General features: G+C 31.2%; 8 protein-coding genes across 13 annotated transcripts in view; 6 read left to right on the plus strand and 2 right to left on the minus strand.

The window, feature by feature from the left end:
• Positions 1-249: 249 nt before the first annotated feature.
• Positions 250-8,052, plus strand: LOC100794070 (protein HAPLESS 2). The gene is made up of 18 exons (XM_041006559.1): positions 250-483; positions 559-702; positions 942-1,030; positions 1,129-1,168; positions 1,328-1,385; positions 1,467-1,527; positions 2,221-2,299; positions 2,581-2,723; positions 3,731-3,920; positions 4,091-4,171; positions 4,254-4,354; positions 4,891-5,008; positions 5,583-5,615; positions 5,725-5,818; positions 5,917-6,005; positions 6,490-6,605; positions 7,269-7,369; positions 7,461-8,052. The coding sequence occupies exons 1-18, from the start codon at positions 304-306 to the stop codon at positions 7,862-7,864; spliced, it is 2,121 nt and encodes a 706-aa protein (XP_040862493.1). The 5' UTR covers positions 250-303; the 3' UTR covers positions 7,865-8,052.
• A 298-nt stretch (positions 8,053-8,350) lies between these two features.
• Positions 8,351-11,914, minus strand: LOC100794607 (cytochrome P450 87A3). Its single transcript, XM_003538660.4, has 9 exons — positions 11,534-11,914; positions 11,106-11,427; positions 10,848-10,997; positions 10,205-10,456; positions 9,998-10,087; positions 9,807-9,885; positions 9,442-9,548; positions 8,934-9,061; positions 8,351-8,844 (listed from the first exon to the last, which is right to left on the minus strand). The coding sequence occupies exons 1-9, from the start codon at positions 11,725-11,727 to the stop codon at positions 8,733-8,735; spliced, it is 1,434 nt and encodes a 477-aa protein (XP_003538708.1). The 5' UTR covers positions 11,728-11,914; the 3' UTR covers positions 8,351-8,732.
• A 10,530-nt stretch (positions 11,915-22,444) lies between these two features.
• On the plus strand, positions 22,445-26,383 carry LOC102659898 (protein HAPLESS 2). Of its 4 annotated transcripts, XR_005887069.1 has the most exons (8): positions 22,452-23,135; positions 23,444-23,533; positions 23,609-23,764; positions 24,004-24,092; positions 24,191-24,230; positions 24,390-24,448; positions 24,530-24,590; positions 26,244-26,383. XR_005887069.1 is itself a non-coding variant. In XM_026124354.2 (7 exons), the coding sequence occupies exons 2-7, from the start codon at positions 23,513-23,515 to the stop codon at positions 24,531-24,533; spliced, it is 369 nt and encodes a 122-aa protein (XP_025980139.1). In that variant the 5' UTR covers positions 22,453-23,135; positions 23,444-23,512; the 3' UTR covers positions 24,534-24,996. The 4 variants fall into 4 exon arrangements, 2 of the variants coding, with proteins under 2 accessions (XP_006591529.2, XP_025980139.1); XM_026124354.2 differs by lacking the exon at positions 26,244-26,383 and having other exon boundaries at positions 22,453-23,135; positions 24,530-24,996; XR_001383410.3 differs by lacking the exon at positions 22,452-23,135 and having other exon boundaries at positions 23,152-23,533.
• A 2,532-nt stretch (positions 26,384-28,915) lies between these two features.
• On the minus strand, positions 28,916-31,338 carry LOC100795127 (protein DETOXIFICATION 49). The gene has a single exon (XM_003538661.5). The coding sequence runs from the start codon at positions 30,723-30,725 to the stop codon at positions 29,121-29,123; it is 1,605 nt and encodes a 534-aa protein (XP_003538709.1). The 5' UTR covers positions 30,726-31,338; the 3' UTR covers positions 28,916-29,120.
• A 6,964-nt stretch (positions 31,339-38,302) lies between these two features.
• On the plus strand, positions 38,303-41,958 carry ILPA1 (anaphase-promoting complex subunit 8-like protein). Its single transcript, XM_003538359.5, has 4 exons — positions 38,303-38,527; positions 38,667-38,973; positions 40,368-41,618; positions 41,707-41,958. Exons 1-4 carry the CDS (start codon positions 38,442-38,444, stop codon positions 41,794-41,796), a joined length of 1,734 nt encoding a protein of 577 aa, XP_003538407.1. The 5' UTR covers positions 38,303-38,441; the 3' UTR covers positions 41,797-41,958.
• Positions 41,959-42,909: 951 nt separating this feature from the next.
• LOC100814849 (uncharacterized) lies at positions 42,910-45,455 on the plus strand. The gene is made up of 2 exons (XM_014763780.3): positions 42,910-43,169; positions 45,067-45,455. Exons 1-2 carry the CDS (start codon positions 42,987-42,989, stop codon positions 45,256-45,258), a joined length of 375 nt encoding a protein of 124 aa, XP_014619266.1. The 5' UTR covers positions 42,910-42,986; the 3' UTR covers positions 45,259-45,455.
• Positions 45,456-49,092: 3,637 nt separating this feature from the next.
• On the plus strand, positions 49,093-55,356 carry LOC100816975 (uncharacterized). Its single transcript, XM_003538368.5, has 9 exons — positions 49,093-49,292; positions 50,018-50,169; positions 50,410-50,497; positions 51,094-51,328; positions 52,211-52,306; positions 53,539-53,636; positions 53,791-53,916; positions 54,056-54,145; positions 54,845-55,356. Exons 1-9 carry the CDS (start codon positions 49,227-49,229, stop codon positions 54,971-54,973), a joined length of 1,080 nt encoding a protein of 359 aa, XP_003538416.1. The 5' UTR covers positions 49,093-49,226; the 3' UTR covers positions 54,974-55,356.
• A 13,484-nt stretch (positions 55,357-68,840) lies between these two features.
• Positions 68,841-71,262, plus strand: part of LOC100796185 (DNA-directed RNA polymerase IV subunit 1) — a 14,462-nt gene continuing 12,040 nt past the window's right edge. For 2 of the 3 annotated variants that reach the window (XM_014763781.3, XM_014763783.3), the window contains exons 1-5: positions 68,841-69,112; positions 70,045-70,173; positions 70,444-70,564; positions 70,665-70,783; positions 71,148-71,201. In XM_014763781.3, the coding sequence (XP_014619267.1) occupies positions 70,087-70,173; positions 70,444-70,564; positions 70,665-70,783; positions 71,148-71,201 (381 nt within the window). In that variant the 5' untranslated portion in view covers positions 68,841-69,112; positions 70,045-70,086. The remainder of the gene's footprint in view (positions 69,113-70,044; positions 70,174-70,443; positions 70,565-70,664; positions 70,784-71,147; positions 71,202-71,262) is intronic. The other variant, XM_014763782.3, reaches the window with a different exon arrangement.

Genomic DNA, 71,262 nt, shown 5'->3' on the forward strand with positions numbered 1-71,262 from the left:
ACGGTTGCGTGGGGACTTCCGGAGAAGAGGAAAGTAAAAAACCGCCAAACCGCTTTGAATCTAATTTGGCGATTACTGTCACTTCTGCCAAACCGCTTTACGTAGAGTGTGCATGTCTGGGAAACCAATTAGATACACACACCGCATTTCTATAGTAACTTATTCCTCACTTTCCAACCAAACACAGCATAAAGGAAAGTAAAAAACCACCAAACTGCCTTTGAATATATTTTGGCGGTTACTGTCACGCACTAGCACACCCATAAATTATGTATGGGCAATTAGAGAACGATAACAATAACAATGGCATTGTGTTCTGCTATCACCCTAATGATCATCTTCATACTTTCTTCCTTCCATGTTGTTGGAATTCAAATCATCTCCAAATCGAAGCTGGAGAAGTGCGAGAAGAACTCCAACTCCGACGACAATCTCAATTGTACTACCAAAATCGTACTCAACATGGCTGTTCCCAGTGGCTCGGTAAATAAATCACATTCACATTACGCTCCTCATTGTGTTCCTGTGTGTTGAGGTTGTTGTTTTGGGATTTTGCAGAGTGGTGGAGAGGCGTCGATTGTTGCGGAATTGGTGGAAGTGGAGGAAAATTCAAGCAGGAAAATGCAGACATTGCGTATTACTCCTGTCATAACGGTCAACAAAACTTCTGCATATGCCTTGTATCAGTTAACATACATACGAGTATGATACTTCTCTTATGTTACTTTTATTCACTCTCTGTAATCTACTTATTTTTGTTGCATTAACAATAACTTATTATCGTTATTATTAATTTATTATTATTATCTTTTGTGGACTAATCTATCATCATTTTATTATGGTTTTGGAGAATTATTTTTTCAAAGCAAATTGCCATAAGAGGATTGCGTACACGTGGATGTAATATTTTGTATGATTAAGTTTGTGTTACTCGTTTGCAGGATGTTCCTTATAAACCTGAAGAGTATTATGTTAAGACACGCAAATGCGAGCCAGATGCTGGTGCAAATGTCGTGAAGATATGTGAAAGGCAAGCCATGTTTATTGCTATTTTATTATGAACTAGACACTGATTAGAGTTTAGACAATGCTAATTTCACGGCTTGGTTTCTGCTACTTGTGTTGCAGACTGCGAGATGAAGAGGGTCATATTATCGAGTACACTCAGGTGGCCTTCTAACTCCTAATTTTCAAAGAAATTATTCAAAGGGAAGAATAAGAAAAAGACATTAGTGTTTGATCCCACCTCCCTCAAATATTCTTTGGCATTTTTACCTTTCACTGCTGATTCGGGTTTAACATATCTCTCTTTCCGTCTTTAATGTAGCCAATATGTTGTCCATGTGGGCCCCAGAGGTGGATGCCTTCATCATGTGGAAACTTCTGTAAGTGATTTGATGTTGCAACATTCTGTAAGTTTTTAGGAAACACAAAACTAACAATTATGGGTGAAATTGTTTAACCAGTTGACAAATTGACAAAAGGAAAGGCCAACACTGCACATTGTGTGCATTTCCCTGGTGATTGGTAAGCATCCACCATCCCCGTCCTTTTTTAATCCAATTGTGATTGATTTGAGCCACCCTGATTTATATATTGTCTTAATTGGTTTTGTGCTGGACTTAGGTGAACATATGGAAACCATTTTTACATTGAACCGTTTACATATACAGATCAAAACCCCATTCTATGTTATCTTGTCAAGATATTTGTTTGAAATCTTTCTGTTTTCATTGTGCTTGAACAATTTCAGATTATCTTTTTTTTTTCCTGTTAGTTCCAGATTTTTAAAAAGTGTCAGTTGCAATAATCAAATAGGTTTAAGTTTGTTGTAGTTTTAGGGATTAGATAGAAAGGGGAGAAAAGTGCGGTGGAGTATATTGATGTATTATACCCCTAGCTATATTATATTAATTATATAGGTTATGAAAGATAACTAGTAAAATTCAACTCTTAACACTGATAATGTACGAATACTATAATTTAACTCAAAAATACTGCTTAATATTAAATACCCTGATATTCTAACAATTTTATGAAGAAACATTGTTATTTAAGATTAGTTATAGTGTAGTTTTTTCATCATGTCATGTTTTAATTGTAATCACCTCTAAAATTTGCCAAAGTAAAAAGTGGTTTCTTTGTTTTAATCATCAGTCACAACTCAGATTTCCTTTTCTCTCTCTCTCTCTCTCTCTCTCTCTCTCTAATTCGATTTAGGTTTCATGTTTTTGGCATTGGGCAGCGAACATTGGGATTTAGTGTTCAAATACAGGTGAAGAGTGGAACTAAAGTTTCGGTATGTAATTATTGGTTTCCTTATGCAACAATATTAAATTTAAACCTGACAAGCATTTTTTTCCATAGACTATGTATTTTGTCTCATGATGCTGGATATGTTGGTTTACAATTTTCTACATGTTCTCTTAGTTTTCTGATTTATTCAAATGTTGGCTTCTGCATCAAGTTTTTGGTATCACATTTCACATAGCATATAACAGATGCAAATGCACTCAATGAGTCATGTCAGGAATATTTTTTTACCATTTCTGTGTATCTAACACATAATTTGGCCGGCAGGAAGTGGTTGTGGGTCCTCAAAACAGAACAGTGATCTCTGATGATAAATTTTTTAGGGTTAATCTTATAGGAGATTTTGTTGGGTATACAAATATACCATCTTTTGAGGATTTCTATCTGGTCGTACCAAGGCAGGTATGCTTGTTTGACTGGTTTCACCGTAATTGACCTCTATTGACTTTAGTTATAACAAAATTGAGGTTCAATTAAGATAAAGAATTGGTATGTTAGATTGGTTTCTTGAATTTTTTGTTACTTAAAAGTTACAACTCCCCTTTAGATACTTTTTGGATATTGGTCTTTTGCAAACAAATTGTCGAACATGTTTTTATGAATTGGAATATAATAAAATTTTACAATGAATAATAAATGGCGCTAGCTATCTTTACAAATATCAGAGAAATAAATTATCAAAAAAAATCAGAGAAAAATAGTGTAGAATGCATTGATTGAATCAATTATTATTATGTTTGTTAATCGTACAATTCTAAATTTTGAGAGGTCACTGCATTGTGGATAGACTTGAAAACATGGTCATGACTGTTATTTTTGGAGTTATACAAAATTATACTTCCTCGTGCACAATTAATGTGACACAAAAATACCATTTATTGCATATTCCAATCAATGGTGTACAAGTATGATATAGTATTAAGGGACTGATATTTAATGTAAGGCTATATGAACCTCCTTATCATTCCAGGTTATGTGAAAAATGGTTTTTCCTCTTCAAGCTCTTGTTTGTATGTTGATTAGCTTGGAGGTACCAAGATGTGTTCTTGCCAAAAATGTCAACATTGTAGCTATATGCATATATAGCTACTCAATGAGGTTACACAATGAAGAATTCTTGCAACCTGAAATCATATTAGAAAAATATAATTATAAGGAGGCTGATATATTGCAATTGCAAGTCTGTAGAGCCGTGTGCTCTCTTTAGTCACAGCAGTCTCCTCCACTAGTTTAGGCATTTCTTTTAATGACTGACCTTATTTCCCATTTTTAATGCAAATCACACACATTAATCTTGGCATTACTGGTGTGGTTATGGAAGAAAACAGTGATGAACTACTTTTACATACTTTCGACATGATTCACAACTGTTACAAGCTTAAACAAAATATTTACAATTTTTCTTGTGACAGGGCAGCCCTGGGCAACCACAGGATTTGGGGAGAAACATTTCTATGTGGATGCTGCTTGAGAGAGTGAGATTTACCTTAGATGGTATTGAATGTAACAAAATTGGTGTCAACTATGAAGCTTTTAATCAACAACCAAACTTTTGCCCTTCTCCCTTTTGGACCTGCTTGCATAATCAATTGTGGAATTTTCGGGAGGTTGGTACTTCAACAATAACTTTTTTCTTCTTTAATTCTTATTCTCATCTTGCTTTTTTGGTTTCATTTTTGTCATTCTCTTTTCACTTCTATTTTTGCAAAATGGATTTGGAGAAAAACTTCATTGATAGTCATTGAAAATTTGAAAGAAACTTTCTTGTCCGTAACAGGCTGACCTGAATCGAATAAGTAGGAATCAAGTGCCACTCTATGGTTTGGAAGGAAGGTTTGAAAGAATAAACCAACATCCAGTTACGTTGCAATAATGTTGTATTTATATTTAATATGGTGTCTTCTATTAGAAATTATTTATTTTATTTTATTTGTCTGCAGAGTGCTGGGAGTTATTCTTTCTCCATAGGAATTACAGAGGTTCTTAATACAAACCTTGTGCTAGAATTAAGTGCGAATGATGTAGAGTATGTTTATCAAAGGTATAATATTTACTTGGTATCTACATATGATTTCAAAACAGTCACGAATGACTTGAAACTTTTGTTCTTTTTGTAATATTTCCATGTGAAAGTTGATGTGGAAAATTGATTTGTTATCTTGAATGAGATTGTAAGATGACAAAATCATTTTGAGATGTTGGACTTTGTAGTCATTCACTGACAAAATTGTTTTACCATATGATGTTGAACTCTATTTTTCTTTTCTTTTCTTTTTTGGTGGGGGTGGAAGGCCGTTACCTATCACTTTTTCATATGCTGAATACGAATTGCCAATAATGAAGTATACATAATGAAGTTCCTGATCTTAAATGGATGTATACATTTTGAAAATGAGATGGGCAGAGAAAATATTTGAAAAATGATTGTGAGAAGTTTCTGCAATGTAGCCAATTTTGTTTCTATTGATGCTAGGGTGTGATTTTTGGTTTTAGAAACCTATAATGTCCAGCAGCATTATTGTTTTCTTAGTAAAAAAAGCTTTTCTAAATTTGTCTGACATGGTTCTTTTTCTCTAGGAGCCCAGGAAAGATAATAAGTGTTAGTGTCCCTACATTTGCAGCCCTAACTCAATTTGGTGTTGCTACAATCACAACTAAGAATACCGGTGAGGTGGAAGCGTCATATAGTTTGACGGTAGTCTCCTTCGCTATATTGTATTTCATGGCATCTGTCTTTGTTATCCAATGCTCCTTATACTTGGACAATGGAATGTTTGATTTGATTTATTTTTTTGGTATTCAATGTTAGATATGCATTATATTAATTTCTATACTTGTGGCACAGTTCTTTAAGGCTTGAAAGTGTTAGTGGAGTTCTGTTCTATTTTTTTTCCTTACAATGTCTGATAGGAAACTGGGTTGTGATAAAATTTTTATAAAATTTTCTGACCTGTGCTCATTGTTGATATGAGGACATGATTGTTTAATTATCATGGTACCTAAAAGTCGCACACCAGATATCACTTCCTCCTTGCGTACCATAACATTCAGGGGCAAAATTATTGTTTGGTTAAATTATCTCTAGTTAGTTGAATTGACTGCATGACATGAATAGGAATTTAACAGATGCATGCTACTCCTGATGCTTTAGTTTTATTATTATGGTTACAAAATTAGGTTCAAATATATTTGAGGCTTGCATTGCAGTAATTTTCCTTAGGGTCCAACAAGCTGTAGTTTTAGCTTTGCTATATTGTGTTGTCTTGTAGTTTAATTGCTCCAAGGATATCACCCTGATGGAGGTATTATGCTAAAACATATGCTAGAAGTTTGTTTTTTGCCCCTTTTTGTTCTATACTTTCATAGGTATTCTATTATGTTTTTTCTTGTTTGCTTGTAAACATGGTTCAGGAGCAATTTTTAATAATGAAGCCAAATGAGGTTACAACCCAATCATGCAAAATCTACCCAACCACTGATCAGGCTTCAAAATATTTTTGTGCGGGTAATGTTGAAGCTTTGGATTTATACGTTGTTATCTATTCCGAGGATAAGAAACACATTAACATTTACTGTGTCCTTTTTTGGGTTTTTTGGATGAAGCCGTACTAAAGGATTCTGATTATAATGAAGTTGATAGAGCTGAATGTCAATTTGCTACTACGGCAACTGTTCTTGACAACGACACACAGGTATGTTCTTTCCTGGTACCTGAATTTAGTATGCTTTATTTTCTATGACATGAACACAATGGTATTATTTAATCCATGTATCTGACCCAGATTTGTATTCTCATAAAACGTGAAACTTGCTCAAATCTGGATAGTATGTTTCACCATTGCCCATTGGTCTTTTTATCAAACTTTAACAACTATAGTTATTTTGAACTGTTGGACAGGACGACAAAGAAGATTTTACAGCAGTTCTTTTATCTGCAGTATCACTACATAAATACATTTAAGATTTTGTTTCTAATTACTTAAAATGGTTGGTAATAAGCTCTAGGTAATCAATAGCAAATCAGTCTGAGTCTGAGACATGAATTTGATATTGTAGAATTGTTCCCCGTAGATAAGTTCATTAGAAAGTTAGTCTTCTGATTCTTCACAAAATATGCTAATTATTGGTGATGTTATGACAACAAATTGTGAAATACTAAATCATCTATTACTGCAGGGTATGCCTTTTCAACCACAAGAGACCAGTATAAATAGTTTCTTTGATTCTATCGAAAGCATATGGAATAAAATATGGACAAGCTTAACAGAATTTATCACTGGAAAAACTTGTAGGTATTATCTTCAATTATACTTTTCATTTGCAAGTTATAAAATTTAAATCCCAACATTTAAAATATAGAAAATATGATTTTCTTGAAATTTTGTATATTTTATTCATGGGGAATATTGAGTTGCTTTGATCAGTATATGAATATATATTTCTTTATCAACACCACCCACATGTTTCGAAATTCTACTTGTCAACCACGGATGAGTAGCACTGGCTGCTGTGAACAAGTGGAATGCATTTTATTTTTCATGAAGGCAATCATTCGAATATTGTCATTAATAACATAAAGGATTAAAACTAGGATTATTTTATGCACAAACTATTATTCAACAATCCATTCAGTAACAGAATGAAACAAAAGTTAGTGCACTTATTCGAGATTGTTCTTTAGTTGCATTTGGATAAATTTTTTTCGTATTTTCTTCATGTTCTTTGAAATGTGGTAAACTGATACTGAGTTTGTGCCATATTTCTATTTTTAAGTGATTTAAATATTTTGTTATAAACTTGAGTATAAATCACCTACAATTGAAGCAGGGTATTAAAAGATCAATAACTATATGTTGCTTTCTTAATCATAACCTTTTCTTAATATTGATTCATCTGTCTTAACTAATTATTTGATCAAATCTCTTCCTTGTTCCTCGGTTTGGGTGGGAGAACAGAGAAAAATGCTCTGGGTTTTTTGACTTCAAGTGCCACATACAATATGTTTGCTTGAGTTGGGTAATGATGTTTGGTCTGTTTTTGACAATTTTTCTGACAGGTATGACTTCTATTCAATGTCCATTAGTATATTATAATTTGAAAATTCAGCAGAACAACTTAAAATAAATACTCTCTTCTTTGAATTGCAGTGCTTGTGCTATTATGGCTTTTGCACCAGAAAGGTCTATTTGATCCTTTGTATGACTGGTGGGAGGATATCTTAGGCGCTGATGAACAAATCATCATGGATAAACGTAAATTCAAAATTGACAAGGGGCATCACCATATTCATGAAAACAAACATCATAAGCAAGAACATTGGCACTCTAACTATAGTGCTCAAAATAGGCGAAGGACCACTTATGAGCATATGCACAAGCGTTCTGAAAGGAACTTTGATTATTTTGATGATTTACACCATGTTCATAAAGAAATGCACAAGTATGAACATAAAAAACAGAATATGGATAATGTGCAGCATATTGTTGACCATCCTGCACATCACAAACACAGAAAGAAACGGGATAGCTCAAAGGGGGAGTTAAAGAGATGAAGCTAAAACATGATAAAGTGAGGCAAGAAAATTATGACAAACACAAGTTTGGCTAGATGAGCCAGAGTCTGAGTAGATTGAAGCCCGAATGTATAAGTTAATGTACATACTTTTTAATTTCTGACACTAACGTTTTAGAGCAACTTGTTACGTATTTCATAGAATCATATATAGTTACGGTTTTTATCCTTTTACCTTCTCCCGTTTCCACTACTAGTCTTCCTTCTTGCTTTCTCTTACTTTTTAATAGGGTGGGGCCGACAACAATTGAGGAACAAAACTTATTGAAAGATAGATTTAGAATGTTATGTACATAAAAGATATTTTTATAGGAAGGAAATAGCTAATCTACAATTTGATCCATAAAAGTAAGGACTTGTGTTGCTTTGGTTTGTCAAATGGCAAACTTCCTAAAAATTATAACTTATTAAACAATTTTATCCTCGATTGACTAGTTTATATAGACTAAAACCTTTAAAGATGCAACTTGCAAGCAGTAAAAATGTGACTTTCAAAGAGAAAATTGTATATTAACTCAGGATATAATCTGAAGCATTTACACCCCTGGTTACCAAATTACAAGTTTCCTTCCCTTCCCCCTCATTGCATTTTTGCAAGGTAAGGCACGTCATATTTTGGTTTTGACCCATGTTTTTCATAAAAACCCTGTAGTATATCGAGAAGAAAATCTAATAAAAACATAACTTTTAAGAGACCTAATCAAAACTGAGTGAGAGATCCTTATGGTTACTTTTCTGGCTTCCATAAGAATTTCATTGTCTTGTGTTTCTTGAAAATGTCAAACCTAAATTTCTACCATATATGAGTCTCTCTTGCAGAGTTTTGGTTTCTAATTTATAATGGTATATTATGGTTCCTGCTGTTTCCTTTGATCTTTTTTCATGATCTGGACGTGAAAGCCATTTGGAAACTGTAAACCCGGAGTTCGAAGGATGTTTCCTCCTTTGATGGGTCGCCACCTGAAATATTCATATGTTAATTACTTATAGAGAGATTTTGCATGTCAATTTAAGTTCACACGCATGGCGTTGTCATTTCATGATCTTACCTGTACTTGGTTACCAAGCTATGAATAAACATAGCCATCTGAACCTTAGTGAAGTCCGTTCCAACACAAAATCTCATGCCTCCGCCGAAAGCCATGAAATGTTTGCTGGCACCTTGTAGTTCCACTCCCTGAAAGCCCATTTTTTCGGGGTCACTAAAAGTGTAAAAGAAAGATGGAAAGCTAAAATCTAAGTTGCTTGAATATAGTTATAGTCAACTGGTAGCTCCTAGCTAGTAGTTAAAGCAGCTTTTTTTTTTTTATCATTTTTTTGCAAAATATTTAAAAACAACAATAAGGCAAAACAAAATTAGACTTTATAGTCCGTGTTTGGATATCCGGTTGATTTGCTGCAGCACGCCATTTGAGGCAGAAGCAAGAAAGATGATGCTTCTTCCAAAATGAGGTTGAACACAATCGGAAGGTGCACCGGGAATTCAAACACGCGTATTATTATTTATAAAAAATAAAAAGCATTTTTTTTTTCAAATCAAACATGCCTTAGACGCACCTCCCATCTCCATGGGTTGAAGGCAAGAGGATCCTGATATTTGTCTGGGTTCAAGTGCACAGCCGGGGGACACACCATAACTGCCCAACCTGCTGGTATGGTATATCCTGCATGTATGTATTCGTTGTTTGACCAAATGAAGTAATGTTGTCAGAATTGTGCGCTTTTCCCTTAATTAAAATGCAAGCTATGCATGTGTGCACTTATGGACTTATACGTTACATTCTATTATTTAAATTTAATAAAATTGAATTTTCTAACTAGTCCAATAATTGGTTGTGTATCAAAGCCATATATCAAAAACTGTACTTTTCGTAATATGAATGATTTATTCTGCAAATAAGCAACAATCACATATGACATACCCTTAAAATTAATTTCCCTCAGTGCCTTTCGGAAGATTCCTGGAACAATATTGGCGAGTCTCACGGTTTCATTTATGAACTGCAGATCGTCACGGACTTTTAAATGAGATATGTACTCGTAGAAATTAACATTAAAATTGTGTCTCATTATTGAAAAGAAAAAGATAATGAAGAAATTATTGATCCTCCACCTGAAATGTGAATGTCATTGACTTGTATTCTTTCCATGTGATTCCGGAGTTAGGATCTTCACGTTGTTTGAGGATGGCTTCATGTTCCTCCTAAAAGGCACAATACCGAGGGTCTTTTCATTTAGTGTAGAGTCAAAACACGAGGGACGTAAAAAAGAAAAAGCCATGAAAGTAGGTTTTAATAATATTTTTAACATATATACTTACTTGTAATCGCTTGAGCACTAAGGGATTGTCCGAGAGTAATTTTATGGCATAAGTGAGAGCGAGAGAAGTGGTTTCAAAGCTTGCAAAGAGGAGCACAAACATGAGGTCCAGAGCGATCGCTTCAGTGAGGATTGTTCCCTCTTTCTTAAGTTCTTCAACAATATAGTCAAAGAAATCTGTTTGCTGTTTCCTTTGCATTCTCCGTCTTTCCTGCAGCATGTTCTTCAGCATCTTCATTGCCCTTTTCCTACCCTGAAAAATATCATAAACAAATGTTACTTTTCAATCTTTGGCATCGTCAAAAGAAACTATTTTGTATGATATCTTTTGTTTTTTGTTTTAATTTGGGTTGGCCTAATATATAATACTAGTCACGTTATCTTAGCATCTCCAATATAATTCTAATCATAGGACTAATTACAAGTTGCTTAGGATTGCGCCGTTATATAGAAAGAAAATTGGTTGAAGTTGTCAAATTCATGTATTATTGTAGGATCCACCATAAGTGAATTAAACAACTATATACCGTTGGAGGTGCGCTTTTATAATGGCAAAAATTTCAAAGGAGGAACCCACATATATATAGCATATGAGGTGAAGTAAAATTAATGACTAGCGTTGGTTGGTGATGGACTTGACTTACCTGCAGACATTTGTGATAAGCTGTTCCTTGAATGTCTAAGGGGAAGGAGATGAGTCCTTGTATAAATGCAACAAAGTTGTCCCTTAAATTCTCCGAGGACTTAGTTGAATCATAACTGATGAGTTTTTTCGCGGTCAAATCAAATATCATCTGCATGGGAGAGCATATACATAGCAAACCATGTTAGAAATACACGGAATTATAGAAAAGGAGACAGATGAAAATAAGAGTACTAGTTAACTAGTGTAATAATGTTACCCTTGCTGTTGCTTCCTTCAGTTCAACACTGTCCTCACATGACCACTGCTCTAATGTTCTGCATGTTGTTTGTTCAAGTTCTGGGAGCATCTTTTTAAGGCTTTCATGACCAAACAGATTGAGCACCATGTTCTTAAGGTACTTATACATAAACCCATGTAAGGAGCCAACATTTTGTTTCCCAAAGATTTCTGTGAATGTGTCTGGGTACCAGCTTTGGAACACTTTCCCCTCTTGTTGGAAGATGAAGTGATTAAGATCAGGGTCTGTTGATACTACAACTGGTCGTCCAACCAAGTTGGTCTTGAAAATTGGTCCATACCTGAATGACTCAAAATGGATATTGATCATATATAATAAGTTTACTTCTTTAGAAGAATGTTTCTAATATTAAGTTGAGATTAAAACACACGCACACATATATATACCTTTTCATTCTCTGCTTTATGAAAGGAGGAATACCAGAAGTGGTGTTAGGGGAGAAAAACTGAAGGGACTCACCCAGAAGGGGGAAACCCATTGAACCTGGAGGGAGTTTTCCATTGCAACTAGGATTTCTCCATCTATAAACCCAATGTGTTATGCCTATAATAACCAATGCTCCAAGACAAAGAGCCCACATTTTTATTTTTGAAAAATAAAAAGGAATGGAACTCGTTAATAAGAAGAGAGGAGATGATAATAATATATAAGATTAAAAGAGTGAAGTAGTGGAGAAAAGAATGGACAGATTCAGAGAGCCAGAAATGAAGAAAGTGGGTAAGGAGGGAAGAATGGGCAGAAAGGAGTAGAAAGTGCTGGCAATGCATACCAGAATCTCAGAAGATGTTCTTAAATAAGCAGGCCACTACTTAGAACTAGTTGAAGAAAAATAATAATATATTAATTTCGGCTTCCTTTGGTTTTTGGTGAAGTTGGTTGTTCTAAAAAGCTGTACTAGTAGTTGGAGATAGATTAGAATAATTGGAATTATATCTGTCTAATAGACCACTTATTGCTATGTCAACGGGGCATATATGATGTGTCCAAGGGCCTTGCATGATGATATATATGAATCTTACCGGATGCTTCCTCTCCCCACGTCTTCGCTCTTGGAAGGAAACTTTTGTTTTTTTTCATTATCCCGAATGCTGTAAATGGTCCATGTTACACCAAACTGAAGATGAAGCACGAGGCAGTTTTTTAGGAGATTTTGCGGGTATTGCCTAGATTTTATTAGGTTTTAAAGAATCTCTCTGACCAAACTAAGCATCTCAAGTAAATCTTTCCTTGGATCATTAAATGCTTCAAGTAATACTAAACTTCTAATTCCTTTTGTCCAACTTGAAATCTTTCCAATATCTATGCTAAATTCTCAATCTCACTGATGTTGATGCTCGATCTGTCTATTAGATCTTTTTTCCTCTGCAGCTAAATGGATAACCTCATCCTAACTAAAATGTAATGCCTTAAATCTCAAGATATAAGTTATTAGTGATTCCCTTCCCATTGCCCCCATTGGATGGTTCTAGTGAATCCAACTACTATTCAACACGGTCTTGTTATTAATTTTGGAGACAAAATTAACAGATGCTAATCTAGCTAGGTCAAAAGAGAGGATGATACAGTATTAATTTCATCTGGTACAAGAGTTTAACTCATTGAGCGCCGTCCCATCTGCCCATTGAGCCACGGACTTTACCAATTAGCAGCAATTACCACAATATAGGTAGGTCACTGTGAATAATGGCCGAGCATTTTGGCTTTTCAATTATCTTAATTTGAATTAGGTGTCACTAATAGAGTACTCGATGACTTTTGTAGATAAATTCCTTTAAATAATGTACAGATATTTTATGAGTTACGAACTATCAACATCTTCAAGGTCGTAGTCTGTAAAGCTGATCTTTGACTCTTTGTTGCCAGAATAGTACAGTACGCTGTATTTGGATGCTCTTAGATGTTTTCTTGGAACTGTAGTATATGCTTGGACAATATTTCTTCTTTTAAATAGTTTAAGAAAGCATACATTATGTAAAAAAAATTATACTTTTAACTAATTAAAAATTATCATTGATGTGATTTTTAATTATTATAAAAATTAATAAACTTACATGTTTGTCTGTGATTGAATTATACTGCATATATTATTTATTCTTTATAAAATTTATATAATTGCTAAAAACAAAACACCATTTAATATGATATCACATACAACTCAATTACACACAAACTCTTAAAATTCCAATATAATTGTGATTAATACATTGTCCTGTTCTCTTTTATTTATTTATTTGTGGTGGGGGGTTGGACGGGGTGCCAATTTATCCATTTCTAAAATTTGATATCTTCCATGCTTAAAAATTAAAATGATTGAACAGGTAGTCTTGCTGTAGGATGACATAGATTGCTTAACTGTTTGGCATAAACTTGAAAAGCTACTATTGAGAAGGAGCAAAACAATGTCAGACCAATGAATCTTATTTAATTCTAGTTCTCAACTTGTTTTATAATGAATATTGTGAAGATGCTATGAAGTCATCTAAAAGGTTTGTTTTAATTCTCTCCATACTCTCTCTCCCTGTCTCCCCACTTTTGTTTTAAAGAATAGACTAAAATGTGTATGGTTTTCTAATAACTATAGGATATTTCTAATGTTTTGTGGGAATTGGATGGTGTATAAGGGTCCTACTTGTCTGAATTTATGGCATAAAATCTTGAGGTGGGTCCCCAAATGCAGCTGGTCCAATTCAAAGAGATATCCTGCAACATGTTCAACCCCGTTGGTTCACTTTGTTGAGTGTACCGATATATCATATATAGTTGACTCACTATTGATTAATATGTATATATTCAAAATTTTATTCACCAGGCTTCATTCATATTATAGTGTAACTAGACACAGTTACGTACCCGTCCGGTGGTTTGGACGTTCCAATATCTGGGATTTTTTTTGTCAGTGCAGATTTATTTTGACAAAAAGTTTATATATTTAAAGGAGGTCCGCCCCTGTACAAAACCTGCAATATAAACGTACATATGGGTCACAGAGTCCAACCATAATAGTTAGTTTCATTATATTTCTAATTAAGTAGCTTGTTTTCTAATTATGTATATAAAAAAGATTTTATTAAAAGAGACAAAATCTATTTAGAGGATTTTTTTTTTTGAAAGGTACTTAGATGATATTTATGCTTTGAAGATTAGTCTCATAGTTTTTAATTATGAAAATATCAGGCTTTTGAAATATATATAAAAGTAAATTAGCAATAGAAATTATGAAATAGATACAGATGGGTCTTAAGAGTCCAATACGGCTTCATTATGTGGTACAGGGAATAATTACAGAATGGGGCATCCTAGTTTTCGATTGCTAAAAGTCCAAAGCCATTGGTGATTAGAACTTCCTCAGATAATACGAGCCAAAATAGAAGTGGTAAAGCTAGTTCTGTATCCCTCATTTTTCAGCTCTTTTTATACTTGCATGAGCCATGAGGTTTTCTGACAACAATCTCTATGACAAGGATATATAAGAAAAGACTGAAAAATGTCATTAATATGTTTTTAATCCTATATTTTCATATCGATAAACTTAGTAAATTTAGTCCATTATTTCTATATAAAAAAAGATAAATATGTTTTCAAAGTTAAAGAGAAATTGAATTCATATATTCTAAAAAAAGATAAATATGTTTTAGAAGTTAAAGAGAAATTGAATTCATATATTCTAATGTTTAATTTTTTTGTCAGAAACTATTTATTGAATTTGTTATTAGTTGCTCTTTTCGTCATTTTTTTAATTTATGGACAACTTTAGTCCGTTCTAATTTTAATTGCTCATATATTTAGTTATTATGATTTTTTTAATTGTTAAAATTAAATTCTTCACCTCAAATTTATCTAATAATTTAAAATATAGCATAGGTGTAATGTGACATTGAAAAAATATTATAAAATATTTAAATAAAAATAAAAAAAACCATAAAAGTGGCTTCGAAGTGTTTATTTTATGTATTGATTTTATTGTTTTTATTTGTTAAAAATATTTTATACATTTTTCTTTTTCGTAATCTATATAAATCAATATCACATCACATATCCATTATTTTCCTATTAATTACAGCATGAAATTTAGAATTAGAGACTTAATTTTAATAATTAGAAATTATGATAAAAAATATTATTAATCAAAATCACACATATATGTTAATGTATAGAAACAAAAAGATGCAATTTTTTTTTTACTTTGTCTCAGTTATCTACTGGGCTTAATTATTATTTGTTTGGCAATGCTGGGTTTAATAAATAATGTTTCTCAGCATATGGAGATTTTGTCCAATAATTAATGATTTCATAAAAATTTCAGCGTGTAAAAATTATTTAATGCGGATATAACTTTGATATACTTATTACACAAACGCCACGCCAGTGAATCTTACATCATAAATCATAGATTTAATGCATAACAGATTTAAATTAACAATTAATGAATAATTATAAAATGCAAGTCTATACTTGCAGGATGCATGTGAATAACGCTGATACAATAAATAGTTGTATGTTGTGCTGTATACGAACCAGAGATTTTTTAGTTTACTTAAATATACAGTGGACACGTTACACATAGCTGCCTTCTTACAGTTACCGAAATAACCGCACGTGCGTTTGCGCGTGCATACCTGCATAAGGTGGGGATCGAATTAAGATTCATGAGAAAATGAATTTTTAGAGCTTAACATTAAAGAGTTTTGTACTAGTTGGGACGAGGTTCTAAATAATATGCTCGTAAATCTCTAGTCTCATATAAATCATTTGCTTTTGATTGAATATTGGGGAAGAAAACTAATTTAAATATGTATTTTAGTCTGTAAATAGTGTTGCGAAAATTATATTTCTTCAATAATTTTTTTAATTTGTTATTAAATAATCACATTGTCTTTAAAAAAATAATGGCATAACTAAAGCAATTAAATCCTTTAATTTATACTCCATTTGCTCCAATGGAATGAATGGAGTACAGTCATGAAGACTAGGAAAAAACAAAAAAGCTTAATCCGTAAATCAAATAATTGCTAGAATTCTGCTCCTCGGAACACATGTTGGACATGTTATCTTAGCATAAAATGCTTAATAATAGATAACCTGATAATTGGCGAATTTAATATGCCAGGTTACCCACTGAAAGCGATTTACTTAAGATTAAGGTCTCTCTCTCTCTCTCTCTCTCTCTCTATATATATATATATATATATAATGTGGAACTAAGATTAATATAATGTTATACATAGTTAACCGTATCAATCAATGATCAAGACACTATATATTATTATATTCCTCAATATGGAAAGTTCAATCCCTGAAATGCAAGTCTCTTAGTTCTCGATCTCAAGTTCCTTCTGTCTGCCTTAGTATATTACTCCTTTCATTTATTTATAATTGTTATCATTATTCAAAGAAAAATTTGTTTTACTTATCTACATATCTAAAATTATATATTTTTATATAAAAAAATAAATTCTCTATACGATTTTTTTTATAAAAAAAGAGGGCGATGGTGCCTGGGGCCACCCTCGCTCTACTTAATTAAATCTGTCCCTGATAATTTGTATTTGCTCTATGTTTATTTAAAGCTATTCACTTGGACTCTTTGCAGAATAATTATGTTTTTTAATAAAACAACAAAAATCTGTTTTATTATATATTTAATGAGCAAGAAATATAAATTAAAAAAAATTGTTACAATTATGCAATTGTTTATAATGATATATACTATTAACTTCGGTGTCTAGAGTTTAAAAAAAAATGGTAAAGGTGCGTTTTTTTGGTAAAGATCGAAAATTTATTTTAAGCACTTGAATGTTGGAAGTGATTTTTTAAAAATAATTACCAAATTAAAATTATAATAACATAATAAGTATTTTTTTAGAAAATAAAAATTTATAGTGTGAATTTACCCGCACTCAAGCGATTTTATAGTGTTGGAAAGTTTTGAGAAAAAAAAACATATTTAAACGCCTATAAATGAGGTGACCCATGACAGGAGTTATAAGAGTCGTACGTAAATTATGGAGCAGGAAAACAAGACCCAGTCCACAACTTGATATAGTTCCTAGATAGAATGAAAGCCTCCATTTCTATGCAACAATGCAAAGCAATCTTATTTCAGGTTCAATGATGAAATTTGCCGGCCGGGAAGACGGACATATTTCTCTAATTAACATTGCTCCTGTGTATACGTAATAACTCTTGGACGAGCCAAGTTTAACGTTAATATTGGATTATCTCCATATTTAAACAAAATAAGATGTAAATATAGCGTAGGGTTAAAAAATAGTTTTAAAGTGTAAAATATTTCCATGGTAATTGTGTCACTTGGTCAAATAATTCTTTGGTCATTACGGTCATTAAGACATTGGCCTTTCCCAAACCAAGGCTAACATGTGTCGCCATTTTTTGTTGTTGAATGAACATTTGTTGCCTTTTAATAATCTTGGTGTGAACATACATTAATTATGAAGCCAATCTAATCTAATTATATTTAAGCGATAATTTTTTTTCTTCTTAAAGTTACTTTTTTAAAAAAAGGAATATACTTATTTCAATTCATCCAGAATTAATGATTGGGTATAAAAAAAACTTAATTATTGTCCCCAAATTGGGGTATTTTTTTTTTTAGTTTCTGAAATTTAAAAATATTTTTTTTAGTTTCTAAATTTTGAAAAACTATTTTTTTTTTATCTCTGACATAATAAATTGACAGTTTTCAAATGTAAATTCAAGCATTTTGTGGTAATTTTTTAGTACTTTATTGTAGTTTTCAAATGTAAATTCAAATGGTTAAAAAAAGTTAATTTAAAACAGTTAAAAACCATCAAAAAGTGTCAAATTATTAAGTCGGGGACAAAAAAAAATGTAATTTTCAAAATTTAAAGACTAAAAAAAAAATTTAAATTTCAAGGACTAAAAACATACATACCCAAAATTCAAAAACTAAATCAATAATTAAACCTAAAAATAAATATGCTAAAAACATAGTTGCAAATATGAAATCCAGATGCCCTAGCTAAAGACTGAACAACTTGGTTGATTTGTCTCCGAATCAAACTTATCCTAAAGTTTGTAAAGAGATTCAATATTTTGGTAAAGTTACTATTAACCACATGTTTTTCTTTCATATATATCAAGTATTTTGAAAAGATGGAAATTTTAGCAATGTTTATTAACCTATTCAATTCAATACAAACTGCAATGAAAAAAAAAAAATAGCCAAACAAATTAAAAATGAAAACAAAAAAAAAACATTTTTACAATTAATTAGATTGGAATTTTTAAATCTAAAATAAATTAAACTTTGTTCTGTATTTAAGAATATCCAATTTACTGTATAAATAGTAGTAAGAATATCAAAATAAGAGATTATTCATTGTATTAAATATTTATTTTATTATATTCTCGTTCGAGATATGACTTGAGCGTCATAATACTTTGACAAGTATCCCGCTTTCTTGACTGATGAATATTGGATATTTGATTACCCATTTTCAGGTACATTCAATAATTAATTATATGGTCATATGATCAATAACTTATACTAGCATATGTTATTTAAGGGATTGTAAAATTATTTTTAACTTACATGCAAATTGAATTATGTTATGAGTTCTATATGAGATGTGATGTTTGGTATTAAATTATTTTGTGTATTTTATCATTTATTTTAATATTTAATTTTTAGTCTCTTTTTTTAAAATCCAAAAATCACAATCTAATTTAAAAATTTTAAATTGGATTTCAAAATTAATTTGATTATAAAAATAAAATTAAAGTAATTGAATTTGATATTTTGTCTCCAAAATTAATCCAATTTAATCCATAAACAGCTACTTAGTTAGTAGGATTACTCCCATCATTGATTATAGTTAAACCACCAAACATCTTATAATCCCTCGCATTCAGGAGCGGGCCTATGCATTAGGCAAGGGGTCCATGGCCCCCTCATTTTTTTTTAAAATTTCATAATTAATATAAATATTTTAATCATTAAGTTTTTTATTTTGTTAATTTTTAATTATTAGATAAAATTTTACTCTACTTTAAAAGGCTTTGTTACGTGGTCTGTTTGACTTTTCTTTACAGTTCTAATGAATGTTAAATAATTATCCTTATAAAAATATAGGATAAAATTTGAAATTTAATTTAATTTTAATGTATTTAAAATTTTAAATTTTTTTTATTAGTAAAAGTGTAGAAAATATGATATTGATATTAACAAATTAATTTATGTCATTTCAATATTAAATAATTAAATAAATTTTCTTTTAAATAAGTATTTTTATTAACAAATTGCTTAACTTACAAATATTTTATTTCTCTTTCCTAAAAAAATTTACCCGTATGAATGGAAGATGATAGCATCTCAAAATCGCATGTAGATGATCTAATAATTTTTTTTATTAATTCAACATATCATATTCAATTATGTATTCAATATAGATTTACACAACTATATTATAAGAATTTAATGGGTACACATTAGTAATATAAAACAGTTTTATATTATCATTTAATCACAAATCATTATTTATATGATTTTTAAGTTAATTATTATAAAAATTAATAAATTCATTACACATTAATTTATTGATTAAATCATTATATAAAACTATTTTATACTATTAATACATATTTCTTTTTCTTACATTTTAATATTAGCATACATGTTTTTGATAGTTTTATTTGTTTTTTTATATATCTCATAAAAAAAGAAGTTTTTATTTATTTATTTTCATGTATGTTAATTTGTATTGTATGCATAAAAATGTAATTAATTTAAACATTTATTTACATAATTTAATTATTTTAATTTCTATTATTCACTGTTTTCAGTGACAAATAAAAATAAATTTTCAGAAAATTTGTCATTAATGCCTCTCCTAATTTTTTATCCTAAGTCCGCCCTGCTCACATTTCCCATCAAGATGTGACAATAAATAACCACTAAGACATCAAGATTGGTAATTATCACGAGGGATATAAACAAGTAAAGTCAAGTATTTGAAGGTTAAGTTTATCATTTTTTTTATCTCTTTTTTTATCACACATTTATAATATTTATATGCTTTTACTTTTATCTCTCTCATTAGATTTCAAATAGCATTTTTGGAGTCTGACATTATTTTTTGAAGAAAAAAAAATGGATTGTTCAAGTTGAACTTGATAAATGAGTCTAACTAAAAACTTAAACTTGGCTTAAAATTTGCATGGAAAGTGAATCCTTATAATATAACTTTCTGCCATTGTCCACCTCGCTCCTCAATCAATGCCATGATAGCAGCTTACCAGAAAAATTACCCAATTTTTAGCGTGGAAAATTCGGGCCACCTCAAATCAATTTTTTTTTTAAGAAAAAAAAGTTGTTTTAGAAAAATTTAAACGAGTTATATCAGCTGTGATGAAGCACATCGACTCACTTCATCAATCTAGCTTTTAAAACTCGAACATGCATGTGACAATTCATTTTGGTGGAGTCAGGTTCGGTACTGATATATTAATAACTAATAAGTACATTGCAAGTTTTACATATTTCGGCTTTGAGTGGCCAACTGCATGTTTGTAGTCTACCCATCTCACCATTTCAAGTTCCAACAAGTAATAATCTATTAGGATCTTGTCTTAAGGACATTATTAATTAAAAGAATCAATAATACAAAATTATTACTAAAAATTTCGTTAAAAATATATTGATTTTTTTACATGCTAAGAATTTAAAAATATATATTAAAAATCAAGATAAATTAAAATATTTTTTCATTTTTTTTTTTTTGCATTTTCTTAGTCATTAATAAACTAGTTAACATTTGGATAGACTATAAAAGTCCAGTTGCTCAACCGACCAAAATAAATGATGCATATGTCTTGGATCTAGGAGTAGGTCTGAACACTCCGAATTCCAAATCTATATATATACTGAAGGACTATAGGGGCATGGCTAAGGCTAAGTGAGGAACAGAATACAAAATTACTGAAACAGCTGAGGATCATCAATTAATTAACAATGAAATATGTTTTGACTGTTTTTGTGTCATTGTTATTTTAATTTGAAGAACCTATACAGTATAAGGCATGCTCCATATATTCCGACAGGTCGTCCCCCTCGTGCTGTTAGTAAGTATGTCAGTTATCGACATCTCTTTCACCCAAGCCAACAACCCAACTCAAATACTAATCAATAACTACTAATATTTAAACAAGATGCCTTATCAATAAGTACGTATATGCGGAGATATATGAGCCAAATGTGTTTGAGCTATAACCTAAATTAAATGCTATAATTTGTAGCAGAAAAATTGCACTTTATTTTCATACATCAAATTAATAAGTACGCACAAGAGCGGCCAGAGAAGCACTACAGTATGATATTATGGCTGTCTAATATTCTTGTAAAACCTGCTTCTGACAATCTTTTTCATGTTTGCATGCAGAGTTGCATTATTCAAATGCTAACTAAATGCTTCATCCACGCAAATAATTTGTACAATGGAATTGAAGGGAAACTCACACTCATAGATATCCTGAAGTTGAGATTATATATATTAGGATCCTCATAAAGGCACCGAAGAAAATGATCATTTGTAGTCTACTTCCAACAAGTTATTGTTCTATTTATTAGGTTAAATTTTTTGAATAGGTTGCCAAAAGAAAAAATTATGACAATTTATAGCGATTTTAAAATATTGATTAAAAAATTACATGATTATGGATTTATTTAAATTTTCTTAGTTTATGGAATTATTTAAAAAATCTCAAATAGTTCATAGTTAAAGTTCAACCTGATCGTCTTCTATGAAATTATTTTAAATATTTTCAAGATTGGCAACTTCTTATCTCTCGTCATGTTAGCCGTCAGAATATGTTCACAAGAAGATCAATGAAATGACTTTCTTTGTTAAACTCCTCTATCGTCTGGCTTTTTTTTTTCTTATTTAAAAAAATTAATGGGTACTCAGAATTTAGCCATATGGCTCATTAAAAATGTATTTCATATTAAAAATAAGGTCAGATACTCAGTAATGCCCAATCATGTGCAGATTTCATTTTTATTCCTACTTTCTTTCTCACATAATTGTTTCTCTTTTTTTATAAGAAAAAATTATAACAAGCTTTTTTAAATTTTTGTATCAAACCAAACTGTTTTGTAAGTTATTTAGTTATTTATTTTAAATATATTTTTTGTCTTTATTATTTGTATAGTTGTTTTCAAATTTATTTAATTAATACTATTAAACATAAATGAATGTTTATAAATAACTAGTAAAATTAAGTTCTGTTGCATCGTGGGCCAAAAGCACAGACTGTTGTTTAAAAGACCCAATATGGGAGAGTCCATCGTTAACTTGTGGAGAGGTCTTGGAGGTCCATTTGGTGGATGGGTTAGGTAGCCATGGGGGTAACACTTGCATCGTGGGCCAAATCAAAGGTCCTGGTTCTGAGTCATCTCTTTTGTTTTCGTCGCTTACATTAAACGGCCATCGCTTGATGCTTCATTTTTTTTTCTTTTTGTGCAAAGAAGTCCAGTCCAAAAAGAAGGTCATGGGTGGTCTAATATGTACCATTATTCATAACCATTGGATCAATGTAAGTTGTATCCTTTTATTATGTACCTTCTGCATCAACTTTTTCCCCTTCTCTTCCTCTCCGGCGGCCCCTTCACCTCAAAGTTCCACCGCTTCTGGCAAGCCTCCATCTCCTCCGGCGAAGCTCCATCGGTTTCGTCAATCCTCCACCGCCGCCATTCCCACCTTCGACGTTGCCGCGTGCCTCGCCTTCACCGCAAAGAACGGCATTAACGTTTTGCCACAAAGAACAACCGCAAGGAGGCTCGGTCATCTTGACCGCTGGCAACGAACGAGATCCTAGTCGCGACAATGAGCTCCCACTGTATTTGCCGCTTTTCGCCTCTGGTGACGACACCTCTAGCGGCGGCAACGGCGAGTGACTTATCCACATCAACACCGACGTAAAAAAATCAAAGCTTTTTCAGCAATTTTGTTTGTGAGTTCATAAAAATCAAACCTTTTTGCTTGGATGCAATTTTATTGCCTCGTTTTTTTTTTCAATGGATTTGCAATTTTCCAACCAAACACAGCATAAAAGAAAGTAAAAAACCGCCAAACCGCCTTTGAATCTATTTTGGCGGTTACCACACATTGGCACACCCATATATTATGTATGGGCAATTAGAGAACTAATGCATGACAATAACAATAATAATGGCATTGCGTTTCGCTATCACCCTAATGATCATCTTCATACTTTCTTCCTTTCATGTTGTTGGAATTCAAATCATCTCCAAATCGAAGCTGGAGAAGTGCGAGAAGAACTCCAACTCCGATGACAATCTCAATTGTACTACCAAAATCTTACTCAACATGATTGTTCCCAGTGGCTCGGTAAATAAATCACATTCACATTACGCTCCTCATTGTGTTCCTGTGTGTTGAGGTTGTTGTTTTGTGATTTTGCAGAGTGGCGGAGAGGCATCGATTGTTGCGGAATTGGTGGAAGTGGAGGAAAATTCAAGCAGGAAAATGCAGACATTGCGTATTCCTCCTGTCATAACGGTCAACAAAACTTCTGCATATGCCTTGGATCAGTTAATATACTCACATACATACATACGAGTATGATACTTCTCTTCTGTTACTTTTATTCACTCTCTGTAATATACTCATTTTTGTTGCATTAACAATAACTTATTATTGTTATTATTAATTTATTATTATTATCGTTTGTGGACTAATCTATCATCATCTTATTATGGTTTTGGAGAATTATTTTTTCAAAGCAAATTGCCGTAAGAGGATTGCGTACACGTGGATGTAATATTTTGTATGATTAAGTTTGTGTTACTCGTTTGCAGGATGTTCCTTATAAACCTGAAGAGTATTATGTTAAGACACGCAAATGCGAGCCAGATGCTGGTGCAAATGTCGTGAAGATATGTGAAAGGCAAACCATGTTTATTGCTATTTTATTATGAACTAGACACTGACTAGAGCTTAGACAATGCAAATTTCACGGCTTGGTTTCTGCTAATTGTGTTGCAGACTGCGAGATGAAGAGGGTCATATTATTGAGTACACTCAGGTGGCCTTCTAACTCCTAATTTTAAAAGAAATTATTCAAAGGGAAGAATAAGAAAAAGACATTAGTGTTTGATCCCATCTCCCTCAAATATTCTTTGGCATTTTTACCTTTCACTGCTGATTCAGGTTTAACACATCTCTTTTTCCGTCTTTAATGTAGCCAAATATGTTGTCCATGTGGGCCCCAGCGGCGGATGCCTTCATCATGTGGAAACTTTTGTAAGTGCTTTGATGTTGCAACATTCTGTAAATTTTTAGGAAATACAAAACTAACAATTATGGGTGAAATTTTTTAACTAGTTGACAAATTGACGAAAGGAAAGACCAACACTGCACATTGTGTGCGTTTCCCTGGTGATTGGTAAGCTTCCATCCTCCCCGTCCTTTTTTAATCCAATTGTGGTTGATTTGAGCCACCCTGGTTTATATATGATCTTAATTGGATTTTGTGCTGGACTTGGGTGAACAAATGGAAACCATTTTTACATTGAACCGTTTACATATACAGATAAAAACCCCATTCTATGTTATCTTGTCAAGATATTTGTTTGAAATCTTTCTGTTTTCATTGTGCTCGAACAATTTCAGATTATCTTCTTTTTTTTCCTGTTAGTTCCAGATTTTTAAAAAGTGTCAGTTGCAATAATCAAATAGGTTTAAGTTTGTTGTAATTTTAGGGATTAGATAGAAAGGGGAGAAAAGTGCAGTGGAGTATATTGATGTATTATACACCTAGCTATATTATATTAATCATATAGGTTATGAAATATAATTGTACCCATACAACAGAAACATGAGGCATGCCTCTTGACTTGGACTAGCAAGCACATTAATTGTTATAAAACATTATCCAATTATTATATCATGCAATGCACATTGCATGGAGTATCAGGTAACGAAGTTATAAAAAAGAATTTGAATGAATTAATCGTATATTAAAAACACGAGGGGATCGACATCAAATGGACACCAAGTGTAAATATTTTATGGCTAAGCCGTTGAGCTGGTTGACTTCAATTAAACTTTGAAGCGACCTTCTTTCTTCGGCTTTTATGTTAGACCAATTCTAAGCACTTGGGCGGCCAGAAAATATTTGTTTAGTTTTTTAGTTTCTACCTAACTTCTCAAAACGGCGGCATGCAACATGTACAAAATGCATTTGTTTTAGATTTTGGTAAAATTGAATTTAAAAGAATTAATATGCAGAATATTAACCAGCTTATTACTGTTCCAAGTCTGAAATGTAAAGTATTGAATTTATGTCTTTGCAGATAAAAAAACATATTAAGATGGGAGATCTCAATTAAATTTTTTAACAAAAATTAATTATCAATAAAATTAATAAATTTTTAATATTACGGTCACTCACAAAAATTTAAAATAATGGAAGAAGAAAAATGTTAAGAATATATCATATAAATCGTGTTATTATCATTTTACTATTTTCTTGAGTTTTTATATACCAATCGCTACGGAGTAAAATTTAATGTTATAAAAACCATATTTGTGTATTAAAATTATACAAGTGCAAGATTTTTTTATAACCATGAAAGAGATAAGAAAATTGAGAAAAATGTGAGATTTAAATGAATAATATATCTATAGAAAATAAGAAATTATAATATAATTAGTATGAATAACTCTTAATGCTACAATAAGATAACAACAACTCTTGAGACTAAGTTAACGTATGTGGCAGTGGGGGGGACACAAAAAAAATAAAACACTAATTAAACATGATAGCCGTCCCAGTGTTTTCTTTGGCATCGAGATTATTCTTCATCCCTCTACGATATTCCAACTGTATTCATTGGTTTGACGCATATTGGTGAATAATTTATTAGGTGATTGTTACCTACCCACAAAAATCACGTTGTGATTATCTTATGGTTGTCTTGTAGTAATGAGAGACACATTTATTTATCTTTTCTTTGTATCCGTCAAATCTAAGTCTAGTGTCACACTGTCACTTACATATTAAATTATCAAATGGAATAATATTTAGTATACGCAGGTTGACGAATTAAGTCGGCGAGGATCACTGTCTTGAAAGCATTTCTGTTGAAGGGAGGCCAATGAATTTTCCGGCGGCTTTTCTTTCAACCGTTGTACACCGTACTACTATTATTTAGTTCATTGTCAATCCTCTCAAAATTAATTGATTTTCCTATCAGCTATTAATCTATTCAACGACTGAGCATTTGGGTTTTGAAAAACAATCACCCTAATATTCTTAAAGATAGTCCTATATACCAACGTTAATAATTTCAAGTTTCAACAGTAATAACTCGCAGGAATCTGTTTCATGTACGGCTGTAAAGCTTGTGAAGAATGGAAGATTAAAAAGTTTTCTTTTCATATATTTATTAATTATTAGAGGATTTTTGTATTTTTTTAAATATATAATGTTAATATCATTTTTTATTTTTTAATATGTTGGCATTTTTACTTTAATTTTGAATATTTACACATTTATCATAAATGAGAAAAACAATAGAATATTTTAATATAAATAAAGATGTAAATTACATTCTTTTAATGTATTTTATTTTTCAAAATTAACAGATAAAAAGGGGAAAAAAGCAATACATAGAGGACTTCACACTTCATAAACAGATTTATTTTAGTCTCTATTTTACTAAAAAAATTGATATGTTGTATGTACTATAATCTTAAAATTGACTTGCAATGTGTTTGGACACCGTCTCTCTTATGTGAGTCCTTCAACAAAACCATGTCTAACGATGCAAATAACGCAGAAGCTAGTTTTCGAAAAGGCATAGGTGAAACGCAGAAGCTAAGTTGTTTCTGCTAAACATGTAGAGAGAATAAAACATGTGTTGCTAATTAGGTTGCAAATACGCACTTGATCAAAATCTAATAATATATGAGATATGATTGAGTTAATTTAATTTATTGATATAATATATAAATTTTAATATTATATATATCAAAGTCATAGAATTAAGTTATATAAAATAAAAATAAAAGTATATATATATATATATATTAAAATAAATATTATGAATGTAAATATATTATTATTTTAAAATAATTTATTTTCATAAATATAAAATTGTTAAAAGTATAAAATTTAAAAAGATAAAATGTCAAGTGAGATTGAAATTGGTTTTCAAAATATGTTAAATTTAACTTTGAAAAGTGGAGTATGTAAAAATAATTCTAAGCTGGATCTGATAAATATAAACGCGTGCGAGGACTGAAAAGGGTTGAGAGGCGGAATGGTGATGAAATAGGAAAGCAAGTTGGATTAATGGACGAGTAAGCACAGCGACGTTAGTTTTGGTGAAAGAAGCTCTTTGGGTCTTTTACGCCATGTGTTGCCTATCTCACTCGTTACAGGTGTCTAGCACTACCACTGATTTTTTTAATTAGTACTGAATTCTATTATGTTGGCTAAGTCGCAACAAGCCTTTGGCGACACAATACAATGTGGTGCTTCCTGTTCTCTCCAAACAAATCAAATTGCTTTCCATATTAAGTAGTGGAGCTACTTTCTCTACAACGCATTACATGATCCTAATTTATGATACGTGGCTAAGAGGGTTAATTAAAACTAGTTTAAGCAGATTGGTACAGATCGAATGTACCTGATTCGCATTTTAGGACTAACAAAATCCTTAATTATAAACTAGTACAAGCACGTAAAGCTTGAATACATCTTTATTTAATTGAACACCTTTGAAGAGCTGTGTTTTAGAAGATGTTATATTTATACAATAAATTTATATAACCTAAATATATTGTTTTTCAATCTGTTTTCATCACGTTACGTATCTTGCTTTGTATTTTTCGTTATTTTTTCCATTTCTAGTTTATTTTTAAAGAAAGTTGTAATTAAATATTGTATAAATAAATTTTTTTCTCTCTTTACAATGAATTTGAACAAAGAACTTGTCAATTGCAATACCTAACCTAAAGGCGGTTTTTTAGTTTTTTAATTATACCGTGCATATACACTTTTGCCTTTTCCCCTCTAAGAAACATCCAAGAGGCTGCTTCAGCTGATATAAACCATGGAACATTCTAAACTAAATTTCCTTTCTTAAAACTTGTCAAAGATTGAGGTGTGGAATCCTTTTAATTTTTTTTAGGTCACCTGGAGGAGTCAGCAGACTTATAACATGTTTGGAGCTGTGTGGATTCTTCCAAACGTGCGTCTTGGCCAATGCTATCCGGTGTAGCTTCCGCATCCAAAACTCTGAATTGAATTGACGTGAATTCACCTCTTTGGACGTGTTTCCAAACAGGCATTTAGCAATTTTCGTCGTCAACCAACGGACACAAGTCCACGACTAATTAAAACGCGCAATCCCACTGGCCACCAACCATCTTATCCGCAGACGACAGAAATAAAACATTTTTTAAATATTAATTAGTAATGAGTAATTATTAGTTAATTACCAATACAAACGGTATCTCACGACTTAAGAGGGTTTAATCCTAATTTTACGGGGAAAAAAAACAGTATTTCACGAGTTTTTTTCCCTTCATCTTTTGGGGCATAGTCTCAATCAGCATATATATATATATATATATATATATATATATATATATATATATATATATATATATATATATTTTTAAGTCTGTGTTTCACGCTATTCATGTTTAATGTACTAGTATTCTTTTGTAACAACCGTGATAAGGTCGAGAGTCAAGTGATTTAATTAGAACTGCCATAATCATGTCCATATAATTAATAAATGAAACAGAAACAGAAACAAAAACGCATTCCTTTGTGTTTTTCTTTTCTTTGTATGAATGCATGCGTCTATGCTCTGCCTCTTTAAAATTAGCACAACCTAGAAAGAATCAATTTGATGCAAAAAATATAAAAGAATGGAGGTGACGTCGTTGTGATGATCAATCAAACTAATAATGAATCAGAGCAATATTCCTTGGTAGCGCAGGAACTGAAGAAGCAATTCTGATCTTGTTCCTCAGACGATGATGTGAGTTCTTTGGCTCTTTGAACTTGGCCCTCCCAATTGGTGCGAGCCAACACAATTAACATGGTGAACATACAAGAGGCTTGGGCGGCCAATAAACCAAGCCACAAGCCTTTGAAATCAAAGCCGGCAAAGAAACTCAACCTCACCGCAACGGGCATTCCCACTAGATAGAAGCAACCCAAATTTATATTCGCTCCCAACTTGGGCCTCGCGGTTCCCCTCAAAACGCCACAAACCGTTGTTTGCGGACAGTTTCCCAATTCGCAGAGCCCAATGATGGGCAACACCATCGACGTCAAAGCAATGATCTCCGCGTCACGTGTGAACATCGAAGCCCACGCTTGCCTCACCGAAACGGCGAAAAATAATGCCGAGAAACCCAAACCGTAACTGATACATAACCCCACCAGTGCTGCGACTTTTGCCTTTTTGGGATTCTCCGCACCCAGTTCATTTCCGACACGTGTGGAAACCGCAAAGCTCAGGGAAGATGGGAAAATGTATATCAGAGCAGTGGTTTGTATCAGAACCCCCATTGATGCAACCGTTGCTTGGGGATTAATCAATAACCCGCAAAGTAAAATCATGATTTCGTACCACCACCACTCGAGGCATACGGAAATGCAACTTGGAATTGCCAAATTCAAAAGCGATTTCCAACCGCTCAAGATGCCCTTCAACGAAACACCTGGCCATGTTTTTTTGTATACGCCGGAGACCCATATGTAGAGAATCAACGAAACAACGAGGTTAAAATTCGTCCAAACAGCGCCTAAGGCAATGCCTTTGATTCCAAGCTTAAGCACAGAGACGAGAAAGTAGTTGATGGGTACGTGAAGGAGAATAGACAGAGATGCGGTGTATGTGAGAGGTAGGGTTATAGATTGACTTCGTAAGTAGATTCTCAAAGGGTGTAGCAATGATTGTGCTACAAGATCGGGAATAGAAAATAGTATGAAAGATTGAGCTTCGGTGGCGATGTCTTCTTGTTGGCCACATAGGATCAATAATTTCTTCATGTTGAGCCACAAGAATGAAATCAAAACTGAAGTTAGAAGAAGCAAGACGATTGTCCTCTGCATAGCGAGACCCAAAAGTTTGAACCTTTTGGCCCCAAAAGCCTGGCCGCAAATGGGCTCCATGCCCATGGCGAGGCCCGAGAGAATAGAATAGCCCGTGATGTTGGCGAATCCAATGGCGAGAGAGCCACCAGCTAAGGCAAGCTCACCCACACGACCGAGGAAGAGCATGGAGATTACGGAGCGAGAATAGAGTAATAACCCGGTTAGCACCATGGGTAATGCTATGTTGGCTATGCATTTGACTTCGTTGAGAGCGAGGGAAAAATGGGTTTTAGTTTGATGGTTATTTTGGCCTTGTTCGAATAATGTTGTTGGGGGTTTGGGGATCAAAAGGGGGAGCATGTGAGCTGGCTCCTCATGAATTTTGGTTGTGGGCATGTTTGGATGGCCCTCATTGCTATCACACAAAGTGGAGGGAGATGACGATAACTGGCACATGGCTTGCACGGAGACAGAGATATTTAGCTAGGGAGTACTAAGTGTTTGTGTGTAAGTCACAGAGAAAATCTTGGTTGGTTTGGGGATTTGCATTTTGCAAGAGTGTGTGAGGAGAGGTATTTAAAAGAGATTCTTGGACGTATCTGAATTTATTTATTATGGAGTATCCGGGACGGCCACTAATGGAAATGGAAAGATAGGGTTGACAGAGTATTGGCGTTTCCGAGTAGTACCAACTCAAACGCCCCCTCCTCATAATTTTTATTTTATTTTAAAAGAAAGCTAATATTCAAAGCGTATTTTTACGACCGTCTAATATCGTTAGTGCAGGGATTATTAGTGGACTTGGACGTAATGTATACTACTATAATCCATATAGAAGAGCCTTGTAGGAAGGAATTACCAATTCAAACGAATAAAGGTCAAAAGTCTAGTAATTCCATTCCATAGTATATTTAACTCCTCCGCTTAATTTGTTGTGTAACCTCACATTGCTTTATATTAAATTCATGAACTGGCCAATAGCATGAAGAACGTGTTAGGATTTGATGTATCCGTACCAAGAGGCAGAATTGAGTTTTGAAGGCTTTCACTTTATGAGGAGAGGACCCATTATGAAAGCGGCACCTTGACTTACTCTTTCTAAGTTGAGAGTTTAATTTGGGTCCTTTATCTTTAAAACTAGCTCGTGTGAAAAAAATGCCATGTCGGCATTCGTTGATATGTAATGGGATTTAAATTAATCCACTTTGTTTTAAACCCGTGTAAGCTAATTTTGATCATGAAAGATTCTTGCAAGTTTGTCCAAACGTTGCCAAATATATAGTAGTATCTCATTTATTTTAAAATATTATTCATTTTAAAGAATGCATAATTAAGGTACTCTTCAAGTGAGTAATTACTCATTTAAAACGTAAATTAAGAATTTTTGGTAGTTTTGATTTTAAACTTCAATTGGATTAGCCGTTTAAACAGCTAACTACCAATTATCTAATTCTCTTTTTTATTAATAGAAAAAAAATATCAATAATAATAATTACTTATTTTAGTCTTATTGATCACATTAGAAAAAAGAAGTCAAATTCTTCTATTTTTATAAAATAAACAAAGTACATATAACTCATAAAGCCCTCAAAATCCATTGATCACTCAAAAAAAAAAAGAAAAAAAAGTAAAACCTTTCATCTAGGCAGTTAACTATGGCCATGATCTAAATTTTATCAAAACAACCACACACTCGGCATTGGCAACCTCACTTATCAAAATGATATTATTTCTATACAACCATAAAAACAAACCACTTGAACCCCCTAATTACCACTTGTGACACTGTTTCCAAATTAAGTAAAAGAATCTACAAGAAAACTGTACACCGTCCGAAATAACCATCCGGAAAGATCGACTTACATCTCGTCATAAAAACCAAGTCGTGCGCTGGTGAGGAAGAACGGATAATTTCTTATACCCCATAAGCTGAAACGATGACCGACTCCTATGGCCGGGAAAGTGAAACGGCCAATTATTGTATGAAAGTATACTATGAGGACATGATAAAAGGATTAGAGAGACTGAGGCCTAATATGTCAGACACATCATGAATCTTGTACCCTGTACGGGAAGCTAGCTAGGACTAAACTTGTGACATGAAAAAAGGGACCAATACACCTGAATATTATAGTTAGAGAATATCATATATAAATAAAGATGAGTTACATGGTTAGGTAAGTATTACAAGGGTAAAATCTTGAGTTAAAACTAGTGGTTCTTTCTTTGTGATATTCTCCAACGTGAACAAAAACAAGAGATTACTATAGAAGCCACTCAAAGTGATTGTATCGGGTTGAAACATTAAATTTCTCCATGATAAAAACAAAAATATTGAAAAAAAAACATAATAAAGATATAACATTACATAAATCACAAGAAAAAGAGAAAAAAAAAAGAATTCTTCGACCTAAACTTTAGATATTATATTAGATTTAATCTTAAAATGTGAAATTATCATGAAAGATATAGATTTGGCCCAAAATGAAAGGATGTGTAACTTTTCAACTCTTGTTAGATGTAATAAGAAGCATGTAATTAGTAAAAATGATTTAATTATTTATTGGATCTTTATACATGTCCAAAGCTTCTTTTTTTTACCTTATAAGTAGAAATTGTAAGATTTGGTCCTTAGATAACATCGCTACAACAATTTTGTGTTAATAACCAAAACAGGTATAGTTCAGACAGTTAAGGAGTAGTTAAACGAGTAGAAAAGGAATAAGATTATGATGAATTCTCAAAATGATAAACAAATAAAATGTAAAAAATATTTAAAATGATATTAGTGAATATTATATTATTGTTACTGATGATTGAAAAAGACTTTGCTGTAGTTGTTGCTGATGCCGTTCTACATTGAGTGTCATAAACGCTGGCATGGTAGCTGTGGCAAAAACCCCAAAGGATTTGTCGTGACTCTCCTCCAGTGGGCTCATGTTAACAATAAAAAAACGAAGAAACAGTGCTGGTCAAAGTAAGTAATATAAGGGCGGTGTCAATGACATTGCCATGGCAACCTTCGTATACGACTCTTGTTTGTCTAGAACATTGTCTTCATCATCCTCTTCAACACTATTCCTAGCGTGTCATGCACACGGACACAATAAAAATTCAAAGGGTGTGAGTAATTTTATTGTTGTAAGTGAAAACCGAAAAGTGGCCAAGTACGACAGCAACTTCCATAAAATATTTGTATGCGTAGAAGGAAACTCATTTCCCTACATATACACACGTGTCTCTATCGGTATCGAAAGTATATTCTCTTGTGTCGACGGTCAATGCCAATTTCATTTCATGTTCCACCCAATAAAATATTGTTACGTAATTTAAAGATTTTGATCCTCCTCTGTCCTATTCCCTGTCTTCGGGCCAAAACCCATGTTTTGCTGCTTAGTGCTCATACGTGGTTTTCAACAAAAGTGAGGCAGGCTTAATATATATTTGCTTGCATTCAGAAATTTATTGACGATGCTGCATGTAAGTCTCCTAATATGAATTTGATTACGTTTCCTTAATTCCGATTTTGTTGAATGAAAATTTGAAATTTTATTTCGTCAATAATTTATATAATAAATATTTGCGTTAAAAATTGACGATAAAAAAATCACCAATTATAATAATAAAACAATACTATAAGCACAGATGTGTATATACAACAATCTATCTATACAGTATTATATTTTTGTATTTATTTTCTTTGCATTCTTATGTCATGTGATAAATTATGTGCAAGAGTGATAAACACAAAAAATATTATTGTACAAATTGTTGTATGAATTATTATACAAATAATGTTTTTCATTTTTGTGTGTTGTATAAGGTGAATGTTTAAATTTAGAATTTCATTCAAGCTACTAATTAAACTCTCCACTATATATTAAGCCTATTCTAAATTTAAAATGTTTAAATTTGTTAGTACATTGTATCATATTCTTAATGTAAACTCATAATAAAAAATTATAAATAAACTTGTAATTTTGATCCTTCTAATTTTTTAAATTTATGATTTTAGTCTTCTTGATTTTTAATTGTAATATTTGATCCTTCTAGTTTTATAAATTTACAATTTTGATTCTCCTATAGATTATTAACTAATCATTATGGTTATTAGAGATTATAAATTAAATAAAAATTATTAATCATTATAAAATTTTAGTTAAATACTATTTATCCTATTATGTTGTTACTGCTAGCAGAGTCTCGTGCAACAATAAAGGTAGAAGATGTGCTTACAAGGAAAAGGAGGATCACAATGTGAAAAATTAAGATTAATATTTTTTATTCAATTTTTTAATAATTAATTATTTTAATTAATTTATAATTAACTTAATTAATCAGCATTATTTTTAATAGATTATAAGGAGGACCAAACTCACCAATTTATAAGACTTGGAGACAAAATATTACAATTAAAATTCACGAGAACTAAAATCATGAATTTGAAAAATTAGAATGATGAAAATTATAATTTAACCAAAATTATACTAACAAAGATGAACTAATATAACGTTAAATTTTAAGTATATAAATTTTTTTATCATAAATTTATATATTGCATGGAGTTTTGAAAATATATAGTTATTTTTAAAAAATATCTGTTGAAATATTGGACCCTATTTGAATAATAAAAATAAAAAATAAAATAGCCGTCGTCTATAAAATTATATGATACAGATTTATTGTTATTATACTTTCAAAATAAGAATTATTCTTAGTTATATATCTCTCCTTAAGATATACGTTATTCAGTATCAAATTATGGATGCTTATGATTGTCTAGTTAGACAAGTCAAATATTTATTTAGTTGCATGGCAACGGTCGTCATGGCTTAAAATGAGTGTACATATATGCTGGCCAGTGGCCTGGTTCCTCTTCCATAAGAATGGATATTTGTTTTGTGGTTGACTGACTCCGACTGCCAATATCAAAAAGACCATCTTAGTCTAAATTTGCAATGAATAATGATCTTTTTAAAATGGTTTAGACTCGGTTTGTGGGACACTATATGAAACCCTCTCATCTGGTCTTCTAATAGGAATTGGGATTATATGGGGATTAAACCAGCAATTATATCATTGTCAACTTTCCAATCAAATGAGCCGTTAAATTTAAAATCGAATAAAAGGAAGAAATGTTGGAGTAGAGATTTAAGGAAACATATGAATGAGTTGCCACATGATTTCCGGCCATCAAAGCCGACAATTTTTAGTTTATCTTTAATATTTTATTTATCCGATAAAATGCATCCACCTCCATTTTGTGAACCATTCGTATATCGTAGGAAATAAAGGTATGTGTTTCAGTTTTTGACTTTGAACTGTAGCTAGTATGTGGCAGGGGACCATTATAGTTTACTAGCTAGAAGTTGTTAGTCAAAGCATTATTTCAGCGGTCCCATGCATTTGAAACTAAGAATATAACTCAAGTTGGTGGATAAGTGACGATTTTTTCTTTTGAAAACCTTATAACGTACTCCATTTGTTTTCCCAACAGTGGTCTAGTCAAATATTGATACATAATCTAATGAAAATTTGTGCCTAATTAACGTGTGATGACCGTTGCCGTTGTTGCTTTTTTGATTGCAGAAGTAACTGTCAATTTTAAGAGGAAATAAGAGCAATCCAAATCGTATTAGGAAAATTAGAATAGTAATCAAATTAAAAGGAAAATTGAGCCCAATTAGCGTACTTTTTTCTGTTTTGGGCTCGCAAATTGTAATATTGTCAAACATCATAGAAATATCTATATACAGTGGGTTACATCATGAATTCATGATTAAGTGCTTGTAGCAATTGCTGTTGACCTGTTATTATCACAATTGGGCAACACAGCCAGAAGAAGGTTAATGTTTGGCTGTCGAATTTACCGTAAGTCGTTATGTTCTGCTCTTTATTGGTAGACATCTGGGAAGAATTTCTTTAAAAATGGATTCATAGGTGACTCCACCTATATTAACGTTGTCAGTAAACAATTAACAAAAACATTGTCATGTATTAGATTTCATCAAGTGTAACTTTTGGATGGAAAAACTTACCTGAAATGCCTACTTTTTCTGATGGAGCAAAACGCGGGCTATTGGGTTAAATATCCCTTTTTTTTTAATCAGCAAATAAGAGAATATATAACTATAGAAGGACACAAAGGGATGCCCAAAACCCATTACAAAAAGAGCATTTGCGGCTCCTGTACAAATGATTCAGTATATTTGCTACCAATCAATATAGTGGTACTCCCCCCACGTTTTCTATAAAGAAATTCCCCCCACCAAAAGGTCCTAATGCTGAAAACAATTTCTCTGGCCAACCAGTTAGCATAAAAGAACCATAAATGCTGCACATATCCTAGCATATATCTTTGCTAGCATAATACGACCAACTCTTCAAAATACAGCAGCTATAAAATTTCCCTGCATGCCCAAGATACACGAATCATCAGACAATCACGATATCTCCTTCAGGCAGACTTTCATATTAAGTTGCCATTGGGTAAGCTACCCACATCCACCAACAATAAATTCTTCAGCCAGAACCAACCAAAGAACTTCACATCTTGGGTTGAATATCCTAACTCAACCCAAAAGACTAATCAGTGGGTTAAATAGGATGAGTCAACAAAATAAGCCTGTTTTGCTATTGGCAATATATAATTAAATAAAATTATAAAAACTTTCTTATTTATGAGTGAATCAAAATAAAGCAATAAGGAATTTTAATCCTTTCTTTATCTTTCCAAATTTCTTTTTATTCATATTTTGTGTGTATCATAAAATTGAAAAGATAAAACTAAACTATTAACTCTATAAGTTAAATTTTACATTTTGTTTGACTGCGAGGAAAGAAATAAATTTTGTGAAAAGAGAAAAGACAAAAATAAATTGGAAATAGGGCGAATTTTTTAGTTGTTTGATTAAAAAGAAATAGAAGAGAAACTAAAATAAACAATATCGTAAGATTGTTTGATTTTGATAGGAGAAAAAAAAAGAGTATTTATAAAAAATATTATTTTACCCTTGCACCCACAACGTGTAACACGCAAGTCATTTAATCAACAATATGCATATAATTGACTACATGACACATATAACAGATTATCAATGCAAACATAACAATTTTTTGCGCCATTGCCTTCATTTAATAAATTATATGAGATTTTATGCATATATGTTTTTTTACTGAAAGATTTTATGCACATACAACAGATTTTACTTCATATAATTGATTTTATGCACATACAACAGATTTTACTTCATGTAATTGATTTTATGCACACTATAATTTATTAAATGAAGGCAATGGATGATAAAATAATTGATTTTATGCACATGCACCATATTTTACTTCATATAATTGATTTTTCATGAGGCCAATGGATTTTAAAATAATTGGAAGATAAAAAATATTAAGTAAATATTTAAGAATGGAGATATTAAATAAATGAATGAATTGATCTCTATATATCTATAATGATTAAAAAATGATCAAAGATAATTAATTTGATTAATAAATTTGATCAAATTTAAAATTATGTTTTACATTATCAATCTAAAAATCATTGGTATAATTTTTAAAGTAATTATTAATTATAAAAATTAATAAACTTATCATATATATATATATATATATAATAATTTATAATTAAATTCATAAAAAATAATTTATAATTAAATGATAATATAAAATTATTTATACTATAATAAACTATTTCCTCATATATTTAAATTAAAAAGCAAATAAAAATTAGTCTAATGTGACTTTTAAAATATTTATTATGAAATTAAAATCAGTCCATATAATAATATAAAAAACTTTTATATTTCAACACTTCTTACTAAAATTATAATTAATATGTTTTTCTTCCCTCACATTAATGGATACATTTTCCTTCTCTCTAAGTCATTTTAATCCTTTATCCACCTTTCAGAATTTTGAACTAAATAACAAAAATTTACATAAATTACTTTTTTTTTCTCCAACCAAAGTCAAACAACCATGGAATAAAAAACGGCTCCTTTTTTTTTTTTTTTAAAAAAAAAAAAAAAAAGAAAGAAAGAAGCGAGAGAAAGTAGAAGCCCAGAAGCGAATGAAAAAGAGAGGGGGAAAGGAATTGGAGAGAACAATTTGAAAACAGCAGTGGCAGTGTTTGCATTACATGCAGTGTAGCCGAAGGCAATGAGTTCCAAAGAGAGTTGCAGAAGTGAACTTCGCATTGCGATCCGCCAACTCAGTGATCGATGTCTCTACTCTGCTTCTAAATGGTACCCCTTACAAAAACCCTAATTCAAACAAATTGGGGGTTTCCACTTGACCTCAAGTTTTGAATTTTGAAGTCCCCTTTTACTTTTCTGTGTGATTCCGCAAATGGGTCGTTTGTTTCTGACGAAAATGTGGTTTCAGGGCTGCAGAACAGTTGGTGGGTATTGAGCAAGACCCTGCCAAGTTCACTCCCTCGAACACGAGATTTCAGCGTGGGAGTTCGAGCATTCGCAGGAAGTACAAGACTCACGAGATCACGGGAACCCCAATCGCGGGTGTTTCGTATGTTGCCACGCCTGCGATGGAGGAAGATGAGCTTGTAGATGGTGATTTCTACCTTCTGGCAAAGTCCTATTTTGATTGCCGTGAGTATAAGAGAGCTGCTCATGTTCTTCGTGATCAGAACGGAAGGAAATCGGTGTTCCTGCGCTGCCATGCTCTCTATCTGGTCAGTTTTGTGTCCCCTCTTTTGCTTTGGATTGAATTTGCCTTTTCATCAGTGGGATTTTACGTGTTAATGTGATAGTGAAGCTTGGATTTTCTGAGTTTTGGTGCATTCTGGAGTTGAATGTTCTTTTCCCCATGATTCGTATGTATCATTGAAGAGAATTTGATTTTTAATTCACGTGTGTGTATGTCTTTGGCTAACGAATCTTCTTTGATGATTGTAATTCGATTAGTGGATACAAAGGGCTTCGGTGAAGTTAGTGGAAGTATAGAAAGATTACATAAACATGTCTTTCAGTTCAATTTCATGGCTAAATCTATTTTGGTGTGATATGCCGGTTATCCTCTAAATAGATTGCAATTAATAGGTGGGAATACACTCTGTGCTGCTATAGGCCATTGATTACTTTGTTCTAAGGAGAAGGTCCTTAGCCTGTTATGTTTTACATTTTTCTTCTTCTTCTTCTTCTTTTTCTAAGCAAAGAGGATTACTATGAAGCCTATACTTGATGCAACACTGGTATGATACGACATCTGAATGACTTATACATATCTAAAAGTACCATACATGTATCAGTATCAGATACATGTCATCAATTCTTTGCCATTTATGGAGTATTTGAGCTTCATTGGCGGGCTACATCTATTTTTATTCTTGGTGTCTAGTGCTGTCAAGTGATGTTTACCTTCATTATGTGTTCTGTTTTTCTTAATCTGGACCTGTACTCCCCACATGACCATTATGGTAAATAATTGTGCAACTTCCTGGTGTGCTGTTTGGCTCAAAAACAAGTCTTCAGATCCCATGGGAAGTAAAAAGTCTAATTATACTCAATTGACTTCATTTTGACTACTCATTTTCTCCCTAATGCATTCAATGAACTATGTTATAATGACATTTTATGCATGATTTCTTTCCAAAAGGGTGTGTTTCCTTCAATAACGATAAGCTTGACAACATTGAATATATTTGTGGAAGCTGCAGCAGATGTCAGGCCATAAACAGTACAAAACCATTGGGTGAATGGTTAATGTAATATTGATCCCATGTTGTACATCATCTGGGATTCAACTTTCCATCCAATGATATGTGTAGAATTTTCTTAAAATGAAACATTTTTTTTTATATTTTTGTTCCAAAAACATTTTTTTTTTTATATTTTTCTATCACTGTGACTCCACTCCTGTAACATACACTTTTCTAAGAGAAATTTTTTGTCGACTACTTTAGTTAATCCACCCCCTTATATCTATCCATAGATATAGAGAGATTGTTGATCATAGTGTGTGCGGCTGTATCACTTGTTACTTTTCTCTTTGGTGAAATCAAAATAAAAACAATTAAGTGTACATTGTTTGTGTTAATATTTTTCCATAATTTTTTTCTTTTTACAGGCTGGTGAAAAGCGGAAAGAGGAAGAGATGATAGAACTTGAGGGGCCTCTGGGTAAGAGTGACGCTGTCAATCATGAATTGGTTTCTTTGGAGAGAGAGTTGTCAACTTTTCGCAAGAATGGCAAAGTTGATCCTTTTTGTTTGTACTTATATGGTCTTGTGCTCAAACAGAAAGGCAGTGAGAATCTTGCACGTGCAGTTCTTGTAGAATCTGTGAATAGCTACCCTTGGAACTGGAATGCCTGGACTGAGTTGCAATCCTTATGCAAAACAGTGGATATATTGAATAGTCTTAATCTCAATAGCCATTGGATGAAGGACTTTTTCCTTGCCAGTGTTTACCAAGAATTAAGGATGCACAATGACTCTCTGTCAAAATATGAATACCTACTAGGAACCTTTAGTAATAGTAATTATGTACAAGCACAAATTGCAAAAGCCCAGTACAGTTTGAGGGAATTTGACCAAGTTGAAGCAATATTTGAAGAACTGCTGAGTAATGATCCTTACAGAGTGGAAGACATGGACATGTACTCCAATGTGCTTTATGCTAAGGAATGCTTTTCTGCTTTGAGTTATCTTGCCCATAGAGTATTCATGACTGATAAATACAGACCTGAATCTTGTTGTATTATTGGGAATTACTATAGTTTAAAGGGACAGCATGAGAAGTCAGTTGTGTATTTTAGGAGAGCCCTTAAATTGAACAAAAACTTTTTATCGGCTTGGACACTTATGGGGCATGAGTTTGTAGAGATGAAAAACACTCCTGCTGCTGTGGATGCCTATCGTCGGGCAGTAGATATAGACCCACGTGATTATCGTGCTTGGTATGGACTAGGACAGGCTTATGAGATGATGGGCATGCCTTTCTATGCGCTTCATTACTTCAAAAAATCTGTATTCTTGCAGCCAAATGATTCTCGTTTGTGGATTGCAATGGCTCAGTGTTATGAAACTGATCAACTTCGCATGCTTGATGAAGCAATAAAGTGTTACAGAAGGGCAGCAAACTGTAATGACAGGGAAGCAATTGCTCTGCACAACTTGGCAAAACTTCACTCGGAGCTAGGGCGCCCTGAAGAGGCTGCATTTTACTACAAAAAGGACTTAGAGAGGATGGAATCTGAAGAAAGGGAAGGACCTAAAATGGTTGAGGCTTTACTCTATCTTGCAAAATATTACAGAGCACAAAAAAAATTTGAAGATGCTGAAGTTTACTGTACACGTCTTCTGGATTATACTGGCCCGGTAAGTCTAAATATTCGACTCAGCTTTCGATTTGAAACAGGTTAGTTAGTCTTGTCTAATCATTTAATGGTTTAAATCATTCTTCCAGGAGAGAGAAACAGCAAAGAGTATACTTAGAGGAATGCGATCAACGCAATCTAATTTTCCTTCCATGGATGTTGAGCATTTTCCTCCCTAATTCCTTTTGATGAAGTACTGGTGTTTTATGCTGCATTTATGAGTTTTTATATAGATGCATCAAAACGGATGGAAAACAAGGAAATTGCACTTCGATCTTAATCCACATGTTGTATTTTATTTTGACTTGTTTAATTTTTTGGTATACACAGCACTTCACTCATATTTGTCTTTATATCAGTGAATTGGTGGATATCGACACAAATAACGAGTATTTGTAGTTATTTATCGGTATTTAAGAATTTAAAATCATACAAAATAATTAACGTCATATAAATATTATATAGTAATATATTACTTTGTTTATTTACCAAAGATACCTTTATGAAATAATAAACAATAAATTGTCCTGTCTCAATGACATATTTCAATATGACATGTATATTGGTTTAAATATTTTTTAGTTCTTGGAATTTTGGTTTTTTTTTATGCTTACAATTTTTTTTAATCCTTATAAATTTTGATTGTTTCATTTTTCGTTTTGAAAGCACTTTAAATAGATAGAAGAAATGTTATTTGAAGCGTTATTAGGTGAATTCTTATTTGATGCTTTTGTTTTTGTAAGAGTAAAGTTTTACCTTTATACATGTGAATAATATTCCTTAAAATAAATAGGGAAAAGAACAAAACAAAATAAATATGCTACCTAAACATTAAATACACATATAAAAAAATGCTTTTATAATTATTAAAAATAGTCCTTAAAATATTAATTAGGATTGAGTCTAAAAAAAGATATTAGTCTCTCAAAACTTAATAAATCAATGTGAATTCTTGAAAGAAGAGATATTCATATTTGGTGTGAATAATGTTTTGAACAAGACAATTTAGTTTTTTCATGTATTTGACTTAAGATTTATTCGTAAAAAAAATACTGAAGATTTGAAGGGATTAATTTGAGTTAGTAATATTTTTTAGGAATTAAATTAATAATTTTTTGAAGACAAAAATAGGGAAAATGACCGAAAGAAGAAAGTGTTTTATTTTTATAACCTCAACCGATTAATTAACTTAAGAAGACAATTTTTTGATCATTTCATGTAAATTTTGTAGAAACCAAAATGCATATTTACTCTAAAAACAAAATAGCACACTGGTGGTATTTTTTGTTTTGAAAAAAAGAAAAAGAAAAAGTGGCAGATATATAAAAAGGTTTAGGAAAGTGAGAAGGGCGGCGAGAGCAAAAGAGAGATGGTGATGGCGTGGAAATGGATTGTGCGAAGAACCCGCGAATCGAAACCCTTCTTCCTTGCATTCGCCACCGTATGCGGCGTCGTTCCTGGCGTCATAGGCTATGGTGTCATGCAACTCACTAACACCCGCAACGAGAAGCTTGAGTCCCATCTTCGCACAAATGCCCGTCCCGAATCATTGGTATTCCTTCCCCCTTTCAATTTTTAACTATTATTTATTTGCTTGAAACTATCACGATTAGGGTTACTACGTTTTTTTAAATTTAGTATATATTTTCGCGGCTGCTCCACTATATATACTGCTATAGCGGTTTTGGCTGGGGTCAAGCCATTTGTGCTGCTATATGTATTGCATTGATTACTTTGTTCTTTGGAGAAGGTCCTTAGCCCTTATGAGACATGTGGATCACAATATTAAACTTGTGGAGTAGAAGGGTTGAGGGAGGGAGCAATGAATAAGGGGCTTATTGGTGGGAGAGGGATTAAATAGGGAAATGGAGGAGGGAGAAGGCACAAACAATCATTTGGATTGTGGGGTGTCAGGTTTCCTGATTCTGTTTTACATTTTCTTTATTTATTATCTTTCTAAGCAAAGAGGTTTACTGTGAAGCCTGTATACTTGATTCAACATAGATATAGGGATACAAGAAACTCTTAAAAAAATGAAAATATGATACAGCATAGACACACTTTTATAAATTTTGATAAATGCACAATATTTATAAACTATAAAGAGATATTGATCATTTATTTCTCTGTAATACATAATTGTATCAGTGGATGGTGATCACTTACAAAAACAATGCTTGTGATCTTGACAAAGACCTTTGTTACACATCTTTCCATTGCCCATATTAGAATATGTTTTTTCCCCATGTGTTTCAAAATTACATGCCTTTCCTCAACACGTGTCAGAATGTAAAAAAAAAACATCATTGGTCCTACTAAACACTTTTTGGCTCTATGTAATTGCCTACTAATTACTATATCAGAATATGTTCTTTTCCTATGAACATGTTTCAAATTACATGCTTTCTCCCAACCTTTGTCAAAAATGTCAACAAAATCATTGGTCCTACTCAAAGCAAGTTTTGGTTCTATGTAATTGCCTACTATTTACTATTGCCTTAAGGATATAAGGGAAAACATAGAGCCACATGTAGTTTTAGTCCTATATAAAATATTGGAGCCTTATCCCAAACATATCAGTCAATAAAATTGAAAAAAACAATGGATTATTCTCTATGGATACATTTCTAAATATCATATCTGTATCAATATTAGTATCAGATACAGGTACAACACCTGGGTGCTTCATTTGTGGGCTGCCTCAATCTCTGTTCCTGATGTCTAGTGCTGTGAGGTGGTGTTTACCTTCATTCTGTGTTGTGTGTTTCTTAATCTGGACCTGTACCCCTTGTGACCATTACAATAAACAACTGTGCACCTTCATGGTGTACTGTTTAGCTCAAAATCTAGTCTTCAGATTTCATGGCATGTCGAAGTCCAATAAATACTCAATTGACATTGACTTCATTTTGACTACTCTTCTACTCCGTAGTACATAGAATGAACCATGTTATACTGGTATTTTTATGCATGATTTCCTTGCAAAAGGGCATGCTTCCTTCAACATAAAATATATTTGTGGAGCCTGCAGCAGGTGTGAGGCAATAAAGAATACAGAACTATTGGGTGAATGGTTAATGTAACCCACATTGTACATCATTTGGGAGGCAACTTTCCATCCAATTATTTGTGTAGGATTTTCTTAAAATGAGACATTTTTATGTGTTCCAAAAACAAAATCTTATGGTTTTCTATGACTGTGACTCCGCTCAGTTTTTTTATTTTCTTCATTTTCTGTATTTCATATTGATATTTCAGCATGATCATTTTAAGCCTACATCTATAACCAACTTGATTGGTCTTTGGATTGGAATACAAGAGCAGTTTATCTGAGAACTTACCAACTTTTTAAGTTGAATTTAACAGCCAAGTTTACACTTGTTTCTTTGAGGTGATTTTCTTTCTTTGGTGAAAGTCCTAATAATCTAGTTGCTTTAATTATGTATCAGATGATGGGGCAAGTCAATAAAGAGAGACTGGCAGAGTACCTGGGAGAGCTACAGCGTAAAGAGGATACGAATGACCGCTATGTTGCTGCTCTAAGAGGAGAAACTTTAACCAGAAAACCTTATGTGAGAATCCAACCGATTCCAGAACAAACTGACACCAAGGCAAACAAGGAGCAGAAAAAAATGAATTAGTTGCAGATCTCCGGTTATTGTGAATATACGTTTCTCCAGTTAACTATGAACTTGCTGCTGTTTAATCTGCGTTTAATCCTACTTTACTGTTGTATGTGTTTATTTAAGCATTAAATTCTTCTTGGTTAGGAGGAAATTGATGTCCATGATTCTGTCCAGACAAGACTACACTAGCTATACTTATGTTATTTGATTTATCCAAATTCTTGATAGAGATCTAGTATTCTCTTTGGAATATAAACATTTTCCAGACTTCTGGATGCTTTCGGCCTAAACTGTTTGTCGTGTAATATGGAATTATGAGATTATAACTGTTGTTGCACTTGCATCAACCCGAGATAAAATACAGTCCATTCACATTTCACCTTTTACATATAATATAATTCCACCAACGCGGTAGGTGAATTAGTTACATTTTCAACTCTCATATGGTTGTTGTAGCCTCGGCAGCGTTGCCATTTGTCTACTACTTGGTAGAGCTTACCATATACTTCTAAAAGCTATGCCATTTTCATTGGTTAGGCAAATTCTTCAAATATACTGTATTAGTAACAGCTGTAAATTTCAAAAAAATCTAACTTGATTTGTCGTTTGCATATGCAAGTGATAAATGGTTTCTCAAGAGTTGTCTTGAACAACACAAGATTGTTATGAGCATTGGCCTAATCTAGGCTTATCTCTTCAACTTCTTGGTTTAATTATATTTTGGTTCTATTAAGTTTAATTGTTTATAATTAATTCTCATAAATTTTCAAATATTCAAATTAAGTCTCATAACAAATTTTCATAAGAGGTGTGGCAAATCTGCAAGAATTTTATAAGATATATTTTGAAGCTCGTTATACAAAATGCATTAACATGTTTTCAAATTTGTAGGTTTATTTGTGAATTGTTCTCACGAATAAAAATGTAGAAAATCCACCGGAAACATTGAATGTTTCTTAAAAATATAAATTAGTGTTATAATTTACAGGAAAAATAAAAATTTCTACACATTTCATTTCAACGTTAAGAAAAGTAATCATATTTTTGTAATAGATACAGTAAAATCCACAAGAAAATGGCAATTTCTAGAAGTATAGAAGCATAGTTTTTTTTTATTAGTAAGAATTAAACACGTTTTTTTAATTGACAAATATTAATGTCAATTTTTGTTAGTAAAAGTGATTTAATCCGTGACCTTTTCAATCTTATATTTCTATTCAACCAATCGTATATTTCCAATAATTAAATACGTAAGATTTACAATGCTCACACGTCCCTCAACACTGAACTAGACCCCTTGGTATAAAAGTATAATTAAATTGTAGAATTGAATAAATATATAAAATTTATTAAAAAGAATTTATTATTAATACATAATTATTCAAAAATATTATCTATTAAATAAAAATATTTTATTATTAATACCGAATTGGTACGATTCAAAACATAACTGGAATACGTTCTCAAAATGCATTGGTCTATCTTCAAAACCTGAAAGTCTCCAAAATCAATCTTGAGCTGGACTAAATTAATAGGACGTGGAGCATGCTTATTCTTACTTTAGATAAGTGAAATACAAATATGGTTACATTAACAACTAATTAAGTAACATTTTATATATGACTTATAAAGTAAATGTATAAGTAAATAAATTTGAAGGCTATGGTTTTCCTTGGCAACAGTCGAGTTTGAAAATATATTAAAGTATCACATTCAATAGTAAACCGAACAAACGACAATTGGACCCAGGTTACCAAAAAAGTAATGTTAGAAATTAGAATAGTCAATAAAACGTGTGAGAATGGAAGCAGACAAGAGTTCCGGTGGCTTGTACACTTGTACGCTGCAACAGCGTGAAGGGCAAATATTTACCCAAGTTCTACAGTAGCTAAAAGTTGTGAAATTGTATTCGAACCAAAAAATTTATATTTATTCAAACTTTTTTATATAGTATAAAAAGATTAAAATAATTAATGGATAATGAAAAATAAATATATTATAAAAGTATTATAGACAAATTCTTACTCTTAAACCTTTTTTCCTGTGCTTAATTATATATATATATATATTAAGTATCACTTGTTAAAGTCTTAAATTAAAAAAAAAATTAATAAACTAAATTTAAAAACTATTTAATATTTTATTAAATAAATTTATTTTGATGTATATTATAATTTTTAAAATATAAATAAATATTATTAAAATATTATATAATTGTAAATATTTGATTTACCTATATATATATAAGCAGACCAATATTGACCCGTCTCTCTCTCTTTCCTCAGTATCTCTCAACACGAAGAGAAAATAAGTTGTTTTTCTTTTATATGTATAGGCTATTGTCCCCTGTACGGCTGTACCTATATATAAATGTGGAAAAGAATGGTATACAGAAATCCATATATTACAAACATTAGCTTCCACACACACATATATATCACCTTTCATATTAGGGGATTCCAGGGATTATTTTTAAATATAACGTATACCTTATTTTGGGTTTATATAAGTAGAGAAAAAAGAAAGAGAAAGAAAAGGATATACGTAATCTATTACTTTACTAGCCACGGTTTAATAGGAGCGAAATTATAAAATATAATATTTAATATATTTTATTTTTTTAATCAGAACTTCATAAAAAATTTTATAATTAATATGATTATGGATACAAGCATTTTAATACACCAAATTCTTATTTTTTTATTTTGGCCACGAGAATTTTTTATTTCAATTTTTATTTTTAATTAAAAAATACATATAGTATCTTAAAAATGCTATTTACAATAAATTGTTTGAATATATATATATATATATATATATATATATATATATATATATAATGATTGTAAATGAGTTACTAATCTCAACCATATATATATATAGATCACAAGGAAATGAATACTGAAATGAAGAATATTTTTTTTAAAATTACTCTTAAAATATTTATTTAAATTTATTTTTTGAATTTAAAAATAGAAAATAATTAAAAATCCTAACAATATATAAAAAAACTTAGAGTGTAAACTTAATATTTGTGCCTGGCATATGTTTATTTCTATTATAATGTAACATAGCCAAATATATTTTTATGACCAATATACGTTAGAAGAATTAATTATTAATGTAAGATTTTAGGATATGAGATGTTTGTCTAAGGGAATCTAATAAAAATATAAATATAAGAATATATATTCTCATAATTATTAGAAGATAATAAAAAAATATTCTTATACATAATATAATCTTAGAAATTCGTATTACACATGTTTTATCTTTTTTATATTTTCATGTAAAAAGATGAGAATCTTATATTTTTATGAAAATATTGAAATAATTTCTCACTTTATTTCATTCTGCCTCATTTATCTATTTATTTAATATTTTTTAATTTAAAATAAATTTAGAAATATTCTGGAGAATTATATATATTTTTCAAACATCTTTAATAAAAATAAAATTCCCATAAATATTATTTATAAAAATATAATCAAATGCATAAAACCAACGCACCCTAATAAATATTTTTTCAAACTAAAAATTCCATTCCATCGATTTAAAACAATTTGTTATGAGTTTAATTGGATGGAATTTTAGTTAGAGGCAAAGGACAGTTCACAGTTCATTTCCTATTGGGCTTAAACAAGGCCTAGCATGTGGCCCTCACTCGTGTCCACATGCCATCAGGACAGCACGTGCTCCATGTGAAGTTTCCGGTGTAAATGAAAAACCCTAATCAAGGTCCATCAAACGGTCTCAATTGAAAGTAACCTCCCCATTCCATCCAACGGTATCATTTAATTTTGAGAAAATAGTTGGAATTTTGTACTATTTTATTTTATTAGTTTCTGAAAGTGCCACTTTTCAGAAAAAAGTAGGCTTTTCACCCAATTCCAGTGTCTCCTTCATACGCTGGATTTTGTGCTTCTGCATCTGCATAAGCATAACCGTTAATAATTACTGCAAAGCCCTAATTCCCCTAATCGATGATGAAAGGCTCGAAGCGTTTGGCCGCGTCGGAACCCAACCAGGTCGATACCAACGAAACGGGGGTAAGTGTGACAGTTAACGCAATTGCTTTTGTCGTTTTGGACCATTCATTTTTATCTATGTACTCTGCCTTCAACTTTTTCCCCCATTTTTGAATAGAATAAAATTCCTGAGCTCGTTCTGAACTATGAGAATCATACTTATTTATTTCTTTTTTGTTCTATAAATTTATCTAGCGTTGTATGTCCGCATAATGGGTTCCGAAGAGATGCTTGTGATTAGCATTCTAAGAGTGTCTCCTTATTTTATAATTCAGTAATCGTTGGCAATAGATTGAAGAACAATAAAGCTTGGAAGTGGAGAATAGTAGATAGCCGCTTAGAAAACTCGTTATTTCAAACGTGCTTGCGATTATTAACCCTCTTTGGCAATCAACCTCGGAAGTTTTTAGTTTCAGTATTGTAGGAGTGTGGTGGGAATTAAGACTGGATCGTTTCTGTTTAATATTTTGCACTTTTGTGTTTATGGTTTTGTACTCTTATTTAAGTTTTATGCCTGTCTTTACTCCAATGTTGAATTTTGGTCTGTAAGTGTTCGACGCTGAGTGATGCCTGTTGCTGTAACGTAAACACCCCCGTCCCAAAGAAAAAGTAATTTCTAAAGGTTGAGTTTGGAGGCCAAACAGAAATTTGCAATGTCAGACGATGAGATTTGACACCCCTTTTAAGTATTTTGTATGAGAAAGAATATTTGTCCTTATTGTTCCTCACTTGTCATCATGATGTAGTTGCGGAATAAAAGAATAATGGAAGGATCCCTCTTCGATATCCATAGGGCCGAACCATCTCAACAACCAATTGTGGCAGCACCACCATTGGATATGAAACGGGCGGAGTCATCACAGCAGCATGTGAGAGCTTTAAATACCCAGTTTGCAAGGTTCATCTTTTATTCTTTGTCAACAGTTTTTCTTTTGCTTGATTTCCACATTTCAATTTTTCTGTCAATGAGATTTGATATCTTGTTCTGGACTTTTGGTTTGGCTTATTTGTTAGTTGTTGTTATACAGCATCTTGTCTTGATATAATAAAAGCTACCGATTTTGCATTTCTTTTGTTATAAATGCCACGTTGGCTCTTGCATAACTTCTCTCCTTGTTATGCTGTCTGTTTCTCCCAGTTGGGTTCAAACACAACTAAAGAATCATCCTGATGAGCTTTGGGAAGATGGTGTCAGAGATTACTTAGATCATGCTTCAAGCATTATGGTAATTCCCTTCATGGTTTAATTCACTAAAATCATATATCACTTGTATTTGTAATTTACTATCTTTATTCAATTAATGTGTTATTGAAGGTACCATTTTATTGGTAGCTGATCCCATATCTAGTAGTACTATTACTTTTGTGGCTTTGCATGCTGCAGTGAAATAGATGCATGCATACTCAGAGTCATAGGCATGCCTACATTTATGAAAACACTGAAGTTCTACTTGAGAAGTAACTATCCATGATGATAATAATAATAACGTTTCTGTTTGAACCAAGAGTTAGAGTCTGTTATGTGAGTAAGGGCAAGTATAAATGCTTTCTTGTTTTGGGCATCCTATCTATGATATAAGCCCTTTAACCTGTTACCTGCTTTTCAATTTATTGTTGGGATAGCAGCTAAGGCTGTACTGGAGCATCTTTGCTTGTTAATGCCCTTAGCTTTTTACTCCTCTTATTCTTTGAGCTAGTTTTAGCATGGATGCTCATTTTTTTCTTAGGAATTTTACTGCTGCTTAACTACTCCAAGTAAAGGTGCAAATCATGCATATACAAAGTTGGAAAAAGTTGACCTTGTAAAGTTGTGTTATTTCAGGAAAAGTTTAGTGATGTTGTCAACTGGCTCAAAGCAAATGCCACTAAGGCAGAAAATTTGGCTGCTGATGCTGGTGTTGCCTTTTCTGGGAAAAAGCTCTTGCCTGAAGTAATAAACAAAGAAAATAAACCTTTTGGAGAAAAAACTGGGTCTACTCCTGTTAGTACTGCTACAAATTTTACTAGTTCTTGGAGCCCTGGATTATTTTCAAACAGTCAAGGCATTTTTGGATTTGGTAGGTCTCTTCTCACTTTTAAAAAAATATACCCAATAACTTTTCTTCTCATAATTCAAAGTAACTCTAGAATGAGGTCACATTGGTGGTAAATTAGACTGGTTGCATTTGGTGCTTCAATGTGTGCCACTCAAGGGGAATCTAAGCCCATATTTGGTAACAGTCTCCCCTTCTGGCCCCCAAAAAAAAAAATTGTTTTTTTGTTCAAAAGCTATCTCAAGAATCTAGCAAAAAGAAAGTGACTATTTCTCAAAAAAAAAAAAAAAAGCTGAACTAAACACTCACCAAGTCCGTGAATAATATTCTTATAAAATAATAAATATAGGCCATTTGATCATATTTGAATAGTCAAGATTAAAACATAAATGCACATGATTTTTCTTACAAGGTGATGTGACCATTAACTAACTTTTAATCTTGAGTCTTGACTATCCATGTGTGATTGTATGACTTATAGTTCTCACATTCTTAAAATGAGAATTGTTCTCACTAAATGTATCCCATATATACATACATTTACATATATGTGTGTGTATAAAATATTTTTTGGTCTCTCAAAATATTTTGAAATCCTGTTTTTAGTCCCTATAAATTTTTGATAGATTTTTAGTCCTGCCATTTTTTAAGCAAAGCCAATTCTCTATACCCTCTACAGGTGCTCACATAATTGCTGTAACTTCATATTGCATTTGCTTTTGAATTTGTAAAATAAAAAACCTTTTGACAATTAAAAATGAAGGTTAGCAAAGTTAATGTTACATGCATAATAATCTTACTGACTTGCTATTTATTTTATCCAGTTCAATGATATACCTTGAACTTAGGCAGTAAATTATATCACTTTTGGAATTGGCTGCTAATTTTCCATCTCTCCATTTTTAGGAAATCAAAGTTCGGCTATCTCTAATCAGAGTTTGCCCCCCTCTAATCAAAGTTTGGCTCCCTCTAACCACAATGCTTCAGATGATGTAGACGGTGGTGAGTATTCAATTCTAGACCCTTCATCTTGCCTTTATTTCTTTTAGCAATTATACTTTGTATTGTGATTTTGCTGATTGTGACCTTTTCTGATGATGTCTGTTATTGTCCAAGTTATTCTTGTTTATTTATATGTTTATAAATGAAGGTTGTTTCCTTTTCTTGGTGGTAGATGGTGTTGATAACTAATGACTGGCTATAGATGCGTGCTATTATATGGATGTATGATAACCTTTTTTTCGCTCAATATGCAATGCTTTTGATGAAAGATACCCTATAAGCCGAAAGAACATAACTAAATATGCAGCTTTTGTGAGACAAAAATGGAATTTTTTACCCCATTGAATAGTGAAAGAAACTCTTACTAAACAGGAAAGGAGTGATACAACAATTGAGTTATTTATCCCTATAAACTGAACTGAGTACTTCAGATACTGGTCTTTTCATTGTTACCTGTTATCTTGTCAAATCTGAGTAATCTTATTTCTTTCATTTCTTTTTTTATTAAAATAAAATTCTCTTTAAAATACTGCTGGAACAGCAATAAAGGGTGTGTATATTCTTCTCCTTTGACTACTTTATTTCTTACTTCACTCAGGGTAAAAGGGACATTTTTGTCCATATAATCTTTATTGGAGAAAATGGTAACGTTAACTGCAGGGAGGGGGCAGGGTGCTCCCTGCTTTTGGGAATAACATGAATAAATGGCATCTCTTTGAATTTTTAATTCTTCTACATACTACTTTCAGTAGCTAATGTTTTTGGTTGCTCATGCCAAGTTGATTGGTGAGCCTTAGATATTACTCATTGTTACTTTTGACCTTGTATTGTGGCTCAGCAACATGGAAGCAATAAATAATCTTCCTTGCCATGTTTATAAATTACCTGTTTGTTTGAGTTTTCTAAAAGAAAAAGTGTTTTTCTAATTAAAAGGTACGTTGAAAAAAATTATATCAATTAATGAGCTTCTTCAAAAGAATAAAAAGAAAAACTTTTTAAAAAAAGATGTTGTATTGCTTTTCTCATAAGCTAAAAAAATAGGCTATACAAAAGCTATATCACTAAACCACTTTTTATAAGCTTAAACAAACTAGCTCAAAATAGCCAATTTTTTTGCCCATATTTGCACTACCTTAGTTATGTTTAATTATATTCGTGACATTTATAAAATATAACTTGTCTCAGAAAGAACTTAGGGGATGATTAATATAATATTCTTGATTTGGTCTCAGAAAATGAATTGGAGCAGCCTAGCAGCCCATCAGTTAAGAAGTCAGAAGAGAAAGGTGTAGCAGTTGTACATGAAGTAAAGTGCAAGCTTTATGTGAAGGTATTTTTTAATAGGTTAATTTTATACTGAATATGTCACTATAGAGTATAGATATGGGGCAGCATTTTTTTATTTTTCTGCTCTTGTTTCAATTCAGCTTGATTTTGTAATGTTCATCTCAATGATAGTTTTCTGTTATCCTTGGTATGTCTAGTCAAGTGATCCAGCAGATAAAGATGTATGGAAAGATAAAGGAATGGGCCAACTGTCTATTAAATGCAAAGAGGGTGTCAGCAAGGCTACCAAAGAGTCCAAACCTACAATTGTTGTTCGAAATGAGGTTTGTTCATTTTACCTTTTTTTCTGTGTGCTTATATACTAGTATGTTTTTAGGGGATCAATCTAAATGTAATTTGTAGTCTTAGTTATTTAATTGAGAACTTCACTTATTGTTTCCGTTTCTGTTAACTATACTGCAGGTAGGAAAAATTCTTCTCAATGCCCTGTTGTATCCAGGAATCAAGACAAATCTGCAGAAAAACTCTCTTGTCACAATATTCCATACTTCGGTAAGGCACTGAAATATTGCAATTTAGCTAAATACCTTTGGACAGCTTGCATGCAGATAGTAAAAAGAAGTTTAATATCGCCATAATAGAAAAACCACTGTATAGGATTAACAATGCCTTGAATGTTTTGAGAATAGAAAGGAAACGTGAAAGGGATGACTAGCATGCAGTTTTTCTACAATAACTGAAAGGGATGATTTCCAATGTCATCAGGTGTTCTAGGCTTCTATCCCATTGGCTAATCTGTTCCTAAGTTCACTCCTATGTCAATGAAATGGTTTTAATTCCGCCACTAGCTGTATAGTCTGTATTTTTCAATGTGGTTTCTACCATGATGGAGCAATTAGTTTTGCTCTTGGTGCTTCTACAGCTTCTACTGTAATTATTTATCAATTTTCTAGGGAGGAAAATGCAGAGAGTGTCTGTTCTTGAAATGTTTAAAAGTTCAGTTTCAATAAAATAAAATATTGAAAAAAACAACTGAAAGTAGTCCTTTTTTTAATAAGCTAATATTAGCTTCTCCAGGTGTTTATTTTATTTGTCAAAAAGTTTGTACGCTTAATGCATAGTTGTTTTAAGATGGTTGTTATTTGAATAGCTTCCCTTGATTAAGATTCTTTGGTTTTCACCTTCTCATTTATTTATTTGAGCGTGCTTCGTGCGTATGGAAATCGTTTGTGAAACTTGAGAATATTGTAGGGTAATATTGACGGAAGTGGTGGAGATAACGATAGTGTTGTTGCACGTACATTCTTGATCCGGATGAAAACAGAAGATGATCGAAATAAACTGGCTTCAACCATCCAAGAATATGCTCCGGTGTCTTGAGAGTACAAGAGTCATTATTATTGTGCCACCTTGAGCCATTTAAAGTAATCGAATACTGGATCCCCACCTTCAATTTTTCCTTTCACCATTTTATTTTTTTAAGGTGTCATTTGTTAGATTCTGTGTTTCCAAACCTTGTGTTTGGAGGCTGTTGCTTATGTACAATATGAGAAGGTTACATTTGGTCGGATAAAATACCTTAGATTAATGCAATTGTAGTTAAAAGTGATGCATGCATTACCTTGGACCTGCCGTTCTATTTTATTCAAAGCCAGCCAAATGGCAGGTTCATGATTAATACCGCATGTTTGCAGAATTTGAAGACTAGGTGGAGGATTAGAGGATGTTTGTTTCATATAAATTTGACATTTTCTTATATAAAATTTATTATTGAAATTAATTTATTTATACATCTTAATTACATTGAGTAGAATACTTTTTCCCTTTTTATCGACCCCTAGTGAAACATACTAATATACAGTAGAGGAATTTTAACCATTGTGATCCCAAAAGAAAATTAGACCCTACATTTTGTAATTCATTGTCTAGATTTCAAAAATTATGTTACTTTTTAAGCTACGTATGACATTGTGACAGTTAGAAGTTTGAGAATTCACAATCTAGAGCTAACGGAATAAACTTTCTCAAAGAATGATATACATGCTAAAAAAGTGCGCACAACTATAATAAAATTTTATTTGGTGGATCAAAATTTTAAAAGTTTAATTTTCATTTATTGTCAGAGTAAATTGCATTGTAAATTAATTAAAAATAATGCTTCAAATGTAATTTTTAAAGTTATCCCATATGAAAATTTATAATTAGATCATAATATAGAAATGGTTTAAATACTTATTTTTCTTTTAATTTAGCTTTTTTATTTTTATCTTTATAAATTTTATTTATTTTTTTAGTCTTTACAAATGTATTTATTTTATTTTTTGTTCTTAAAGTATTTTAGATAGTATTTTTTTGCTGTTCAAAATATTTTTTTGTTATTGTTCAAAGTGTTATCTACAACTCTTAAATGAATGAGTTGTAATATGTTGGAAAAAATATATTTGTAATTTGTAATGAAAAATAAATGGAGGAATCCATTAGGGTCAGTTTAGTTGTGAAAGTTGTAGGTAATTTGTACAAGATGTTAGGTTTTAACTTGTGATCAATGTGGAAAAAAGTTTAAATATGTTTTTTATTTTCTAAAATTTGGGATTTGTCTAAACCTAAAATTAAAATTTGTTTTTCTAGTTGCTAAAATTCATGAAATCTTTTTTTAGTCTTGGATTGACTATTTTTTGTGATTTGAATATACAATATGTGTCAATTTTTTACTACATGAAAAACTAAAAAAATATTTTATAAAGTTAAGAGACTAAAAAATATAAATTTTAATAGGAGACACACCTTTGAAGGTCTAAAAATAGGAACTCGATCCTTTCCGGTTACTAGACCTGCCCAGTACAGGAGAGAAGATGAGCCACTAAAAACATGTGCTTGTTTGAATAGTGCATTACTCGCGTTGTATTGCGCAAATTGAATTTTGCACAGTGCTTGCATGTGTTTGGATAGAAAATTCCTTTGAATAAAATCATTTTGTGGTAGGTAGAATTGATTTTAGACAAAATAATACTTTAAAAAAATGTCTGGTCAGTAGATTTGATTTTATAACTTTTTTGGTTAAGTAAAATTATTTTGGATAATGGAATTATAAAGTATAGTATCTTATTTATATTCTAAAAACACTTTTTTACTAACTAAAAAATAATTATTTGCAAAACATTTTTAAAGTATTATACTTAAATATAAAATAATTTTTAAATCAATTGTATAGAAAATTATTCAAATAATTTATTGAAATTGAAAGTAATTAACTTCATTGCATCTTTGGATTCACATTAGATTATCCAAAATCACTCTGAATCAAATATTAGTTGCTTCTGCACCAATCTTATTCATTTGACATGAATTTTGGCAAAACATGCTCATGTATTTTTTTTTTCTTTTTTTGAAAAGCCAAGAAGCAAGTTTTATTAATAATAAAGAAGACTCAAGCACAAGATGTGCCTAGCTTCAGTACATAGTACCATTTGCACAAAAGATGTTCATGTAGACGCTAAGTTAATATTGTGTTAGATAAAAAAAAATACTAAATTTTACAATTAATTTTTTTTAAAAAAACTAAACATAAATTAATTAATTTTAACTAAAATTATCTTCATTTAAAATTAGTTTTGCAATCCACGTGCCAAAACATAAATTTAGGCATTTGTTTCTAATTAGGTGTGCTAGTGTGAGGTTATGTCAGGGAGACTATAGTATGTTGAGGTAACATTGATTTAATGAAAGATTTTTTATATATACTGAGATAAAATAATAGTAAAAGGAATAAGGGTATAAAACACCTGCAGATAGATACAGTACCATCATCCATGTGCAGTTCAAAACAAGAGCTTTACGACAAAAAATTCAGTGCCATGCAGCCAAAGTGTACATAATAGATGCCCGTCATTTCGTTCTCACGCCAACTGCCGGAAGTCAGGGAGCTTTTTATTCTATTGAGTACTGTATTGTCTTTTTTTTTTATTTAGTAATGTGGCAGTATATTGTATAGTTTTTACACAATCATCTAAAAAAATATTCATACTTAAATTAGTTTTATATATAGTAGATTTGAAATTTTGAATAAACTTAGTCTGCATTAATTTGCATATTAATGCTTGTTTGAGTTTATTTATTTCAGAAAATAATCAAAATTTAAAATGTATCTCTTAAAAAGGCACTAAAAAATAGTTTTATTTTAGTACAATGAAAAAATTTACACTATCAATTGATAAAAAGTATTTCAGGTACGATTTTCAAAGCAATTGTTATATAAATCAACTAATTTACCAAAATAATTTGTGACTGGATAAAGTTAAAAAAAAATTGTACTACAATATATGTATAGCTAATTGGAGATTTTTTGTTTAATGATAAAGAAAGGAAAGGCGCAAAGGCTTGAATTATCATTGTAACTAGTAAAAGACACAGTAAGTCTGAATCATCGAAATAACTTGCTGATTGCAATATTTAAGCAGTACTCATTGGCTCCTCCTTGCATGCAGCATCAAAACTTCATTTCAGCCATTGAATGTGTGAGGATCCCAACATCGACAAAAGAAGTCTAAAAGGATGAAAACTGGGTTGGAGCTAAAAATGAGAAAATAAGAGCAGTGAAAAAAAAATGGAATTTGGCTGATTGTTGAGAGACAAGAGGACAAAAGACCAATGGAGTGTAGACGAATGAATTTATACTGTATTAGACAATATTCTTGGTCGTTACAAAGTGAGACTAGTGACAGAGGGATACACTGAAACATATGCCATTGGTTATTACCTTATTGAGAGACATTTTCTTTAATAACAAAAATCAATACAATGCAGATTATACTTTTTTCTTGTTATCCACTTTCGGTGAAAATTACACTAATTTGATGTCAAAAATTGCCTTCGTGCATGGAGATTTAGAAGATGATCTTGTATATGGAGATTTCCCGGGAGTTGTTATTATGAGGGTAATAACTAGAAAAGGTGAGTAAAATAAAGAAGACCTTGTATACATGGGTTAAAACAGGCACCTCATGTTTATTTTGTTGTAAGATTTACCAAAATAGTAATGGTGTCCTTGGGTTATAAGTTAAGTCGAGAAGATCGTACACTCAATTTTTCAAACATTCACAATAAGGTACTTATAGGTTAATTATATTATACTTGATGTGTGTCGATGATATTATTATAACAAGAGATTATTCAATTGATAGGGATGAAAGGGCCCTGGGAAAGAAAAGTATTTTGTGGGGAATGAGGTACGTAGTTCACTTAAAACAGAGCATTTTCACCTTTCAAGGAGAATATGCTATTGATCCTCTTAAAAAAGGCAGTCAAACTTGGGTGTAACCCTCCTCCAATTGTTCCATTTGAGCAAAACCATAAAATGGGTAATGAAGTGGTAAGTGATACTAGTAAGGTTGATCATTAGACCGAATTGAATGTTAATAGAGATTAATGGTTGATTCACTTGGCTCACCCCAAATCAAATTTAGCACATAAAATTCATGCATGATTCAAGAAAACGATGATCAAATTCTGGAGTATCACAAAGCCACACTTGGAAAAGGATTTTTATTTAAAAGAGATGGAAGTTTATTTACGAAACAGGCATATACTAATACAGATTATATGGGTTCAGATAGAAGACTTAATCTAAGTTTGTTGTGTTTTCTGGGGTGGAAACCTTGTTATTATATAATTAAAGAAGTAATAAATAAAGGACTGAATACAAATTTGATCTCTCTATTTTGGTAAATCTACGATTTTAATAAAACATAGTTGCTCGATCAGTTATAAGGTAGAACTTAAGGCTATGCCAAAAAGGGATTCGTGAGTTGCCATTGATGAAAATTGCGCTATATTAGTATTGAGGTCTGTGAAATTGTTTTGTGACAACAAATTGGTCATTAGTATCGTTCATAATCCAGTTTAACATGAGAGAACAAAACGCATTTAGATAAAACTGATATTTCAGGAAGAAGGAGACATTGAATAGTGAATTAATAACGTAACGATTGTACGATTGCCTACATTTTTATGGGCATTCGTTGGCAAATTAAGAGCTTAATTATACGGTAGTAATAAATTTAGCAGCTTATTTACGAGTTAAGAATGACCAGCATTTATATATTAATCAATTTAAGTTTGTAAATATGTAAATAGCTTTGATTTAAGAAAATATTTTCTCTTTCTATACTTATTTCGGAAATATCTGTAATTCTTAAAATATATTTTTTATGTTTTATTTTTTATTTATTAAAATTAGCCTATAACATTTAAGATGGATTATATTTTTTGAACCATTGAATAATATTCAGAAAACTTTTTATCATATCGCAAGTAACTGTTCCTTGCATTCCAATAAGTTTTTATTATTATTAGTTTATATTAAAAATATGTAATAATCATTTCATATTACTTTAAAATTGTTTAATTTCTTTATAATTTTATGCTTATATATTATTCACAAGACTGACAATACATATGAATTTACTTATTATTAATTAACCTTATTTAATCACGACTGGATCAAATAATTATAAATTACTATTTTTACCACTGTAATAGTTGATCTAATTAATTTGAAAACAGAAGTTGTAACTGTGATAATTAATTCCAACATAGAATGGGAAACGCTGTAACAGTAAAATAACCCTCTGGGACGTGGCAGAACTCGCAGGCGTTCTAAAGCTATTAATTGGTCCACCGGATAACTATCAGTATCACGAGTTTACTTCAAAGTACTCTGTATAATATTCGTATGCATGTCTCGAGCATCATTGTAGATTTGTAGTGTAATGTTGCAGGCTATGCAGCTTTAAAATAGTCTACAACTATAATCATTAATCAACGAGACATGCAATCTCATAAATTAGATTCCAATAATGAAACGTCTGTCTTCTTAATTTGGCTTTTTTTATTTTTTTAGAAGAAATTTGGCTTTTTGATAAAAATGGGTTAAAAAATTATATCTCAAAATAATGTAGATAAAAAAGTATTTATGTGAAAGAAGTTATTTTTGTCACGTAGGATAAAATGATAGTCAATACGTAATTTCATCATTCTTTCTGTATTATAATTAAAATCAGGAATACAAATTAAAATAAAATAAAAAATTCAAAGGGTGACAACACGTTTATGAGCCTTTCAATTTTTAGCTCCCTTTAGAGCATGCACTGTTATGTTTCATTTTAATTTAAAGGAAGAATCCCCTTCAATTCATGTATAAGTCGTATCAATCAATTCATATCAATTCACACTTGTGCTTCTACTGTTTTTATTTTTTTTATTTTTAATATAACACAAAGCAAAAGAAAGAGAAGGAAATTGTATAAAAAAGTAGAAGTATATAATTGAGAGATAAAGCTTTAGTTATGACATAAGTACATGCAAATAAAGGATAAAGACGTCTAGAAAAGTGGACACCCAAAATTTATTATTATTATTATTATTATGGATTGTTTTGAGCTCTTATTTTGACCTAAGGTTCATCATGGTTTTCATTGGGTTGAGTACAAAATCTAGGTTAAATATTTAACTCGAGTCTACTTAGATTCTTTAATGTCCCTCGATCCTATTCCTCCATTTGTTTTTGATAGCTAGTTTTTCTCCTGGCTTTTAGTTTTGGGCAATAAACCCCTCATTAAAAAAACCATAATACTCGTTTAATGCGCAAGTTACTTATTAATGTTTAACAAACTAAATTAATTACAGGCGATGTATAAGATAATTAAATAATTAATATATCTATATTAAATTGTTGTGATAAAAAATCTTTTAAAAAAACTTATTCAACATAAATACATTATATCGAAGAGCAGATAAATTATTTACATTGAAATAATTTCAAACAATAAGTGTAAAAAATATTTTTCATAAGTATTTTATCACTAAAAGAATAACACTTGCAAAGAATATTATTTTAATGCTTAAAAATTGAAATGTGTATCACAATAATATGATCTACCTTAATGATTCATCTGTTTCAAAAACTTCTTACGTCATAAAAAAAGTATTTTAGTTTACAGATGACAATATTTATTTACCATCGCCGTACCGTATTATACCCTTAAGTATAAAGGTGAATGATTATTTGTATTCAATAAGTCAACAATCTTTGTGTATTACGGACACTGTTGAAATGGTGAAGGGATTTTAAGGAGCTCAGATCCTCTGTATTCCTCTGCAGCCGGGATTTTTTCTCCGCTACAAATTTTAATCGTTTATAATAATCATATTTTCTCTCTTTTTAAACTATCCTTACAGAATATTGTTAAATTATATTTAAATTTATCCATATAATATAGAGATAATAATGACAAAAATATATAAAGAGATGGAGACAGAGTATGCCGCGTAATTAAGAACTTATACAACAAATATAAATTATTAGATTATATTTGAGTGTGATAATTGAAATTTAAAAATAAATAAGTTATAAAATAATTTTTTAATTTTGATCATTAATATATATTTATATCCATTATATGATCCAATAAGTTTTCACAATGCCCTTAGATATGTGCGTAAAAGTGGATATCAAGAATAAACTCTCGATAAAATTTGATATCATTTCAATCATGGATATTAAATTTTAGATAACTTAGTATGTAATTTTATAGTCAATATTTACTTACATTTTAAAAAGAATATTATATGTTAGATTAAATTTATTTCATAATGTATGGAAAAATTGAAATTTTATATAAAAAAATCTACTAAGTTTTTTAATAAAGTGTCTACACTTTGAATCGTTTTTAAAATAATTCCTTACTTCTTTTAAAAAAAATCCTTACTCCTTAATAAGTGTTAATATTTCGTTTATTAGAAACACGTTTAAATTTCAGAGAAAGTTAAGAGTGTATTTGATAAATAATACTACAATCGAATATCTCTATTTTCTTTTCATTTTGAAATAAGTTTCCATAATTTTATAAAATTTAATATACATTTATATGAGGATTTTTTTAAAAAAATTAGAAGTATTCAAATGTCATTAAAAAAATTTTAAACTATGCAGACTTGTTTAAAAAATTAATAAAACATATAAACGTTTCTGGAATAACTTAACTATTAACATTTAATAATATCTAAATGTTTTTGCGTCTCAAAAAAAAAAGTATCCAAGTGTTTTTCATAAAGTAATTAGCATGTTTTCTTAATAAATTCTAATTATATTTTTACATTTTGGAGTATATGTTAATATCATTATTAATATAATAGCACGTGGCACTGTTTTCTTTTTTCTTTTTTATAGAAACATGCTCATACTATTTCATTCATAACCAAATACTGAATATAAATAGGATCAAATCAAAGACTTGTGAACTAACATATAATCAAAATACTTTTGTCAAATAAAGAATAACTTGATTTATTTATCTACGGACAAATTAAATAAAATAGTTTTCAATTAATCTATGTTTCTCTTGACATTATTTCAGAAGTTCACCAAACTCATTATTTTGGAATAATTTTTCTTCTGCCATATTATCTACCATTAGTACCATATATACGCTTGTAATCGATCGGATTTTCTTATAATAATATCTTGAAAGTTTTGACTCCTAACCCAGTTAAGAGAAGTGAGTAAGGCTACTGCTTCTCACGTGACACTGTTTAAGGAACGTGACAAAATTACATCTTTCACTATACTAGTACCAGTCATTTTCATGTCCCAATTGACACAGACAGCTTCATGGAAACTTGAACTGTACTCAGTTATTCGAGGGTGCCCCCTAATCAAAACTTGTCCATCTATGCGTCCTTCAATTGAAGTGAAGACCACTCTATTGCTGCACTCACGTGTTTCTTTTTTTTTTCCCTTTAAAAAGACAAATAGAGTGAATGGACATGCACGTTTTTATATAGACAAAGAGGCGCATAATGCAGCACGCATAATATTATTTTATTAGGGTTTAGAGCTCGAATGTTTTATGATCCACTACTCAGTACTCTCTAGGGTATATATTTAACAAAATTTAGACATTTATAGGAATAAAAACATTTTAACAAAAAAAAGAAGTGACAATACGTAGGCACTATCAGTGAGAACTGAGAATCAGTCTAACAAGATTGGATTTGCACCTCTGAACTCGGGAGTTGTGTAATTTGCCATGATAAGCGGGTAGTACCTTGAAATTTCGGTCAAAGAGTAATAATATATTTTCTTTCGGTAGTTGTCAACTTGTCATATAAAATATTAAATTAAATAAGAATATAAATATGATTTTATTTTTAAAAGAATTAAAAGTTTCCAATTAATTATCTGAAGGAGGGGCTGCTTTCCTTTTTTCTGATCCGAAATATTACATTATTTTCACGTGATCGACACTTTGTGGTAGCTGTAATTGGTTGTATATATAATTTGTATTGCCGTGTTTCATCATGTCATGTGATTCCTGTAAGGCTGTAACTCAATTAGTAATTACATATAAACTATTTTTGGTTACGTAACATAAATAATAATGAAGGGTTTTCAGATTTTAGGCATGGAATCAATGTTCACTATCATTAGAAACATACAAGCAGGGTCAGTTTAAGTGGATAAAGTAATGCAGATATTGAAACAAAAAGGAAAGATAAAACAATGCTGCTAATAATATGAATGCTTGAGGCTATAATCATAGCCATTGCTATTTACATTTCAGCCTAAGATCGGAAAATATCTCAGACTCAATATTATTACTTGCTTTTTTTTTGTGTGAATAACATTATTACTAGCTAGTGATGAATAAGCTTGTAAATCATATATAATTAGGTAAGAAAAATCATGTTCTCTAACTGGCTTACGAAAAGTAGAAAAGAAAAAAATATGTACACTGAAATCGACAGCGAGGCATCGGCATGCACCGAAACCATAAACCAGCAGCGCATAAATTTTCCCTTTCATGCTATATTAGTTATCACTACTACATATGTAATTGTTAATAACATTTTTAATAGGTGTTAGAAAAAAAATATTGTTAAAAATCATATGTAATGTATCAATTGAAAGAAGGAAGATGATCTTTTATCTTTTCCATGAGTCATTTCGTCTTCCCATATTCTTTTTTTTTTGTTTAATTTCTTCAAAACTAGCAAGACGCTAATGCGATTGCATGGGTCACTCTAGCATATTCATGCATGCTTTAAAACGGCTTATGTTTAAAAGTTAATATATATTCAATTCATCAATGTAACATACAAGCATAAGTTAATATATATATATATATATATATAAATTAGGAATGTAATAATGTCTTTTTATATGTATACTTTTTCTTTTTACTTTTTACATAACCAATTAAGAAAAAAGAAAAGAAGACTAAATTACTCTCTTGGTCCCTTTATTTATTTAATTTGTTCATTTGATTTCTTTATTATTAAAAAAAATCATTTTCATCTCATAATTTTTAAAATCAATTGAATGTAACCATTTCTGTCTAGTTGAAAGAAACGACGTTTCCGTCAAAAAAAAAAAGAAAAAAAAACGAGTTAGCTTTTAAATTTTTTACCATTTTGGACTGCCAATAAAAATCAACCACTAATTAGGGATGGTTTATATCCATCAGATCATCACTATTTATTATAATTTTACTAAACTTTAAAACATTATAAAGAAAAAATATAGTTTAATAAAAATAATTTTAACATTGTGTAAGTTAAAAATATTTTCAAAATTATGCATATATATATATATATATATATATATATATATATATATATATATATATATATACCCTTTTTTTTATCAAAAAGATTAATTTGTAATCTTGCAAATATTTGTTATAGAAATATTTTATTTGCGTCCGAAAATGTGAAAGATGTTTTGTTTCCATTTATTCAAAAATTATTTTTTCATAAATATTTAATAAATAATTTTATTTTCTTTTACTAAACATAGAAATTTTTTACTCTCGTGTCACTTTTCTATAAATATTCAAATATTAAGAATAATGGTTAGTAATTGAAAGTAAAAAATATATATTATTAGAAATTATATATTATTAATAAAATCTTGACAGTTTCTTAATAAAAATTCCATTTATTGTTTTATTAAACATTACATTGATAAAAGTGTAAAAGAAATTACAATAATCATTGCACTAATAGTTAAAAACCAAAAATAATTGTTTTCACTGTAAACTATAACATTTAATAACATCAATATACTTCTTTTTATTAAATTTTAATAAAAAGCTTCATATATATATATATATATATATATATATATATATATATATATATATATATATTAAAAGGCCTTATAAGATCTCATGCTTAATAAAAGGATTACTGTAATACATTTTTCCCTTTGTAACTGGTTTGGTTAGCACTGTCTTGGCCTTTTCCATTAAGGGGATCACCAACTTGCCATGTTAAACCCTAGTCAAACACTCCTTGGTACAAAAACATTTGCTTGAAATATTTCATCGCTTCAAATTTGAATACAAGCTTTAGTACAACCTTCACCAAATAACAGGAAAAGCTATGAACATTTTATTTTTTTTCGCTTTTGCCTAATGACAAACTAAGCATGAAAAAAGCAAATTGCAACTACCCACTATGATCTTTTTTTTTTTATATATAGAATTTTGGAAATAAAAGGTTTTCTCCTTAAATAAAAGATCTTCATACTATTCAAAAGGCTATTTTTAAATACACATGATACTTGTAAAATCAACAATCTTAAGCATTTGTTGAATACCCTGTAATCTCAGCTCAATCCCTTTATTCCTAGCAAAAATAAATAGATAAATGGACACATCCTTGTTGAAAAAAATGGTAAAATCAAGCATTACATTTTGAATCTAAAAGGCCAAGCTTCTCTCGACACCATATAATTACTACAACGTAAAATAAGAATGTTATGATTTAAGCGTTCCACATTGGCTTATGAAAACTTTAGTCTCTACTGTGAATTATTAATGCCTTTATCCAAGCATCGTGATATCAAGTGATTTCCAACACAAATTATTTTCCAGGTGATTCTGCTGCCTAAAAAGTCTATATCAATAAGATCACAAGCATTAAGGACCACGATAAACCTATTAGATTTAGTTTTGAAAATCCTTTTGCTCCAAAGGCAAAATAATATCATTGAACTCTCCCGTACTTGCTAGTTCTTCATTATCATTTTGAGATGCTCTAAATGGTTCCACAACATGCACCTCTTGGTGCAAGCTACGCTAGCATATGCTTTTGAGCAAACCTATATGATTGGGCACCTATTGTGATTCTTAGCATAGTGCATTTGGTGTTAACACTTCTATGTTCATGGTCGTTTTTATTCAAAGAGCAACTTACTTGCTGCGTTTGCATACCCATGTTGTTTTCCCCCCAATGTGCAACCTAGCAACACTTGGGTTGTCAATTTCTTGGCTTTTGTGTTATTTGGCACAATGGTTATGCCTCTTTTACCAGAATGAGTATGCATAGGGATAATAATATTTTTTTTACGCGGGAATAAGATTTGGTCGTATTAACCACTTGGGGGATCCATCTTCCTCCCTTTTTAATTAATAACATTAAAAATTGGAATTTATTGTTCCCTGCATAGATTTTTTCAGCAACATGACCCTTATATTTATTGTCATGAATTTATCCTTTTTTTCTTTTCTTGGTTTAAGCACTTTCCTATTTTCAGTAACCACATACCAGTCACCATGATTTTTTTTTTCAATGCCATGATTATTATTGCCTTGACTATCCTCTTGTTTTTCCCACTAGTGTGTTGCCATGAACCTGCAACATCTCTGTTATCGTCACATTTTGTTCAATTTTACTCAATGGACAATATTGCACCACATGTCCATACATCAAATCCCTCTTTTACATAGCAAATACAGGCCCTCGTGTTATACGATGTTCCAATAATTTCAAAACCATAAATTTTTCAATCCCTCGATTATTGTCTTTCTTATATTTGAAAATCTTGAGAAAGGTTAGGCGATACACGTTCCTCATGTCCTTCCCATTATAGTCCGGTTCAAAACCTCGACAAAATTTCCATAGGAGGCCTCGATAGTCCATATGTCTACTTTAATCGGTCTACCCACAGTTGTTGTGAGTGCCAATAGGACATTCTCATCATTCCCAAATTTGGAAAAATGATCTATACCATTGTGTTGTCAATATTAACTTACGAGAGGAGACAAAATCCGTTACCGATGGTTGTATAGCAAGATAATGATCAAAGATCATATAGACCCCCTTACATTTTCCCTATCCTCTCATAAATAAAACTTTACCATATGAAATCTATGCTCGACATCGGCCCCATTCATTCCTCCAACAGGTTTTCATGTTGTTTTTAATCGATCATGCATTCTACAGAAGCTAAGATGCTTCCTCAACAATTTGATAATGATAACATCCTTGTAAGGCCGCCAAAGTTATTGAAGAATACCCCAGTCAAACATTTGACTCCAAGGATTGAAGAAGATTTAGATTAAAGATTTTAGAATTTATTCTCGCTTTCAATTGTCCGATGTGTTTAAGTTTTTTTTTTTTTGTTAATTGCCTAAATAAAAGATTGTAATCAATCTTTAAATTGATTCAAAAAATCTTTTCCTAATTTTAATTAATTTGATTCAAGACGATAAATTTTTCTCAAGATTTATTTTATTTATCATTAAGAATTTCAAATTACAATAATATGATATCTTAGTTATTATTATTAGATTCTAATAATAATTACTAACATATATCATTCGAATGACTATGATACTTTACTTTTTTATTTATACCTAAACATTTGATGCTAAAAATTACTAAGTCCAAAATCACACTAACCTAGAGATTTTAGGTTATGTTTGGTATGAAGGGGAAAAATAATATATTAAAGACTTAAATATATTTTTGATTGTTTTCATTTGTATTTTTTTTATTTTTGTTTTTGTAATTTTTGTAGTTATTATAAAATATGTTTACTTTATTTTCAAAATATTTTAAATAATATTTTAAACAATAAAAAATAATATATAAAATATTTTATGGACGAAAAATAAAATAATCATATTTAAAACATACTAAAATAATTTTTTAGAGATAAAATTAAAAAATAAAGAATTACAAAAATAAAAAATATATTTAAGTCTATACTAAAAAAAATATACTTTATCTTATTTCATGAAACTCATAATTTTTACACTTTATTTTAATTAAAAAAATATTTTATTTTTGTCGTCTAAACCAATCACATGATAGCTTTTTAGGAGAGGAGGGCAAAGGCGTAAAAGCGAAGCAAAGGGAAGGGTTATATATAACCTAGAGACAAGAGCCCAAAAGCACAGTGACTTACCTTTTATCAAGGCCTGGGTCTACACAAGTGCCCCTTCTCAACTCGGCGTTTGTCTCGTGGTCGCGTGGAAAGTGACCGGCGGTGTTCCATTTTGCTATTCATTCGTCTTTACTTTACTGCGCTTTCTCTCTCACTCACTCACTCCAATTCGTTCTTGGGTTTCGATTTTGGTCTTCGCAGAGCATTGCCGCGTAGCTCGCACACACACACACCACCAGTGTCTGCGTTCGTGCTGGTTAAGTCGATCATTCGTTCTTTTCACTCAAGTGAGTAATAACAACCTCTCTATTTCTCTCTTTCGTCATCGCTTTTCAACGCTCAATATTTTCCCTGTTTCCTGATACTCGTTTAATCGCTCCATTTGCGAGTACGGTGTGCTTCGCGGCCAAGTGTGCATGATCTTTTTCTTTTGCTGCATGTTACATGATCATGCTTTTAGAGGGTTCCAGAATGGATTTTCCGACAATGTGCCTACACTTTTCACTCAATACTATTATTTTTTTTTGCTAATAAGTCTCCTATTAATCCTAATAAAGTGCGTGTTTGATTGATAACTTCATTATACGATTCGATTACTATATCAGGTTTAATGTTTTAGGCCGAATGGCGTGTTCAATGTTCTCTTCTCCATGATATTTGATTTCTTGACATGTATCTAGTAGGCATTGGGTGCACAAGATATATGTTTTTTCCTCCCCTCCAAAATCCAAATTCGCTACTGAAGAAATTTAGACACTTCTTGGTTTAGTATCCCAATGAGCTTATATGCCCCAAGTACAAGCCGACTCCAAAAATGAAGTTAACGTGTTTAGTTTTCTACTAACCAAAGCAAATTATTACTTCACCCTTTCCAATTTTGCTTCCTCTTTTTATGTATTTTTTGCTTACTTGACTTAATTTAAGGTATTTTGTTGAAAACTGAGAGTAGGAATGCTACGAAAAATGTTATTATCTTCTGGTTACTTTTATAGATCATATCTTCCTTTACCTGTTCTTTGTCTTTAGAAATTTTTGTTGTATCAATCGTATCAGTACCAGTACTCAGCCATATTTATATGCAACCTAGACTAAGCTAGCAAATATACAAGTTCAGGATTAGATAGTATGGGTATGGATAATTTTACTCACACAGCCAGTTGTTTTTTTTTTTTATTATCTCATTTTGTTTACACACTATCAATGCTCTGCAAATGAACAGATTACTTGAAATTTTCTGCCGAGTGCAAGGTTACCAAGTTTGATGGATGATGACCTTTTCCAGAGGAACAAAACACCATCTGGTGTCATAAAAGCGATAAAGTTTGATGTCTTAACTGAAGAAGATATAGTTAAGTATATTCTTGATCTTATATCTATTTCAGCTTTTTAATTATTCTGTGTGTATTAGTTCACTGTTACTTTAGTTGTGGGATTTGATCAAATGGTATGCACTTACTGTGTAACACATTAACACAGAGTGGAGGGTGGGTCATCAATTTTGTTGACCTTTTAAAAGATAAATCTGTTCTGTAGAATGGATTATCTGCCATAATTCTCTTCTGATTGCCTTGTAATTTATTAGCCACATATTAAATGTTAATTAGGTTTTCATCTACAGGAGAATATCGCTGTTTTGGAGATAAATGCAGCCGGGCAGGTCACTGGGTCAAGTTTGGGTTTCCCAAATGCATCTGATGAGTGTGCCACATGTGGCTCTAAAGACAAAAGGTTCTGTGAAGGTGTGAAAAGACATTATATGAAAAATGTGTTTAGGGGTTTTGCTACATTAAATGTAAATTTATTGGAAAAGGTGCTGAAAACATCAATATTTAATTTCAGGTCATTTTGGAGTAATCAAATTTCCTACTCCCATACTCCATCCATATTTTATGTCAGAAATTGCGCACATCTTGAACAAGATTTGCCCTGTTTGTAAATCTATTCGTCACAAATCCAAGGTCATATATCTTTTACTTGTACCAAATACTGGGATTCTTAGTGTGATTTTTTTATTGTAATGCGGATTTGGTTTTTTAGTCCACTGCTACTGTATTTAAAAATAAGTTAAACCAAATACACATTTAGATCATATGGCAAAACTTTAGGTGTCTTAAAATCTTTTCCCAATATTCCCCACCTTTTTAAAGTTACATAGTTTCTACTGTACAATCAGACATTATTTGAGAAGTTCCATGTGCTGCATCACAATATCATTTATTTTCTTTGCCGTTTTCATTGTTGTAGTTTTATGAGTTGGCTTCTATGGATTTTATTATTACTTGTTTTCTGCCTCCTATTTATAGTTCCATTGTCTTCTTACAGGGTGTTCGATTGATCTATGGAACCAAGCGGTCTAATGATTGCAATTATTGTTCTGTAAGTTTGTGTGGCTTCACCTTCATTGATTTGCTTCAAAGTAAAATTCCTTTTTTATTGT

This window comes from Glycine max, chromosome 11, assembly GCF_000004515.6.
Source record: "Glycine max cultivar Williams 82 chromosome 11, Glycine_max_v4.0, whole genome shotgun sequence".
In the NCBI taxonomy this organism is placed as follows: Eukaryota; Viridiplantae; Streptophyta; class Magnoliopsida; order Fabales; family Fabaceae; genus Glycine; species Glycine max.

Bases quoted from the DNA above. Each gene is read 5' to 3' on its own strand.
- LOC100794070 (XM_041006559.1), top strand. From the start codon at position 304: ATGGCATTGTGTTCTGCTATCACCCTAATGATCATCTTCATACTTTCT. The intron at 3,921-4,090 runs GTTGGTACTTCA...TGTCCGTAACAG, and splicing joins AATTGTGGAATTTTCGGGAG to GCTGACCTGAATCGAATAAG. The intron at 4,172-4,253 runs GTTACGTTGCAA...ATTTGTCTGCAG, and splicing joins AAAGAATAAACCAACATCCA to AGTGCTGGGAGTTATTCTTT.
- LOC100794607 (XM_003538660.4), bottom strand. From the start codon at position 11,727: ATGTGGGCTCTTTGTCTTGGAGCATTGGTTATTATAGGCATAACACAT. The intron at 10,457-10,847 runs GTAAGTCAAGTC...GATATTTTTCAG, and splicing joins CTTATCACAAATGTCTGCAG to GGTAGGAAAAGGGCAATGAA. The intron at 10,088-10,204 runs GTAAGTATATAT...TGTGCCTTTTAG, and splicing joins TAGTGCTCAAGCGATTACAA to GAGGAACATGAAGCCATCCT.
- LOC102659898 (XM_006591466.3), top strand. From the start codon at position 23,336: ATGACAATAACAATAATAATGGCATTGCGTTTCGCTATCACCCTAATG. The intron at 23,534-23,608 runs GTAAATAAATCA...GTGATTTTGCAG, and splicing joins TGATTGTTCCCAGTGGCTCG to AGTGGCGGAGAGGCATCGAT. The intron at 24,093-24,190 runs GCAAACCATGTT...ATTGTGTTGCAG, and splicing joins GTCGTGAAGATATGTGAAAG to ACTGCGAGATGAAGAGGGTC.
- LOC100795127 (XM_003538661.5), bottom strand. From the start codon at position 30,725: ATGTGCCAGTTATCGTCATCTCCCTCCACTTTGTGTGATAGCAATGAG.
- ILPA1 (XM_003538359.5), top strand. From the start codon at position 38,442: ATGAGTTCCAAAGAGAGTTGCAGAAGTGAACTTCGCATTGCGATCCGC. The intron at 38,528-38,666 runs GTACCCCTTACA...ATGTGGTTTCAG, and splicing joins CTCTACTCTGCTTCTAAATG to GGCTGCAGAACAGTTGGTGG. The intron at 38,974-40,367 runs GTCAGTTTTGTG...TTCTTTTTACAG, and splicing joins GCTGCCATGCTCTCTATCTG to GCTGGTGAAAAGCGGAAAGA.
- LOC100814849 (XM_014763780.3), top strand. From the start codon at position 42,987: ATGGTGATGGCGTGGAAATGGATTGTGCGAAGAACCCGCGAATCGAAA. The intron at 43,170-45,066 runs GTATTCCTTCCC...ATTATGTATCAG, and splicing joins ATGCCCGTCCCGAATCATTG to ATGATGGGGCAAGTCAATAA.
- LOC100816975 (XM_003538368.5), top strand. From the start codon at position 49,227: ATGATGAAAGGCTCGAAGCGTTTGGCCGCGTCGGAACCCAACCAGGTC. The intron at 49,293-50,017 runs GTAAGTGTGACA...ATCATGATGTAG, and splicing joins TCGATACCAACGAAACGGGG to TTGCGGAATAAAAGAATAAT. The intron at 54,146-54,844 runs GTAAGGCACTGA...AGAATATTGTAG, and splicing joins TCACAATATTCCATACTTCG to GGTAATATTGACGGAAGTGG.